The sequence below is a fragment of the Carassius carassius genome, chromosome 17 (genome assembly GCF_963082965.1).
Source record: "Carassius carassius chromosome 17, fCarCar2.1, whole genome shotgun sequence".
NCBI lineage: Eukaryota > Metazoa > Chordata > Actinopteri > Cypriniformes > Cyprinidae > Carassius > Carassius carassius.
The window spans coordinates 22,602,054-22,674,142 of NC_081771.1; the positions used below are offsets into that span (position 1 = coordinate 22,602,054).

The window sequence follows — 72,089 nt, forward strand, 5'->3', positions numbered from 1 at the left end:
CAGAGGTGTTAAATAGAGGACCTAAAAACTCTGCTTGTAATAACCTGGAACACTGTCTAAGACTTGATGGTTGCTCTGTCAATTCTTCATCATCAGTTAGGAACCTAGGTGTGCTACTTGATCGCAATCTTTCCTTAGAAAGCCACGTTTCTAGCATTTGTAAAACTGCATTTTTCCATCTCAAAAATATATCTAAATTACGGCCTATGCTCTCAATGTCAAATGCAGAAATGTTAATCCATGCATTTATGACCTCAAGGTTAGATTATTGTAATGTTTTATTGGGTGGTTGCTCTGCACGCTTAGTAAACAAACTACAGCTAGTCCAAAATGCAGCAGCAAGAGTTCTTACTAGAACCAGGAAGTATGACCATATTAGCCCGGTCCTGTCAACACTGCACTGGCTCCCTATCAAGCATCGCATAGATTTTAAAATATTGCTTATTACTTATAAAGCCCTGAATGTTTTAGCACCTCAGTATTTGAATGAGCTCCTTTTACATTATAATCCTCTACGTCCGCTACGTTCTCAAAACTCAGGCAATTTGATAATACCTAGAATATCAAAATCAACTGCAGGCGGCAGATCCTTTTCCTATTTGGCGCCCAAACTCTGGAATAACCTACCTAACATTGTTCGGGAGGCAGACACACTCTTGCAGTTTAAATCTAGATTAAAGACCCATCTCTTTAACCTGGCATACACATAACATACTAATATGCTTTTATTATCCAAATCCGTTAAAGGATTTTTAGGCTGCATTAATTAGGTAAACCGGAACCAGAAACACTTCCCATAACAACCTATGTACTTGCTACATCATTAGAAGAATGGCATCTACGCTAATATTTGTCTGTTTCTCTCTTGTTCCGAGGTCACTGTGGCCACCAGATCCAGTCTGTGTCCAGATCAGAGGGTCACTGCAGTCACCCGGATCCAGTACGTATCCAGACCAGATGCTGGATCAGCACCTAGAAAGGACCTCTACATCCCTGAAAGACAGCGGAGACCAGGACAACTAGAGCCCCAGATACAGATCCCCTGTAAAGACCTTGTCTCAGAGGAGCACCAGGACAAGACCACAGGAAACAGATGATTCTTCTGCACAATCTGACTTTGCTGCAGCCTGGAATTGAACTACTGGTTTCGTCTGGTCAGAGGAGAACTGGCCCCCCAACTGAGCCTGGTTTCTCCCAAGGTTTTTTTCTCCATTCTGTCACCGATGGAGTTTCTGTTCCTTGCCGCTGTCGCCTCTGGCTTGCTTAGTTGGGGACACTTCATCTACAGCGATATCGTTGACTTGATTGCAAATAAATGCACAGACACTATTTAACTGAACAGAGATGACATAACTGAATCCAATGATGAACTGCCTTTAACTCTCATTTTTGCATTATTGACACTGTTTTCCTAATGAATGTTGTTCAGTTGCTTTGACGCAATGTATTTTGTTTAAAGCGCTATATAAATAAAGGTGACATTGACATTGACATTGACATTAACAGAATTGAATTGATTGTGATGAACAGTACTAGTAAATAAATAGAAACAGAACTGCAGCAAACTATATTACACTGAATATTAAAACAGATAATATTGCACAGAATGTGAAGTATTACATTGCACTACAGTACAGGTCCAGTTTAATAACAAAGGGTCCATGTGTCAGACACTTCACTATCTTGAGGCCACGAGTTAACTTATCTTGAGGCCACGAGTTAACTTATCTTGAGGCCACGAGTTAACTTATCTTGAGGCCACGAGTTAACTTATCTTGAGGCCACGAGTTAACGTATCTTGAGGCCACGAGTTAACGTATCTTGAGGCCACGAGTTAACGTATCTTGAGGCCACGAGTTAACTTATCTTGAGGCCACGAGTTAACTTATCTTGAGGTCACGAGTTAACTTATCTTGAGGCCACGAGTTAACTTATCTTGAGGCCACGAGTTAACTTATCTTGAGGCCACGAGTTAACTTATCTTGAGGCCACGAGTTAACTTATCTTGAGGCCACGAGTTAACTTATCTTGAGGCCACGAGTTAGTATCTTGAGGCCACGAGTTAGTTATATATATTTATTTTTTGACAAAGTGGGACCAGAGGGGCTCCGTAATTTTCCATAATGTAATGATAAAAATTAAACTTTCATATATTTTAGATTCATTGCACACCAACTGAAATATTTCAGGTCTTTTGTTGTTTTAATACTGATGATTTTGGCATACAGCTCATGAAAACCCAAAATTCCTATCTCAAAAAATTTGCATATCATGAAAATGTTCTCTAAACAAGCTATTAACCTAATCATCTGAATCAACTAATTAACTCTAAACACCTGCAAAAGATTCCTGAGGCTTTTAAAAACTCCCAGCCTGGTTCATTACTCAAAACCACAATCATGGGTAAGACTGCCGACCTGCGAGAGGGTAAGACACAGAAAGAAATTCTGAACGAATAGGCTGTTCCCAGAGTGCTGTATCAAGGCACCTCAGTGGGAAGTCTGTGGGAAGGAAAAAGTGTGGCAAAAAATGCTGCACAACGAGAAGAGGTGACCGGACCCTGAGGAAGATTGTGGAGAAGGACCGATTCCAGACCTTGGGGTACCTGTGGAAGCAGTGGACTGAGTCTGGAGTAGAAACATCCAGAGCCACCGTGCACAGGCGTGTGCAGGAAATGGGCTACAGGTGCCGCATTCCCCAGGTCAAGACACTTTTGAACCAGAAACAGCAGCACTGGACTGTTGCTCAGTGGTCCAAAGTACAACCCGAATTCCGGAAAAGTTGGGACGTTTTTTAAATTTGAATAAAATGAAAACTAAAAGACTTTCAAATCACATGAGCCAATATTTTATTCACAATAGAACATAGATAACATAGCAAATGTTTAAACTGAGAAAGTTTACAATTTTATGCACAAAATGAGCTCATTTCAATTTTGATTTCTGCTACAGGTCTCAAAATAGTTGGGACGGGGCATGTTTACCATGGTGTAGCATCTCCTTTTCTTTTCAAAACAGTTTGAAGACGTCTGGGCATTGAGGCTATGAGTTGCTGGAGTTTTGCTGTTGGAATTTGGTCCCATTCTTGCCTTATATAGATTTCCAGCTGCTGAAGAGTTCGTGGTCGTCTTTGACGTATTTTTCGTTTAATGATGCGCCAAATGTTCTCTATAGGTGAAAGATCTGGACTGCAGGCAGGCCAGGTTAGCACCCGGACTCTTCTACGACGAAGCCATCCTGTTGTTATAGCTGCAGTATGTGGTTTTGCATTGTCCTGCTAAAATAAACAAGGCCTTCCCTCAAATAGACGTTGTTTGGAGGGAAGCATATGTTGCTCTAAAACCTTTATATACCTTTCAGCATTCACAGAGCCTTCCAAAACATGCAAGCTGCCCATACCGTATGCATTTATGCACCCCAATACCATCAGAGATGCTGGCTTTTGAACTGAACGCTGATAACATGCTGGAAGGTCTCCCTCCTCTTTAGCCCGGAGGACACGGCGTCCGTGATTTCCAACAAGAATGTCAAATTTGGACTCGTCTGACCATAAAACACTATTCCACTTTGAAATAGTCCATTTTAAATGAGCCTTGGCCCACAGGACACGACGGCGCTTCTGGACCATGTTCACATATGGCTTCCTTTTTGCATGATAGAGCTTTAGTTGACATCTGCTGATGGCACGGCGGATTGTGTTTACCGAAAGTGGTTTCTGAAAGTATTCCTGGGCCCATTTAGTAATGTCATTGACACAATCATGCCGATGAGTGATGCAGTGTCGTCTGAGAGCCCGAAGACCACGGGCATCCAATAAAGGTCTCCGGCCTTGTCCCTTACGCACAGAGATTTCTCCAGTTTCGCTGAATCTTTTGATGATGTTATGCACTGTAGATGATGAGATTTGCAAAGCCTTTGCAATTTGACGTTGAGGAACAGTTTTTTTACGCAGTCTTTCACAGATTGGAGAGCATCTGCCCATCTTTACTTCTGAGAGACTCTGCTTCTCTAAGACAAAGCTTTTATAGCTAATCATGTTACAGACCTGATATCAATTAACTTAATTAATCACTAGATGTTCTCCCAGCTGAATCTTTTCAAAACTGCTTGCTTTTTTAGCCATTTGTTGCCCCCGTGCCAACTTTTTTGAGACCTGTAGCAGGCATTAAATTTTAAATGAGCTAATTAGGTGGATAAAAGTGTAAAATTTCTCAGTTTAAACATTTGCTACGTTATATATGTTCTATTGTGAATAAAATATTGGCTCATGTGATTTGAAATTCCTTTAGTTTTCATTTTATTAAAATTTAAAAAACGTCCCAACTTTTTCGGAATTCAGGTTGTACTTTTTTCGAAAGAAAGCAAATTTTGCATGTCATCCGGAAATCAAGGTGCCAGAGTCTGGAGGAAGACTGGGGAGAAGGAAATGCCAAAATGCCTGAAGTCCAGTGTCAAGTACCCACAGTCAGTGATGGTCTGGGGTGCCATGTCAGCTGCTGTGTTGGTCCACTGTGTTTTATCAAGGGCAGGGTCAATGCAGCTAGTTATCAGGAGATTTTGGAGCACTTCATGCTTCCATCTGCTGAAAAGCTTTAAGGAGATGAAGATTTCGTTTTTCAGCATGACCTGGCACCTGTTCACAGTGCCAAAACCACTGGTAAATGGTTTACTGACCATGGTATTACTGTGCTCAATTGGCCTGCCAACTCTCCTGACCTGAACCCCATAGAGAATCTGTGGGATATTGTGAAGAGAAAGTTGAGAGACGCAAGACCCAACACTCTGGATGAGCTTAAGGCCGCTATCGAAGCATCCTGCCCTCCATAACACCTCAGCAGTGCCACAGGCTGATTGCCTCCATGCCACGCCGCATTGAAGCAGTCATTTCTGCAAAAGGATTCCCGACCAAGTATTGAGTGCATAACTGAACATAATTATTTGAAGGTTGACTTTTTTTGTATTAAAAACACTTTTCTTTTATTGGTCGGATGAAATATGCTAATTTTTTGAGATAGGAATTTTGGGTTTTCATGAGCTGTATGCCAAAATCATCAGTATTAAAACAATAAAAGACCTGAAATATTTCAGTTGGTGTGCAATGAATCTAAAATATATGAAAGTTTAATTTTTATCATTACATTATGGAAAATAATGAACTTTATCACAATATGCTAATTTTTTTGAGAAGGACCTGTATATATATATATATTAGTATTTTCGTAGAGAGTGAAAGTAGCCAAGGGTATAAAGGAAATAAAAAAAGTCTGTCTCTAGTGTTTACTCTAGAAATACTTTGCTTGTATTAAGGAAACCATAATCACTAATGTCTTCACTGGAAGCAGCGGGACTGGACAAATCCCCTTCAGTAAAATGATTCCTTGTTCTATTTTTGGTGTAGTCCAAGCTCTATGCAACAACGGCTGCATATGGTGTTACGTTAAAAACCTGAGTTGTACTGATTCATTTGCTTTTTCACAGATGTCTCCGCAACGTACGTGTGCTGTCTGGGGTGAGTTATTAATACAATTTAGAATAAATGTAAAATTATTTGTTTTTGTGTGAATATTATTTTAAAATGTAACACATTCCTGTGATTCAAAGCTGAATTTTCTGCATCATTATTCCAGTCTTCACTGTCACAAGATCTTTCAAAAACAATAGTGTAACAGTTAAAGTCTTTGCTCTGATGAACCAGATTTATTAATGTCAGTGATATGTCCAGCAATTCTGAATAGTTATGTTACCATTTGGGTGTTATTTGTAAATTTATACTCCTATTGCACAAAAATAAATAATCAACAATGAAAAAAATGAACTAAAACTGACCGAGAGAGAATTCTGGAAATGTTTGCAAAAAATAACCATGAGGGAACGTTCTCTATAGGTTATTTTTAGAATAACCACCCTGCATCGTTTTAGGAACGTTATTTTATGGTTGCAAAAAAATAACCTAAAAATAACCATAAGGGAACATTCTCTAAAGGTTATTTTTAAAATAACCACCCTGCAACGTTTTTGGAACGTTATTTTATGGTTGCAAAAAAATAACCTAAAAATAACCATAAGGCAACGTTCTCTAAAGGTTATTTTTAGGTTATTTTTAAAATAACCACCCTGCAACGTTTTTGGAACGTTATTTTATGGTTGCAAAAAAATAACCTAAAAATAACCATAAGGGAACGATCTCTAAAGGTTATTTTTAGGTTATTTTTAAAATAACCACCCTGCAACGTTTTTGGAACGTTATTTTATGGTTGCAAAAAAATAACCTAAAAATAACCATAAGGGAACGTTCTCTATAGGTTATTTTTAGGTTATTTAAAAATAACCATCCTGCAACATTTTATATGGTTGCAAAAAAAAAAAACCTAAAAAGAACGTTCCCCTAACGTTATTTTTTTGGTTTTTTACTAAATAACCAAACGGGAACCAAAAACTAACGTTAGGGGAACGTTCTGTGTTTGCTGGGGTTTATGCATGCAAATTCTTACAGCATGACTTCTATAAACATATTCGCGAAAAATACGCCAGTTTTGTGTTAGAAAATCAACACACGAATGTTCTCGGTTTTGTTTTGCAAAATGTCGTCCACAACCAGCCAATTGGGCCCGCCCCGTTTAATGACGTAGAATTTTCTACGTGGGGCTCTACTGAGACTACAAATATAACGCAACGAAAACCGTGTAGTGTGGTGATGAATTCACTTGAAAATGTAAAAACCGGACTCAAAAACTTTTGAACTCAAAAACATCGATGAACCAAACGGATTGTAATCCCTAAGTGAGCCTCTTTTAAAACTAACTACGTACTAGATGACTGGACGAGTCTGTGCATAACAACGTTGTAGTTTAACTGCATATATAACAATTGCAAAACTGTTTTATAGCATTCACTGCAAAATATAAGATTGCGCTAGAATCTTTCTTATCCTATGATAACCACAAATTACTGTTATTGGTGATCAGTCAACAGCGCAGAGAAAAGTAACAGTTACCAGATGAGAGCGACGTTATGTTTATGTATCGCAAACAACATTCGTTCTCTCACGAGCAACAAAGAGGCACAAAATATTTCTACCTAAACCATTGAATAGACTGTAGTAGATATAGTTTTAATCGACGGAATTAAAAAACAAATGAAACACAGCTATTAAGTGTTATTTGGTCCTACAAGAGAATAGTGGTGGTAGAAACGAACCTTTTCAAAGCTTCAAATGATTCACTGTTTCGAAGAGCAAGAAACATCACACGCTGGTGACGCCTGCTGGTCAAAACTGTGTAAATGCAACAACAATTCAGGCTAAAACAAACCCAATGCAAATGCTTTCTTGGAACTATAATATATTAAATGTAATCAATACAATGAAATACCATTAAATATGAAGTGTCTTTATAGTACGTGTTTTTAAAATAAGTATTATTAACTTTGTAGGGCTTGTTTTGTTTTATGGAGAGCTTAAACAGGCCAATAAGAGACTACAGCTCATCATTTTAATTACACAAATGTTAAAAATGTCTACAAATTGATCAAATGATCAATGTTAAGCCTTTGGGAGGCGATTCAATTTAATTCAAGTTTATGGAAAATTCCTAAAGGAACTCAACCCATAGACCCTCCCTTAGGAAAGGGTCGAGTCTCGGGCCGGCAAAACCATGACTTAGGTGCCCTTGAGAAAGGCACCGAACGCCCAACTGCTCCCCGGGCGCCACAGCATAAATGGCTGCCCACTGCTCCGGGTGTGTGTTCACGGTGTGTGTGTGTTCACTGCTGTGTGCGTGCACTTTGGATGGGTTAAATGCAGAGCATGAATTCTGAGTATGGGTCATACTTGTATGTTGTATGTATGGCTGTATGTCACGTCACTTTTTTTTTTACTAAGAAATGCAGCAGGATCCTGACAGAACGGTGCCTAACAAGAAGGTCCCCTCAAGATGTGGTTGAGGCTTTCTGTGTAGAGTTTGCATGTTATCCCTGTGTCTGTGTAGGTTTTCCATTTCCCCCTTAATACAAAGAGATGCAGCACTCGTGAATTGGAGACTCTAAATTGTGTAAAGTGTTTGTGTCTGTGTTGTGAGCTCTGTGGCTGGCCATCTGCCCAGGGTGTTCCCTGTTTGTGGCCCTAGATGCTGGGATAGGCTCCAGGTTCCCATTGACCCCACAGAAGATGGATGATTGGATATGCCTCAGAATGCTGAATAAACATCTTTTGTTTATTAACTTGTAGAAAATAATACTCTACCTACACCAGCAATGTTTTAATGTAAAAATGGTAAAAATCTTGAGGCCACGAGTTAGTTATATATATATATTTTTTTGACAATGTGGGACCAGAGGGGCTCCGTAATTTTCCATAATGTAATGATAAAAATTAAACTTTCATATATTTTAGATTCATTGCACACCAACTGAAATATTTCAGGTCTTTTATTGTTTTAATACTGATGATTTTGGCATACAGCTCATGAAAACCCAAAATTCCTATCTCAAAAAATTAGCATATCATGAAAAGGTTCTCTAAACAAGCTATTAACCTAATCATCTGAATCAACTAATTAACTCTAAACACCTGCAAAAGATTCCTGAGGCTTTTAAAAACTCCCAGCCTGGTTCATTACTCAAAACCACAATCATGGGTAAGACTGCCGACCTGCGAGAGGGTAAGACACAGAAAGAAATTCTGAACGAATAGGCTGTTCCCAGAGTGCTGTATCAAGGCACCTCAGTGGGAAGTCTGTGGGAAGGAAAAAGTGTGGCATAAAATGCTGCACAAAGAGAAGAGGTGACCGGACCCTGAGGAAGATTGTGGAGAAGGACCGATTCCAGACCTTGGGGGACCTGTGGAAGCAGTGGACTGAGTCTGGAGTAGAAACATCCAGAGCCACCGTGCACAGGCGTGTGCAGGAAATGGGCTACAGGTGCCGCATTCCCCAGGTCAAGACACTTTTGAACCAGAAACAGCAGCACTGGACTGTTGCTCAGTGGTCCAAAGTACAACCCGAATTCCGGAAAAGTTGGGACGTTTTTTAAATTTGAATAAAATGAAAACTAAAAGACTTTCAAATCACATGAGCCAATATTTTATTCACAATAGAACATAGATAACATAGCAAATGTTTAAACTGAGAAAGTTTACAATTTTATGCACAAAATGAGCTCATTTCAATTTTGATTTCTGCTACAGGTCTCAAAATAGTTGGGACGGGGCATGTTTACCATGGTGTAGCATCTCCTTTTCTTTTCAAAACAGTTTGAAGACGTCTGGGCATTGAGGCTATGAGTTGCTGGAGTTTTGCTGTTGGAATTTGGTCCCATTCTTGCCTTATATAGATTTCCAGCTGCTGAAGAGTTCGTGGTCGTCTTTGACGTATTTTTCGTTTAATGATGCGCCAAATGTTCTCTATAGGTGAAAGATCTGGACTGCAGGCAGGCCAGGTTAGCACCCGGACTCTTCTACGACGAAGCCATGCTGTTGTTATAGCTGCAGTATGTGGTTTTGCATTGTCCTGCTGAAATAAACAACAGTGGTTTACCGACAGTGGTTTCTGAAAGTATTCCTGGGCCCATTTAGTAATGTCATTGACACAATCATTCCGATGAGTGATGCAGTGTCGTCTGAGAGCCCGAAGACCACGGGCATCCAATAAAGGTCTCCGGCCTTGTCCCTTACGCACAGAGATTTCTCCAGTTTCTCTGAATCTTTTGATGATGTTATGCACTGTAGATGATGAGATTTGCAAAGCCTTTGCAATTTGACGTTGAGGAACATTGTTTTTAAAGTTTTCCACAATTTTTTTACGCAGTCTTTCACAGATTGGAGAGCATCTGCCCATCTTTACTTCTGAGAGACTCTGCTTCTCTAAGACAAAGCTTTTATAGCTAATCATGTTACAGACCTGATATCAATTAACTTAATTAATCACTAGATGTTCTCCCAGCTGAATCTTTTCAAAACTGCTTGCTTTTTTAGCCATTTGTTGCCCCCGTGCCAACTTTTTTGAGACCTGTAGCAGGCATTAAATTTTAAATGAGCTAATTAAGTGGATAAAAGTGTAAAATTTCTCAGTTTAAACATTTGCTATGTTATCTATGTTCTATTGTGAATAAAATATTGGCTCATGTGATTTGAAATTCCTTTAGTTTTCATTCTATTAAAATTTAAAAAACGTCCTAACTTTTCCGGAATTCAGGTTGTACTTTTTTCGAAAGAAAGCAAATTTTGCATGTCATCCGGAAATCAAGGTGCCAGAGTCTGGAGGAAGACTGGGGAGAAGGAAATGCCAAAATGCCTGAAGTCCAGTGTCAAGTACCCACAGTCAGTGATGGTCTGGGGTGCCATGTCAGCTGCTGTGTTGGTCCACTGTGTTTTATCAAGGGCAGGGTCAATGCAGCTAGTTATCAGGAGATTTTGGAGCACTTCATGCTTCCATCTGCTGAAAAGCTTTATGGAGATGAAGATTTCGTTTTTCAGCACGACCTGGCACCTGTTCACAGTGCCAAAACCACTGGTAAATGGTTTACTGATCATGGTATTACTGTTCTCAATTGGCCTGCCAACTCTCCTGACCTGAACCCCATAGAGAATCTGTGGGATATTGTGAAGAGAAAGTTGAGAGACGCAAGACCCAACACTCTGGATGAGCTTAAGGCCGCTATCGAAGCATCCTGGCCTCCATAACTCCTCAGCAGTGCCACAGGCTGATTGCCTCCATGCCACGCCGCATTGAAGCAGTCATTTCTGCAAAAGGATTCCCGACCAAGTATTGAGTGCATAACTGAACATAATTATTTGAAGGTTGACTTTTTTTGTATTAAAAACACTTTTCTTTTATTGGTCGGATGAAATATACTAATTTATTGAGATAGGAATTTTGGGTTTTCATGAGCTGTATGCCAAAATCATCAGTATTAAAACAATAAAAGACCTGAATATTTCAGTTGGTGTGCAATGAATCTAAAATATATGAAAGTTTATTTTTTATCATTACATTATGGAAAATAATGAACTTTATCACAATATGCTAATTTTTTGAGAAGGACCTGTATATATATATATATATATATATTAGTATTTTCGTAGAGAGTGAAAGTAGCCAAGGGTATAAAGGGAATAAAAAAAGTCTGTCTCTAGTGTTTACTCTAGAAATACTTTGCTTGTATTAAGGAAACCATAATCACTAATGTCTTCACTGGAAGCAGCGGGACTGGACAAATCCCCTTCAGTAAAATGATTCCTCGTTCTATTTTTGGTGTAGTCCAAGCTCTATGCAACAACGGCTGCATATGGTGTTACGTTAAAAACCTGAGTTGTACTGATTCATTTGCTTTTTCACAGATGTCTCCGCAACGTACGTGTGCTGTCTGGGGTGAGTTATTAATACAATTTAGAATAAATGTAAAATTATTTGTTTTTGTGTGAATATTATTTTAAAATGTAACACATTCCTGTGATTCAAAGCTGAATTTTCTGCATCATTATTCCAGTCTTCACTGTCACAAGATCTTTCAAAAACAATAGTGTAACAGTTAAAGTTTTTGCTCTGATGAACCAGATTTATTAATGTCAGTGATATGTCCAGCAATTCTGAATAGTTATGTTACCATTTGGGTGTTATTTGTAAATTTATACTCCTATTGCACAAAAATAAATAATCAACAATGAAAAAAATAAACTAAAACTGACCAAGAGAGAATTCTGGAAATGTTTGCAAAAAATAACCATGAGGGAACGTTCTCTATAGGTTATTTTTAGAATAACCACCCTGCATCATTTTAGGAACGTTATTTTATGGTTGCAAAAAAATAACCTAAAAATAACCATAAGGGAACATTCTCTAAAGGTTATTTTTAAAATAACCACCCTGCAACGTTTTTGGAACGTTATTTTATGGTTGCAAAAAAATAACCTAAAAATAACCATAAGGCAACGTTCTCTAAAGGTTATTTTTAGGTTATTTTTAAAATAACCACCCTGCAACGTTTTTGGAACGTTATTTTATGGTTGCAAAAAAATAACCTAAAAATAACCATAAGGGAACGATCTCTAAAGGTTATTTTTAGGTTATTTTTAAAATAACCACCCTGCAACATTTTTGGAACGTTATTTTATGGTTGCAAAAAAATAACCTAAAAATAACCATAAGGGAACGTTCTCTATAGGTTATTTTCAGGTTATTTAAAAATAACCATCCTGCAACATTGTATATGGTTGCAAAAAAAAAAAAACCTAAAAAGAACGTTCCCCTAACGTTATTTTTTTGGTTTTTTACTAAATAACCAAACGGGAACCAAAAACTAACGTTAGGGGAACGTTCTGTGTTTGCTGGGGTTTATGCATGCAAATTCTTACAGCATGACTTCTATAAACATATTCGCGAAAGATACGCCAGTTTTGTGTTAGAAAATCAACACACGAATGTTCTCGGTTTTGTTTTGCAAAATGTCGTCCACAACCAGCCAATTGGGCCCGCCCCGTTTAATGATGTAGAATTTTCTACGTGGGGCTCTACTGAGACTACAAAAATAACGCAACGAAAACCGTGTAGTGTGGTGATGAATTCACTTGAAGTTGTAAAAACCGGACTCAAAAACTTTTGAACTCAAAAACATTGATGAACCAAACGGATTGTAATCCCTAAGTGAGCCTCTTTTAAAACTAACTACGTACTAGATGACTGGACGAGTCTGTGCATAACAACGTTGTAGTTTAACTGCATATATAACAATTGCAAAACTGTTTTATAGCATTCACTGCAAAATATAAGTTTGCGCTAGAATCTTTCTTATCCTATGATAACCACAAATTACTGTTATTGGTGATCAGCGCAGAGAAAAGTAACAGTTACCAGATGAGAGCGACGTTACGTTTATGTATCGCAAACAACGTTCGTTCTCTCACGTGCAACAAAGAGGCACAAAATATTTCTACCTAAACCATTGAATAGACTGTATTAGATATAGTTTTAATCGACGGAATTAAAAAACAAATGAAACACAGCTATTAAGTGTTATTTGGTCCTACAAGAGAATAGTGGTGGTAGAAATGAACCTTTTCAAAGCTTCAAATGATTCACTGTTTCGAAGAGCAAGAAACATCACACGCTGGTGATGCCTGCTGGTCAAAACTGTGTAAATGCAACAACAATTCAGGCTAAAACAAACCCAATGCAAATGCTTTCTTGGAACTATAATATATTAAATGTAATCAATACAATGAAATACCATTAAATATGAAGTGTCTTTATAGTACGTGTTTTTAAAATAAGTATTATTAACTTTGTAGGGCTTGTTTTGTTTTATGGAGAGCTTAAACAGGCCAATAAGAGACTACAGCTCATCATTTTAATTACACAAATGTTAAAAATGTCTACAAATTGATCAAATGATCAATGTTAAGCCTTTGGGAGGCGATTCATTTTAATTCAAGTTTATGGAAAATTCCTAAAGGAACTCAACCCATAGACCCTCCCTTAGGAAAGGGTCGAGTCTCGGGCCGGCAAAACCACGACTTAGGTGCCCTTGAGAAAGGCACCGAACGCCCAACTGCTCCCCGGGCGCCACAGCATAAATGGCTGCCCACTGCTCCGGGTGTGTGTTCACGGTGTGTGTGTGTTCACTGCTGTGTGCGTGCACTTTGGATGGGTTAAATGCAGAGCATGAATTCTGAGTATGGGTCATACTTGTATGTTGTATGTATGGCTGTATGTCACGTCACTTTTTTTTTTACTAAGAAATGCAGCAGGATCCTGACAGAACGGTGCCTAACAAGAAGGTCCCCTCAAGATGTGGTTGAGGCTTTCTGTGTAGAGTTTGCATGTTATCCCTGTGTCTGTGTAGGTTTTCCATTTCCCCCTTAATACAAAGAGATGCAGCACTCATGAATTGGAGACTCTAAATTGTGTAAAGTGTTTGTGTCTGTGTTGTGAGCTCTGTGGCTGGCCATCTGCCTAGGGTGTTCCCTGTTTGTGGCCCTAGATGCTGGGATAGGCTCCAGGTTCCCATTGACCCCACAGAAGATGGATGATTGGATATGCCTCAGAATGCTGAATAAACATCTTTTGTTTATTAACTTGTAGAAAATAATACTCTACCTACACCAGCAACGTTTTAATGTAAAAATGGTAGGTAAATTGTCAGTTCTCAAATAACCTCTTAATAATTAATAGAGAATTAACTATGACATTACTATGACAGTGTAATAACCTATTGTTAGGAATATTAATAATTCTTTAAATAATTATACAGTGAAAATACGGTTAAAGTGTTGCTGTGATGTTGGATATGGATTCCAGTTGTTGTAATGTGCAGTACAGATCATTATTTCATGTTAATCTGGATTTTTTTTTCACCAATCACAAATGCCCGTGAAGAAAGCACACTAAACAATATTAGAAGAAAATACTGGATTTTATTCTTTTGTGGCACATGCTTGGAATATGTTAATCTGATTCTAAAGAAGATTATGAAAAACTATGTTGGAGGTTTTTTTTCTAAACCATAAAATATACTTATGTTATTTCTTTAGATTAATATAAATTATTTAAAACTATCAAGCATTATCAGTGCAGTAACCATGTGTAAAAATAGTTTTATCCAAAATTGTTTGATGGCTAGTCAGACATTATTTCACAGCATCTCAACTTGTTTTTCAAACAATTATCTCAAAATAAATGATATAGTGCAACAACATTCATTATAATAACTGATAAAAATACAATGTATGATCCTTGAATTCTCTGAGCTTATATACAATAAGACATTTACAGGTACCATTTAAGAGTAGGAAAGTAAGTACTAAAGATTTTATTTTATTTTTCTTAATTGCCTCAACTGAAATGTAATCCATCAATTATTACACACAAAACAAATAATTACTGCGTCACGACAACTTACTTGAAGGCTAAATGTAATGGTCCTTAGCTGGCACTTTAGAGCATTAAAATTCAATAATTTTATGCGGTGCACAATATGTCCAGTATTTTATTATTGTATTAGTATTCAACAGTGACACATTTAGTCTTTAGATACTCATTCAGAGCTTCTTGTCCTGTTGGGGAGAAATACACCCATTTAAAACAATATACAAAAAGTATTTATTGGATATGTGTTCAATTCAATTAATTTATCATGCATCAAAATAATTCTATCATTCACACAATCGTAATTTTTGTCTTACCCAAATCTTTGCCAAAGCCAGACTGTTTAAAGCCACCAAAAGGAGCAGCCACATCAGTCTTGTTGTAAGTATTGATGAACACAGTGCCAGCCTGAAGTTTTTCACTCACGTACAGAGCCTTACTGATGTCACGTGTAAACACACCTGATGCTAAACCATATTCTGTAGCATTAGCCCTCTGCAGCACTTTGTCAACTTCTCTGAATGAGGGAGATTGAGGAAAAGGCAGTTTACAATTTTGCTTTTGGTCATGTTGTTACAACTCTGAACAATCTGTATAGTTAAATAAATTATAAATCATTTAAAATGACTGAAAGCTAAGTTTATATAGACTGACTGGTGTGAAACAATCAGCAGTTTAGAGGTAAAAGTATCTTATTTCTAGTTGCTACCAACCCATTACTAAATTTGGAGATGATCATGACTGGCCCAAAGGACTCCTCAACAGCAATATACATGTGATCCTGCACGTCAGTGAAAACAGTTGGCTCAAAGAAAAAACCTAAAGAGATACAAGATGTAAACAACATTGTACTTTGTCCCTCACTAAGACTTATGCATATGCTCACACACTCCTCTAACCTGGACGGTTCACTTGCTTCCCTCCACATACTAATTTAGCTCCTTCTTTGACCCCCTTTTCACAGTATTCCACCAGTTTGTCCAGATGAGCTTTGTGGTTCTGGGGGCCATGGTCTGTGGAACGGTCCAGTGGATCGCCAATCTTCATCTTCTTTATTTCACTCACCTACATAGATGCAGTTATATATGCTATGAGCTTTGAATTAAGATAATGGAGTTACAAATGGTTTATAAAATCATCTAGGCTATCACAGTATGCCTTTTACACTGGAGTTAAAATCAAATGGTCTTAGTCAAATTATTTTAAGAGGTTAGTATGACCTGATTTTTAGTAGCTGCAAATTGCCTCCAAAAGCTTGAGCTGATAGACGGCCATAACTCACAAGAGTGCGTCATGGCCATGTATCAGAATAGCTGGGATTCAGCCACAGGTAAATCAACAGTCTATGTATAAATAGAGATGAAGCTATTAAACCATAAGTATTGCTCTTTACCACTCTCTCCACAAAAGTGTCATGGATAGATTCCTCAATGAAAAGTCTTCCTGCTGCAATGCAGTTCTCTCCCTTATTGAAGAACACAGAGCTCATACCCTGTAGACAAGAAGTGTGTGTGGAGGGTATAAAATCTGTCCGAGACTGTAACATTACAAATATAATTGTGTGATGGTAATGAGGTAAACAAACCATTCTGACAGCCTTGTCCAGATCACAGTCATTAAAAATGATGAGAGGAGACTTTCCTCCTAGCTCAAGAGAAACCTTCTTCAGATTGCTGACTGCACAGCTACAAGATACGCAAACATTTTGATGATTTTTTTTTTACTACAAAAGCTGAAATCTGAAAACTTTAAATTAAAGAGATACTCAAACCACAGCACTGTTTAGATTTTTTAAATGATGCTCATTCACCACTTCATGATCTGTTTTCCAATCTCAGTGGAGCCGGTGAAGCCAAGTTTTCGAACATCAGGGTGGTCAGATAACCGCTGACCAACTAGAGACCCTAAAATTTACATATGTAACAAATATTCAATGAATCTACAAGCAGGATTAATCAGATGTACTAAACAATAATGTGTGTTACACTTAATATTTACAGTATTGATATTGAATTGTGTCCAAAAAAACAGGTCAAGAGTATATCAGTTTATTTTCATTGACAGGTTTGTGTAAGTTTTGGTTTATATGTACCTGATCCTGGTAGTATGTTCACCACACCTTTCGGAACCTTCGCCAATGCAGTTAATTCAGCAAACTTTAGAGCAGTCAAAGGTGTGACCTAGAATAGAATGTAGAAACAGTCCTTAAATTCTGTGTGTGTATTGTTCGGGTTAAATATATCATGCCTGTGTGTATTTTTGTTTTAATATAAAAGTTTTTTACCTGTGCAGGTTTGAGCACCACAGTGTTTCCAGCTGCTAGGCAGGCTGCAGTTTTCCATGCCAGCATCATCAGTGGATAATTCCACGGAATGACAATTGCACACACACTGAACATGAAAAAGCAAGAGCTAAATATTCCCAACACTCTATCCAGATTAACTAAATACATCGTACTTATGCTGATTTTTTTCATGGTGAGGCTGGACAAAAAAATAATAATTATGAGAAGAGCTGATTTTACCCTATTGGTTCTTTCTTGGTAAAGGTATGGTTTCGATTAGGTCGAGCCTGGTTGATAGGAATAGTGCAGCCCTGTGGAGAATAATTGAATATATATTTCAGACACACAAGGATATGTTAATTTTTTATATTAATAAACCTGAAGTTTATAATACAATGCAGTCAAATTAGCTTTAAATTAATTTTCTGGGTTCAGTTAAGCTTAAATGAACAGCATTCAGTGCATCTTTTTTTTTTTATCACAAAATTCAATTTGTCCCTTGTTTTATTCCGAACAAATTCTTTCAAAAATGTTTAAATAAGGTAAATAGAGCTTTAAAAAAAAAAAGAATGTACACTTTAATAACATAATATCCTAAATATGACACTGTGGCATATATCACAAATGATGGCTGATAAATAAATATTCTGATAAATAACAAACAAACCTGAATCTTGTCACACCAGCCAGCAAAATATCTGAACGTTTGAATAGACATGCCGATGTGCGTTTTGAGGGCAAGAGTATAGACTGCTCCTGAGTCTATGCTCTCAATAGTGGCCAACTCTTCCTGATGCTGCTCCATCAGATCAGCCAATCTGGAAAATAGACACATACTCACAATTACAATTAAGAAACTTTACTAATATGTTTATCACTGCAGGGACTGTGTTACAAATAATCATTGTCCATCACATATCGAGCAGTATGGTCTGAGCAAAGATAATCGGAACCAAATTTGGTAAGTACTTTATTCAAACAATTTCCAATTCAATGCAGAAACATAAGAAAGAAAGAAACCTATGTGTAACTGCAGTGTTTAAATATAATATGCATGTACTTGTAGAGTAGTTTGCCTCGGTCTCTGGGGTTCATCTTGCCCCACTCTCCCTCCTCAAATGCTTCTTTAGCTGCAGCCACTGCTTTTTCCACATCCGAGATCTGAGCTAAGGACAGATCACAGATTGCCTATACAAACAAATGTTGAAATATTAATGTGAAAAAGAAGAAAATAGATCATGCAGAAAGACGGAGTGAAAAAGGAAACTGTCCCCTGTGTACCTGTCCATCAGTGGGGTTAATGGTCTTATAGGTCTTTCCCCCTTTAGCATCTACAAACTCCCCGTTTATGAAAAGCTGGTGTGGGATGCGGATTGTCATGTTGTTGAGTTTCTTTTCTACCTACAACAGAAATGCAGATACTCATGCAGATATAGAATGCAGATATAATCATAAAATACAAAATTACAAATATATACACAACAACAACAAAACAACTGTATAAAAGACAATTTACCTAATCAACTTTCTTTTTTCATTAACAGTCAGTGATTCAAAATTTGAAACCTGTGATGTTTACCACTGTGTTTGAAGTCTAGATCTATAGTATCTCAAATTAAAAACCTGAAAATCTGAATCTTTATAGAAGTAATGTTAAAATTTCCACTTAAAAATGCAACAATTACTATCACAAGTACATCATTCTTCGTTGCCAACTTTTTTGGAATGTACTGCAGACATCAAACTTAAAATTAATGTATATATGGACTTCTAGAGTTCCGGATATTATTTGTAATATTCTGTAAAATGCTGAAAAATTGTCTGTTTCAGCATTGCATTTTTGTATATAAATTATATATGTACTGTATATATATTCCAAAACAAAATATATATAATTATAAGCTACTACCAATTTAACAGATGCAATACTAACATAGTCAACGGTGAACTCTTCTTCCTCGTCTTCTCCTCTCAGCTTCCTCACACACATTTGAATGAACTCTTCAAAGCTTGTTGCCATGTAAACATCCTCATTCTGCAACTGCAACTGTGCCGCCCTCAACTTTACCTCTTCCACCAGTCTATAGTACAAAAATAAGAACAAATCTTTTGGATTATATAAAGGGAAAATTTTTTCTTAAAATAATGTATGTACAGTATGATGAGAATTAAACATTCACACATTACCTGACTACATCCATTGAAGCAGCACCAGATTTAAAGAAGTCAGTACTGTCTTCAATCTTCTCTACATTAGTCAAAATACTCTTCCACACCACCTGGACAAAAAACAATAAATACTTTATCTTTCTGCTTTCAACAAACATTATCTTTCAGAATGTAGAAAAGTAGTGTTTAATACTAACAAGTTTGTAGCATACAGACAAAGAATATCAATAACACAAAGACTATAAAGGGGACTAGTAATGAAATGAGTGATATATTTTCACCCTTATCTGTTCAGCAAATTGTTTTTCATCCTCAGAGAGCTCCACAGTGGAACTGAAAACAGCTTTAAAATACTGGGATGCAGCAATCATCTTCCCATCCTCAAACTGCAGGTTCTTTACAAGTAACTACACACAAGTACAAAGAGACACACACTCATCTACAGTCTTGCATTCCACATTTTATTTGTTAAATGTGTAAATCAAACCTCAAATTTTAATTTAATTCAAACTCATACTCATGTCATTGTAAACCTGTATAATATATATTTTTTATTCTGTGACACACAAAAGATATTTAGAAAATGTCAAAGTGTCTAAACAAAGAATGGCAAATGTTTGTAACAACATGGGTGAGTGAGGGGTGAATAAAGACAGAATGTCCTATTTTAAAGTCTTTAATCATAGTAGGGCCCAAGTACAATTATGTTACTGTCCATTACCATATGGGCTTGTATTCTGCTGAATCCTTGAGTTGAGACAAAAGGAAATGTGTAGCTTAAAGTGGTCATCAGATGGCCATTTTCCACAAGCCTATGTGATTCTTTAGGGTCTTAATGAATTTTCTCAATGGTACTGTAAAAAACATCTTGTTTACACTATCAAAAACAGCTCTTTTCAGAGCAAGCAGTTTTAGCATTTTCCTTTAAATGTTACTGAGCTCTGCTGACCCTGCCCCTCTCTCCCGAGCCGCTCTCAGATAGACGGTTTACTTTAGCCGCATTTATCACAGGGAACTACACTGCATATGCGACCTTATGAAATGCCATTGCGACCCAATTGTGCAACCAATTTTTATGAGGTCGCAAATGTATCACTGATTATTTTTGTACTTGCCTTATTTTTTAGCCAATATGCTATGATTTACTATGAGCATTTATTAAAACAGAAAAGTTTATTTTAAGAATACGTTTTATTACATTCTCTGATCATTCAACACATCAAGTTGGCTTCAGCCCCGCGACTCATTTTCACATGTTTTTAAACCTTGCCAATTTAATCATTCAAAAGAGTTTAAATCATTCAAACACAAGATGCGGTCCAGCTGAACCGAGTAGCTGGTTACTCGCACGCTCTGTTCAGTGCGCACAAGAGAGCCGGGTCTCACAGGCAGCAACAATGAACAGAGCTCTCCTTCAGGAGGTTTGCGTCCTCGTGCACCTGAATGAACAAATACAAATCAGAGTTTAAATAAACAGAAAAAGATGCGAAAGAGCTCAATTCAGCACCGCAGTGTTCTGGTGTTCAGGGCGCACACAGAGACATGTCTCAAAGTCTTCTTGCTTTTGTACCGACAAATACATACAAAATATGTCAAAATACCCGTCATGGAAAGTGTGTTCGAAAAAGTCTGTGGTTATGTCTTAAGTGAAAGTAAAGAGTTGAGAAAGAAATCGGATGTGTATCATTATAATGGATGCACTGTCTCTTAAAGTGACCGCAGACTTGACTTGACTTGATATATTAAATTAGGGACCTGACCATGTTTTGCTTAAGTGTTTCTTTCTTTAATTGCTAATGCAACCTTTTCACACCACAGACTGGACAAAATTAAGCATTGCTTGCTTGGTAACTGTTCAACAAAGTATTTATAGTTGTGTAAATAGTCATACTGACAGTTGTCTGAAGTTTTGGTTGATTCCATTACATATCTTTCTATCAAAGTTATCTTACATTATCAAGAGGAATTTGTTCTGACACAGTTTAACTCTGAGTTCTTGTCATATTTTATTACTAAATTTCTAAACTATAGCAAATAAACTGTGATAATGTGAGAAATGTTGAAGGTGTCTGAATACATTTTGGTTTGACTGTGTATTTTATTTTACAGTGAAGACTATGCAGTGCTATTTTAAATTAGTTTCTGGACACCTCCAAACTTAAAAAACTTAACCATTGGGTAAATAGAACAAATAAATAAATAGAATGAACATACAGTACAAATTAAACCATTTCAAACAGGGCCCACTGTACAACCTGAATAGGGCCCCTCTAACCCCAGCTACAGCCCTGGGTTAAGGTATCAAGACGGAGCAATGCACTGTGTGTACTGTAAGAAATGAAACAAGAAGGAATGTGGTTTAAAAGATGGCAAGTAAAATAAAACGCACATCTATATGCAATACAATTTCATTATTGTTCATTATTATCCAGAGCGGCTTACTATAAATAATTTGTGAGACCAAATCATGTTTTGCGCCAGTAACTGAAAAAGTTAGTAGCACAAGTGCCGCCAGTGGAAAAGGTTAGTGTAGTTCCCTGCATCATAAAACTTGCTAATTAGCAAATTATTAGGAAAGTTGATTTGCAAAGATTCATTTAAAACCTTACACACTTCTTCTGTTGGTGAAGCTGGATCATGAACAGTGGCGGCTCATTGGAGGAGGCAAAATTTTGAGGTGAAAATTAGGATGATGTAATGTTAATAAAATTCACTGTTCATTTCAGTCCATGTCTCAGAATGTATATATTTTTGTTTGTAATTTCACAGTTGTAATACCATTAAGTGAAAGCTCTGCTTTTCTATCGCGAATGTGCCAAATCTGCTGATGTAATTACAACTGCTAAGTGCTAGAGAAGGGGAGGGGGAGGCCAGGGAAGAGATGAGTGCTAGTGTCTCCATTGTTAAATTTTTTTTTAGCAAATCAGCATCGAATGTTCACTTTCACCGCTGAGAAGTGTTGAGAAAAGGAACATCATAAAGGAGGCTAGCCTCCCATCTGATATATCAACCAGTCATCATAGAGACGTAAATTACGTGCTATTAGTTTGAACGTCTCCCGTAGCGGCTGGGCTGATTATTTTATAATTTACATAGACTGTATAAAATATGGATGTAGTGTCCATGACGTCACCCATAGGTTTCCAAAGAGTGGTTTTGAAGCCTAAAATAGGCGAAGCTGGCCATCACCATCTTAACATCGCATCACCTAGCATCACTCCTGGATAATCGAAAATGGACAAAAAGGCGGGAGCTGGTTGCTGAAACCACACCCACCTAGCTCGATGGCGGCAACAGCAAGCGTCAATCCACCTGTCACTCAAGTGGTCACACCCTTAATTATGCAGAACTTTAAGGCATAATATAATTTAAACGGATGAATTATAAAAAAAAATCACCCCCCTTTTATTTGTTAAATGTGTAAATCAAACCTCAAATTTTAATTTAATTCAAACTCATACTCATGTCATTGTAAACCTGTATAATATATATTTTTTATTCTGTGACACACAAAAGATATTTAGAAAATGTCAAAGTGTCTAAACAAAGAATGGCAAATGTTTGTAACAACATGGGTGAGTGAGGGGTGAATAAAGACAGAATGTCCTATTTTAAAGTCTTTAATCATAGTAGGACCCAAGTACAATTATGTTACTGTCCATTACCATATGGGCTAGTATTCTGCTGAATCCTTGAGTTGAGACAAAAGGAAATGTGTAGCTTAAAGTGGTCATCAGATGGCCATTTTCCACAAGCCTATGTGATTCTTTAGGGTCTTAATGAATTTTCTCAATGGTACTGTAAAAAACATCTTGTTTACACTATCAAAAACAGCTCTTTTCAGAGCAAGCAGTTTTAGCATTTTCCTTTAAATGTTACTGAGCTCTGCTGACCCTGCCCCTCTCTCCCGAGCCGCTCTCAGATAGACGGTTTACTTTAGCCGCATTCATCACAGGGAACTACACTGCATATGTGACCTTATGAAATGCCATTGCGACCCAATTTTGCAACCAATTTTTATGAGGTCGCAAATGTATCACTGATTATTTTTGTACCTGCCTTATTTTTTAGCCAATATGCTATGATTTACTATGAGCATTTATTAAAACAGAAATGTTTATTTTAAGAATACGTTTTATAACGTTCTCTGATCATTCAACACATCAAGTTGGCTTCAGCCCCGCGACTCATTTTCACATGTTTTTAAACCTTGCCAATTTAATCATTCAAAAGAGTTTAAATCATTCAAACACAAGATGCGGTCCAGCTGAACCGAGTAGCTGGTTACTCGCACGCTCTGTTCAGTGCGCACAAGAGAGCCGGGTCTCACAGGCAGCAACAATGAACAGAGCTCTCCTTCAGGAGGTTTGCGTCCTCGTGCACCTGAATGAACAAATACAAATCAGAGTTTAAATAAACAGAAAAAGATGCGAAAGAGCTCAATTCAGCACCGCAGTGTTCTGGTGTTCAGGGCGCACACAGAGACATGTCTCAAAGTCTTCTTGCTTTTGTACCGACAAATACATACAAAATATGTCAAAATACCCGTCATGGAAAGTGTGTTCGAAAAAGTCTGTGGTTATGTCTTAAGTGAAAGTAAAGAGTTGAGAAAGAAATCGGATGTGTATCATTATAATGGATGCACTGTCTCTTAAAGTGACCGCAGACTTGACTTGACTTGATATATTAAATTAGGGACCTGACCATGTTTTGCTTAAGTGTTTCTTTCTTTAATTGCTAATGCAACCTTTTCACACCACAGACTGGACAAAATTAAGCATTGCTTGCTTGGTAACTGTTCAACAAAGTATTTATAGTTGTGTAAATAGTCATACTGACAGTTGTCTGAAGTTTTGGTTGATTCCATTACATATATTTCTATCAAAGTTATCTTACATTATCAAGAGGAATTTGTTCTGACACAGTTTAACTCTGAGTTCTTGTCATATTTTATTACTAAATTTCTAAACTATAGCAAATAAACTGTGATAATGTGAGAAATGTTGAAGGTGTCTGAATACATTTTGGTTTGACTGTGTATTTTATTTTACAGTGAAGACTATGCAGTGCTATTTTAAATTAGTTTCTGGACACCTCCAAACTTAAAAAACTTAACCATTGGGTAAATAGAACAAATAAATAAATAGAACGAACATACAGTACAAATTAAACCATTTCAAACAGGGCCCACTGTACAACCTGAATAGGGCCCCTCTAACCCCAGCTACAGCCCTGGGTTAAGGTATCAAGACGGAGCAATGCACTGTGTGTACTGTAAGAAATGAAACAAGAAGGAATGTGGTTTAAAAGATGGCAAGTAAAATAAAACGCACATCTGTATGCAATACAATTTCATTATTGTTCATTATTATCCAGAGCGGCTTACTATAAATAATTTGTGAGACCAAATCATGTTTTGCGCCAGTAAATGAAAAAATTAGTAGCACAAGTGCCGCCAGTGGAAAAGGTTAGTGTAGTTCCCTGCATCATAAAACTTGCTAATTAGCAAATTATTAGGAAAGTTGATTTGCAAAGATTCATTTAAAACCTTACACACTTCTTCTGTTGGTGAAGCTGGATCATGAACAGTGGCGGCTCATTGGAGGAGGCAAAATTTTGAGGTGAAAATTAGGATGATGTAATGTTAATAAAATTCACTGTTCATTTCAGTCCATGTCTCAGAATGTATATATTTTTGTTTGTAATTTCACAGTTGTAATACCATTAAGTGAAAGCTCTGCTTTTCTATCGCGAATGTGCCAAATCTGCTGATGTAATTACAACTGCTAAGTGCTAGAGAAGGGGAGGGGGAGGCCAGGGAAGAGATGAGTGCTAGTGTCTCCATTGTTAAAATTTTTTTTAGCAAATCAGCATCGAATGTTCACTTTCACCGCTGAGAAGTGTTGAGAAAAGGAACATCATAGAGGAGGCTAGCCTCCCATCTGATATATCAACCAGTCATCATAGAGACGTAAATTACGTGCTATTAGTTTGAACGTCTCCCGTAGCGGCTGGGCTGATTATTTTATAATTTACATAGACTGTATAAAATATGGATGTAGTGTCCATGACGTCACCCATAGGTTTCCAAAGAGTGGTTTTGAAGCCTAAAATAGGCGAAGCTGGCCATCACCATCTTAACATCGCATCACCTCGCATCACTCCTGGATAATCGAAAATGGACAAAAAGGCGGGAGCTGGTTGCTGAAACCACACCCACCTAGCTCGATGGCGGCAACAGCAAGCGTCAATCCACCTGTCACTCAAGTGGTCACACCCTTAATTATGCAGAACTTTAAGGCATAATATAATTTAAACGGATGAATTATAAAAAAAATTCAGCCCCCTCACAGTTTTCATGAAAGGCAAAATTAGCTATATAGACCAAAATATTTTTTTGAACCAGGCTGTAAAAAAGTTTTTTTTAATGCTCTAAAGTTGCCACTTTAACATTGGGAGTCTATGGGATTGACTCCCTTTTGCAACCAGCCTCTAGTGGCCAGTCGATGAATTACAGTTTAGGTCACTTCCGTATTAGTGATGGGAAGTTTAATACAGTAACCCAAATACAGTAACAATTATGCACCCAAATACAGTAACAGCAATAATGTGCATATGAGGATTTAAGTCTTGAAGATATAAAGTAAATAAATTAGGTGTCATCAGCGCAGAAACCATGATCCACTTACTAGGCTATACATAATCCATTGTGATGTATTTGTTATTAAATGAACTTACGTTTCGCCAGATTGCTCTTCATTCAAGCCCTCGGTTTACCCGCGCTCATAACATAAGCACAGATTCAGTTCAGAATCAATCACCAAAAGAACCAGTTCAGTTCAGACGCGCTGTGAGTCAGTCGGCTTCACAGTGGATCACGCATGCGCAGTATCATCAGCCCCTCGGTTCTCGAATCGGACACGTCCGAAAGAAACGGTTTTCGGTTCAGTGTACTGATGATCCGAAAACCGATGCAACCGGTTCTTGACTCGAGAACGAGAATCGCTCTAACCGGCACGTGCTGCAGTTCAGTTTCATCAGCTGCTCTACTCATGTTCATGTTCTGTTTACTACAAACTCAATCTGTGAATGTGTCATCATTAACTATAAATACAGTACAGATATTTCATAAATCATCCCTTATTCCTATTAAACATAGAGTCTTTAGAGTCTTAATTATTGTCCAACTTCCCTGAAAACCCCTTTGGGCTATACATAATCTACAATATACAGATTAGAAACAAGTTATTAAAATAAGTTATTTTAAAATCACACTTTCTGATGTTTAACAAAATACTTGAAAAATTACACGTATGCGCAGTATCATCAGTTCATCGGTTCTCAAATCGTGGATGGTGGACTGATGACAGCTCACTCAGGGTGAGGCTAAGGTAAGACAGTCTGTGCTGAAACGCCACTCTCAATAAAACTATGAAAAAAACTATAGAACAAAAGAAGTGGGAGAGGCCTGTCTGTGTGATGTCACAAAGACAGGCTTTTGAGATCGGCTCGATTTGAGAAAGGGGTAAAGATTTTAGTAGATTAAAAACACTGGTTGGATTTTTATCATTATAGGGTGGTTGTGTACACACACTGCCAACACACATTTCAGTTCAAACTTGTAAAAGTGCATCTAGCATCTGATGACCCCTTTAAATTTCTATACATTTTACACTTTTTCTAAGTAATACAAAGGCTGTTTGTCAAGTCCACACAAAACCTAGTACTGATCATCAAGAGACCCTCATGACAAAAACATTTTGACTCAGTACATCATTTCTGAGATGTATTTCGGTTTAGCATGTTTGCACTAAAAATGCTTCTGTTGCTAGAGGCTTAAACCTAACTGTGCTATCTGTGACTGAAGAAGTTGACATTTCACTCCAAAGCAATTGCATCCACAGCATCAACAAGATCTATTCTTCCGAATTTGTCTATTTTGGCCATGGTCTCTTCAAATGTGCTTGGACCGTGATGATTGCAGCTTGCACTTAAAAGGACAGTTCTGCCAAGTTGTGTTGCCATTTACTCAACCTTGTTTCATTCCAAAAGGGTATCACACTTTCTTTTGTTGTATAGTTTTTTCACCATACAAATCATTTTTATATTTTTTCGTTTCATAGTTACCAATATTCTTCTTTTGTTATCAGTAGAAGAAGTCAACACATACTGGTTTAAGACAACATGCATATGAGGTATTATTGGGTGAACTATCCCTTTAAATTAGGTTGGCCAAGTCACAGATCCCCTCAACTACTCAGGCTAGCACAAATGAATCCTGCCTAAAATAGGTGGTAATATATTAACTATGTTTTGTGCCTTTTTCTTTTTTTTTATCGTGATCAAGTTTAGCAATTTTAATAGCATACATTTAAAATATATCTGCATGTCCTTACCATCTTGCCATCATTCCCAAAAAGAACAAGGCCATTTTTGGTAACCAGACCTGGTCGACTTGCTCCAGGGATTTCCAGAGGTTGACCATTACTTGAAGAATGATCATTTTCCAACAGTGTTGATCCATAAAATGAAACATTCTATCAGAAGAATTAAAACAATACTGTTGCAGCAGGAGAAGTTTTTGCACATAATTTAATGCATTTTACTTACGAGTCTCTGCATGTGTCCCTTACTGTCGTGTGTTAATTAAAACACTCACTTTGCAATCAATCTCTGCCCAGGCTCCAGGTACTCTGTCATTTCCTCTGATCCAGTTATGAATGGCTTCTGCTGGCTGGTTCCAGTCAATCTATAATAATAATAATAATAATAATAATAATAATACATTTTATTTATAATGCGCCATGCACATGGTCAAAAGCGCTACAACATACATAAAAAATAGTCAATCAAAAAAAAAAGAAAAAAGTATTAAAAAACAAATACACAATTTATAAATTAAAAGCTTGAGTAAAAAGATGTGTCTGAAGAAGTTTTTTTTTAAACAATCCACAGAAGCAGCATCCCTGATAGACGCAGGTAATGTATTCCAGAGCCATATAGAGAGAGAGTTGCGACAACGGAAGTTCGAAATGTCTGGTTGTCACGTGATTCATGTAGACTTCAGATAGTTCCAGGAAGTTCGTTTGGGGCCATTCAAACTGATAGAGAAAAGTGACAGAACTGCGATTTCTGGTAAATAGGAGTCAATAAATGCATTTTATCCTATATATTTATACAAAACACACCGACATATGTATGTAGCATAATTATGTACTTACAGCGATGTTTTTATAATATCAAATCAGGTCATTTCTGAGGATTAGTTACCGTTATTTGCCGTTATTTTAAAAACTCATTTCAGGCTAACGTTAAGTTGTATAAACACGGGTTGCTGTTGCCTTTTTATGTTACACATTATTCTTTTTTTCACTGATCTCATGTTAACTAATGTCATATTGATGACTTTAGGACTTTCAGATAGTACAGAGACAGGCTGGTGACAGGTGATTTTCAGCTCGCACTGCACAATGGGTCAATTAACTATAAGCAGCAGTAATTAGCATTTTAAGTAAATGTAAAATGAAGCTTATTGTTTACAATTCATACAATTACATATAGTAATATAATTGTGTATTATAGATATTATTTATCTAATGTATAATTCTTACAATACTTATTCATATACACAATATATTCAGGTTTAAAACAACTTAAGCACACTCATATATAATCATGTACACTGCCATTCAAAAGTAATGATGCTGAAAATTTAGCTTGGCATCACAGGAGTAAATTAAATTTTAAAATAGAAAACTGTTATTTTAAATTGTAATTATATACTATGAGATTACTTTTTCTTTGTATTTTTATTCAAATAAATGCAATTAACTATTTAAAAGGAATTCATGAATACATTCCTAATAAATTGAATAGCATGCCAAGCATTTTGTATGTGTCCATTCTTTCATGTTGCCCTTGCATAGTCTCCAACATGGTTTGCTGTGCTGCATGGGGATGCTCCACTCGGTCAGAGGAAGGTGTGCGAATGTATGGCTTCCCCGCTGAAATGGAGAGGAGAAAAAAATGGTTGACTCAAAACAGCAGCAGCAATTAAAAATATAAATAAAAATTACAACAACAAAAATATTTGTGAGGTAATTATACTTAAATTTATTTGCACTTTTTACATGGAAAATTATTTACTGGAAATAAGGAACAAGCAAAGCCTTGCAAAACCCAGGGAGATGAGACTCATGGTGAGACATTGGAAGGGAGTCATTAGTGTTACCTATAATTGTGCATTTAACCACCATGTGATATGTACAGTATATGTGGGTAGACAAAAAAAAAGAAAAAAGTTTTGTGTGGAAACTAAACTCAAGTTACTCTGCAGGAACATTTTGAGGCAAACCAATTTGTCATGACCAAAAAATTCAAGAGTAAGCTGAGATCAGATGCTATTCCCACAATCTTTCTGCATCGTCCTGTGGTCAAAAAGAGGAGGGCCCCTGCTCCACGATGCACCCTTAGACCTGTAGACATACAGCAAATCACTGTTGATCACAGCTATAGTATTACAGGTGATATATATATATAATAAGTACAAACTCGTACTAGCTGAAGTAATATTTCTAATTTTGAAGTGATGTGATATTTTCAATATTTAAAATTAGCATTACAATGTATTCTGCCTCTATCAGTTTCAAAGGTTGAGGAAAAAAAGATTGAGGACACTCAGAGAAGGGAAAGTGACAGTGAAGAAAAAGAGGACATTGCTAGAGAGGAGAGACAGGGACAGCTGACACTAGCCAGTCAGCATGCAGCAAGTCAGTTAGCAGCCAGTCAGCATTCCAGTGAACCATCAGTCAGTTACCTGGGTCTATTAAAAAAATTGAAGAGACAAGAAAAAATATCAAAAAATGCAAAGTCAGCACTAAGAAAAATAAAGAATGAAAATGCAGCTCTCAAAAAAAGAATTAAAATTAGGGACAACATTTTAAAGAAATTTTTGTCAAAAGACCAAATTATGGCATTAGGAAGACGAACCACAAAATGTATGAAATGGAGCAATGAAACAATTAAGAAGGCATTGAAAATTCGCTTTGCAGCCGGTCCAACTGGTTAAAAGACCCTACAGGAATTGCAGATTCCCTTGCCAGCGATCAGAACCCTGCAAAGAAGGATGGAATGTATCAAATTTGAGCCTGGTATATTGACAGAGGTATTTGATTTTTTAAAACTGAAAGTAGATGGGTTGGCAGACCTTGAAAGGGAGTGTGTGCTGTCCTTGGATGAAATGGCAATCACTCCAAGTGTTGAGCTGCACATGCTGACAGGCAAACTCTATGGTGATGTCACTTTGCCGGTAACACAGGAGTAGCAACACATGCTTGTGTGTTTATGTTGGCTGGAAACACAACTCGCTGGAAACAAGTAGTGGCATATCATTACAGTGGCAATTCTACCAATGGAGCAGAATACAAGCCAATAATTACAGAATTAATAGAGAGGGCAGCATCCATAGGGCTACATGTGCTTGCTGTCACCACCGATATGGGTAGCCCTAACCAGGCCATGTGGAAATCCTTTGGGGTCGACCACACCAAAACATCTGTGCCGCATCCAACAACACCGGATAGGTGTCTCCATTTCATGCCTGATGTCCCACATCTGGTGAAACACTAAAAAGTGCCCTTGTCCGTGGACAGGTGTTAACAATTCCAAAGAATGTGGTTAACAAAGAGAACCTACCTTCCAATGAGGTTTCAGTGGTCCCTATTAAGGACTTATTGTCCTTTCAAGAAGGGATGGCATTAAAAGTAGCTCCCCATCTATCAGCTGCAGCCATTGAGCCAAACCACTTTGAAAAAATGAAGGTTGGTCCTGCTCTTAATGTATTTAGTAAGGCAACAAGTGCTGGACTGAAGTATATGGTGCAGCAAGAAAACCGCCCTCTCTCCTACCTGACTACAGCGTGGTTCCTGGAGCAAGTGGATCATTGGTTTGATCTTATGTCATCTCGCCATCCAATTACAGCACTGAGCAGGGTCAAGATAGAGGAGTATGAAAAGGCCATAATCTTCCTACAGGATATCATCCATCTATTCTATGGGATGAAGATTGGTCATAAGGGAGTTTGGAAGCCTGTTCAAAAAGGGGTGATAATGGCAACCAAATCAGTTTTGGGCATACAGGAAGAGATGCTGACACGAGGACACAGGTTTGTGTTAACTTCAAGGTTCACACAAGACTGTCTTGAAAATACATTCAGCTGTGTGAGGTCTAAAAATCCCATACCAACTCCAGTGGAATTCCATCATGCACTGAGAATCATATCAGTAGGGCAGTTCCTCACCACCATCACGTCTGGGAGCTACCAGGAAGATGACAGTAGCTTTTTGGCAGACTTCCTGGAAACAGTGAAACAAAACGTCACTCCATCAGTCAGAGTGGAACAGCTGATGGTGGAGAACAGAACAGCACCTGACCTCACAAAAACAGAGAAATGTATTCTCTTCCATCTCGCAGGCTACATTGTCCAAAAATTAATCAGATTTGCCAGCATCTGTGGAAAATGCAAAACTGCAACACGGCAAACTGATGACAATCCTGCTGGAAATAACAGTATCTTACTAAACTTAAAAGAATTCAAGGCAGGTGCTCTTTGTCGTCCCTCCCAATAAGCCTATGACTTCACCCAACAAATTGAGAAACTATTTAGGTTCAAGAGTAGTTCCTACCTCATGGAGCTCCCCAATGCAGTGGATGTGTTGGAGAAAGAAGCTCAGTCACTCTCCAGCAGGCTTCCATCATGCTGTGGAGTAGAAGGAAAAATCTCCAAAAGATTTATACGGCTGAGGTTGAGGATTGAGGCTAAAAAAATACGAAATTACAGAAAAAAACAACACTTAAATGATGGACATCTTGGAAGCAAAAGCCAATCTAAAAAGAGGAAAAGGACCAACAGTAGCTAAGCTTCAACAACCAGCAAACAGCTCCTCCACCTTCCAGCACCCAGCCAACACTAATCCTCCACCTACCAGTCCAGCACCCAGCCAACATCACTGACCCACAGCCTATAACATCATTGGTCCTCACTGCAGTATGATTCCTTAAATTATTATTCATAATATGTATTTCATGTTTAGTTTAGTATGATTCCTTAAATAAAACAGCAGTACAATACACATTTAGCACACTACTTTATTACTGGTTTATTTGAAACATACCTTTTGTTTTCATTCTCACCATGGTCCCCTCAGTACTCCTGACCTGCATCATTACTGATGCTCCATCACAGAACAGTCCTGTGGTGAAGAACCACTAATCCTTCACCTACCAGCACCCACAGTATGTTACATTTATACACTAACAAGTTTAAGTATATAATACAGTAATAAAATACATGTTAAGTATGATTACTTCTATAATACAGTAGTATTATATAATATAGACAGGTAATAGTCAATTGAATCACAATGCCTAATAACACTCCACCCATGTTTTTGCAAACTCAATTCACTCTAAATTTATATCAGTAGGGTGCATTTTATTATTAAGAAATTTAATTATTTAATACGTGTAATAAGGAACAAACTTTATAACCTAATTTTTACCACTTCCACTTGACGCTGTCACAATATGAACATGTACTATATGAATATGAACTAATATGTAACTGTAATGGGGCTCTGGTTATGAAAATTAGTCAACGATATGGGGTGTCTAGTCAGGACACGGAAGGCAGAGATATATGTTGAAGGCTTTAATATATCACTTTGGAATACAGATATATCACTTCTGGAATACAGATGCACACTTTGGGAATACAGATGCGATGCACAGGCACTATTTCTTATGGTTTTACAGTGTAGGTGTGGTTCTAAATGAAAGGAAATAAACATCAATATTACTTCCATAAACACAATTTAGTTAACTGAATAACTATCTCTAGTCACTTAAACAAGCAGTGCTAAACATGTCCCGAAACGTAACCACAATGGGAATAACATATAAGTCACACATACAACAGATATAAAGGCTGTCAATGACTATCAACGTTAACATAAATTACTAATATAAACTATAATCTATATGATATAGTTCCAACTTACTTGTGGTCACTGACGCACACGAACACAATGCGAAGATTAGCTCAACTGAAACTGAAACTAAACTGACAGCCGTTCTCTACAAGCCAGGGCATGTCGCAACATGTCAGAAAAAAGGCGTGGTCTGAACGAACACTCGCTGTACATACTCTGTCCATATTCACATCACTTGAGCCTTTTGCACAGCCGCCCCATAATTCACGGTGTGAATTATCTCCTGGAGAGGCTCAACTACCCACAGGAGCTGCTGTCGAGGCATTATCCGGTATGGCTGGCAGCTCAATGAGCTTGGCCACTGGTCTGGTGTAGGTCCTCCCATCTACCTGCACCTCAACAGTCCTCACTTTCCCATCGACACTCCTAATGGTCTTTGTGACTCGTCCCACGGGCCACAATGCACGAGGTAACCTTTGGTCAATTACCATCACCACTGTACCCACAGTGAGGTTCTCTGTGTCCTTTACCCATTTCTGCCTTGATTGCAAGAAAGGCAAGTAGTTCCGTATGAAATGCGTCCAAAACTGGTCAGCTAACACCTGACTGTGCCGCCATCTTCTTCGACTGAGAATCTCAGACTCAGGGTACACCACCTGAGGAAGCGAAGAGTCGGGCCGCCCCATGAGGAGGTAATTGGGGGTCACGGGATCCACATCGGCTACATCTGTCGACACATAGCCCAGTGGCTTGGAGTTGAGGATTCCCTCCACCTCAATCAGGACTGTCTGCAAGACTTCTTCGGTCACTGTCTGTGCTCCCAGAGTAACATAGAGTGCAGCCTTAATGGATCTGACTTCCCGCTCCCAGGCTCCACCAAAGTGAGGTGCATTTGGTGGGTTGAACTGGAAACGGATCTGATGCTTAGCCAACTTAGTCTGCAGCTCCACACACATGGCCTCAAAACTTGCCTTGAGCTCGTGCTCCCCTCCGCGGAAGTTGGTCCCACAGTCAGAGAGAAGCTCGAAGGGAGTTCCCCGTCTAGCCACGAACCTTCTGAGTGACATAAGGAACGAGTCGGTATCCATGTTGGGCAGCACATCGAGGTGAATGCACCTGGTGGTCATACACTTAAAAACAATTCCCCATCTCTTTTCCATACTCCGACCTCGCTTGACCTGGAATGGGCCAAAGCAGTCTACTCCTGTTGAATAAAATGGAGGCTTCAGGAGGCGGAGACGACAAGGGGGCAGATCTGCCATCTTAGGAATCGTAGGCTTTGCTCTCCATTTCTGGCACTCCGGGCAGGATCTCTGATGACGACGCACAGCTTCTCGGCCTTGGAGGATCCAAAACTTGCGCCTGAGCTCTGCGAAGACCCTCTCCGATCCAGAATGGTGTAACTTGTTGTCGTACTGTCGTATGATAAGTTTGGTAATATGGTGCTTGGGTTCCAGCACAATTGGGTGTACGACATCATCTTCCAGACTAGTAGAACGGCGCAGCCTACCACCTACTCGGATAAGGCCCCTAGAGACATCGTACTCTGGAGCAAGTGACAAGAGCCTACTGCTGGATGGAAGTGCTTTCCCTGTTTGTAGGCACTTGACTTCGTCTGGAAAGCTATCATATTGTGCTCTCTGAAGGATTCTGAGTTCTGCTTCTGCGTAGTCATCTGCACTGAGGGCGCTTGATTGGGAGGCCGCCCCATGCAGTGACCTACTCGTTGCCTCAAGGAGATCTTCGAAGGTAGAGTGGTCTTCAGTGGCTGGGATCTCTGGAGCCGTAATGGTTGACATAATGCCACAGAACGCAGACCTCTTCATCTCTGTCTCATCTGTGACCTCCACGAAAGAAGTTGTGGCTGGCCATCTTTCACGTGATAGCCGAAGGAAGGCAGGACCTTGGCTGAATTGGTTTGGCTTGGCTAGGTTGGATAGTGTCATCCCTCTGGTGATAGCATCCGCGGGGTTATTCTTTGTGTCCACATACCTCCATGACCGGTGATCCGTCAGCTCCTGAATCTCAGATACACGAGTCCCTACAAACACCTTGTATCTGCAGGACTCTGACTGTATCCAGGCAAGTACTGTGGTGGAGTCAGACCACAGCACTGTGTCCCTCAACTGAAGGGTGAGCTCTCTCTGGATCATCTGGGCAAGCTGAGCTCCGGTAAGGGCGGCACAGAGCTCAAGGCGTGGCATTGACTGTTGTTTCTTCGGTGCCACTCTTGAACGTGCCAGCACAAAGGCTACATGGACTTGGCCGTGAGGATCCTCACCACGTAGGTAAGCAACTGACCCGTAGGCGGACTCTGATGCATCACAGAATACATGAAGCTCGAGGGTGATGGCACTTACATCCACGTCCAGTGGGAAGTAACTCCGGGTGAGACTAACCGTTGAGAGCTGAGGGAGCTCTTCTTCCCATGAAGTCCAGGCTTGCAGGAGGTCGACCGGTAAGTTTGGGTCGTCCCAGTCGCGGTCTTTGGCCCACAGTCTCTGGACCAAAACTTTGGCCCTTGTCGTGAAAGGCAGGATATGACCTAGGGGATCATACTGGCTTGCTAATATCTAATAGATATTTCGCATGGTCGTCTGGCTTGGGAAAACCGGGCGATGCCTGTAATGGAGTGTATCCTCCATGAAGTGCCAACTGAGGCCTAGCGTCATTTCTTGAGCTTCACCATGCGTCTGAGAAACCCATCTTTCGCTGCTGTCAGACTTGGCTTCCTTAGGCAAGTTGCGAATCACCTCTGGCTGGTTACTGGCCCATTGACGAATATCGAAGCCACCTGCAGCTAGAATGGTTCTAAGCTTCGTCACGAGGTTCCTGGCTTCTACTACGGTGGGTAGACTCTGCAGGCAATTGTCGACGTAGAAACACTGTTCCACACTGTGGCGGACATTTTCTCCTGATTGACTTGACTCATTGATGTGTTTCTGAAGAGCAAAGATCGCGCAGCAGGGACTGCACATCGTCCCGAACGGCAGAACCTCCCACTGGTACACTGATGGCTGTTTGTCCGTTTTTAGATCCCTCCAAAGGAACCTCAGCAAAGGCTTGTCTCTGTCCAGCAGGCGGACCTGGTGAAACATCCCTTTAATGTCTCCACTTACTGCGACTCGATGCTCCCTGAAGCGCAGGAGGACTCCAAGGAGTGAGGGTCCTAAGGCTGGACCAGGAAGGAGGTAGTTATTCAAACTTTGTCTGCCAAGCTGGAAGCTGCAGTTGAAAACAATCCGCTCCTTGCCATTGTGTATGACCATGTGATGGGGCAGGAACCACGACTCCTTGGATGAGTCCACCTCACAGAAGTCAATCTTGGTGGCGTACCCAGCAATCTCAAGTTTCTTGATCTCCTCCTGGTAGGTAGATGCACGCAGTGGATCTTGTACTAACCTCTTCTCTGTGTTTCGCAGGTTCTTCATCACGACTTCCTTTGAAACTTGCAGCTTGGGCATGTTTGGGACTCGTAGAAGGGGTGTAGCGTACCGATGCACTCCGTTTACTTCTACACGGATGGTCTCGGCCTCTAATAGGTCCACTGAGTACTTGTCCTGTCTGGATCTGGTCACCAATCTCTCACTTTTGAAAGGTAGTGTATCTAACTGCCACAACCGTTCAACTTGACTGAACAGCTCAGCAGAAGGGGAGGAAACTGTGGTGAACAAGCACTGTGTGGGGGGAAGCTGTTGCTGCAGGTATTTTGCTGGACCCTGAAGTGTCCAACCGAGCTTAGTCTTGACTGCTGCAGGACCACCAGGGGGACCAAGATGCACTGGCTCAATCGGAACGATCAGATCAGCATTATCCGATCCAATCAGGAGGGTTGGCTGAACACCATCGATGGGTGGGATTGCCAGACCTCGTAGATGGCGATATCTTCTCTGGAGCTGGGTAACCGGGTAACTGTACTGAGAGAGGCCTAGGTGTTCACCTGTGAATGCGCCTTGAATGGAGAACCTTTTTGTTGGTTGGGAAGCTGGAGTGATCGTAAAGGACACACGTGAGCCTGACAGTATCTTGATGTCTTGGCGGATAGTACGGAGTGTGAGGTCTTCTACTTGACCCTGTACTCCTAGGTGGCGTGCTGCAGATGAAAGCAGAATGGTTCTCTCAGAGCCATCATCCAGCACTGCATACGTGTCAAGCACTTTATCCTGGTATTGCAAATTGACTCTGACAATCTTTAACAGCACCTGGCTATATCTATTTGGCTGATCCAGGTAGTGAGTCTCTGCCGTCGATGTGATGGTGGGCTCGTTCCCACTCCTCTGGTTGACCTCGTGAAGGACAGAGAGGTGTTTCGACTTACAAAGGTGACACGGCTTCTTGAGGTCACAAGCAGAAGCTAGGTGAGAACGTCCACATCTCCAGCACCTCCTCTTGACTTTAATCCAGTCCACCATCTCTGATTTGGTAAGTCTAGCGAAGCTCTCACATTGGCTGAGGTAGTGTTCTGCCTCACAGTAAGGGCAGGATATCTTACCCTTCCCTTGGGTTCGCATAGAATGAGCTGCTTGAGAGGGCGTGTCGGATGGATGGTTACTTGAACTGTCTATCCCATGCATAACCGTAGTAATCTTAACCTTGGACTTCTGCTGCTTAAATTCCCTCTTATCCTTCTCACTGTGAGCTTGAAGTGAGGGCTCAATGTCCAGGCATCTGACTTCTGCCTTCAGCCACTCTGAAAATTCAATGAGCGTTAGCTTCAGTTTATCCGGGTCCTTCCTATACTGTTGACGACGAAATCTCTCTTGCTGGTGCTTGGGGAGCCTGCTTAGAAGGCGCTTCACATTGGAGCCGCAGTGGAGTTCCTCATGGCCTTCACCTCGGAGAGCTTTCAGCATCCCTACCAGCGACTGCACTCTGATGGAGAACTCGTCGAGAGCTCTATCATCTCGGATGGGGGGTAGACGTTCCATGTCCTCTATCTCCTTCAGCACAAACTGATATGGACGTCCATAGCGTTCATCCAGTGCTTTCAGAGCTTCAGAGTAGGGCATACTAGACTCTGCATGAGCTAGCACTAGGCGATGTGCATGTGGCACCTTGACATGCTTCAGCAAGATGGCATACTTGTAATGCTCGGACTGAGAAGGATGGAGGAGTGTACTAAGGGAAAGGCGTAGCTCCACATATTGAGCTCTGTCCTCCTTGGTAAAGTCAGGAAATGTTGGGCCTTCTATATTGGGGGGTGTATGCTGATATCCAGTGGATGGATAATGGGCCAGCATGGCTGGATTCCCTTGGTAGAAAGGTTGGGGTACATAAGGAGGCTGAGGTATTGACTGGTGCACGGGTAAAGGCATCATCTGATCGAAAGCTGGATTTCCATGTAGCGATCTGGGAGGAGCCACATGTGAGAGATGTGATGTATGAGGCTCAGGTGGCACCAGATGTGGATTTTCCAACTGAGGCTCCCTACCTTTCTCGTATTGGCTGCCGGGTGCCGCTGCACTGGGCTCACAATTACCCGATATAGGGTAGGACGAGAGTGAGCTATATGATGTGGCATTTCTTAATAAGCCTACTGATGGCTGTAGACCCTGGGTTGACTCTCTGGGATAACTGGGCTGAAGGTGAGCTGGTGGATCATGTTCAGAATCCTGCTTGATAGCTTGAACACCATAGCGTGGAACGAGCGTATGCTGAGGGGGTTGAGTGACTCGGCTGAGAGACGGAGGAAGTGTCATTTGTTCTAGCTGATGGGTTAGTTCTGCAGCTACACTTGGGTGATCCTCAGTTCTGTGTTGGTGAGGAACAAGGGTTGGCAAAGGCTGTGGTTCACCTCCTCTGTCTGGGTAGAGTTGGCGTACTGGGGTCTGATGCCGTATTGACCTCCTTGACGACTGAGCTGAGGTCCGAGGGGAATGATGCTGCAGGAAAAACTCCAAAAGCTCTGTTTGTTTCTTAGCAGTTTCACTCTGTTGCCGCGCTGTCTCCAAGGCTTGATGAACAATGGCTTCATTTGCATTATGCATTGGTGACATTGAGGATATGCTTCTAGCAGGACTGCGTAGCTCCCTCTCCTCTTCGTGCCTGTGCATCTGCGCTAAGCTATGCTGATCTGAATATTCGACTAAAAAATCATCCAGATATCTTGGGCGTTGCAGTGAGCGTTTGGGGCGCACTGGCGAAACAGGGAGGCTGATTCCTTCTTTACTGGTTGCCATATCATTGACACTCTCCGGCTCGAAGGACCATAAATTGTAATGGGGCTCTGGTTATGAAAATTAGTCAACGATATGGGGTGTCTAGTCAGGACACGGAAGGCAGAGATATATGTTGAAGGCTTTAATATATCACTTTGGAATACAGATATATCACTTCTGGAATACAGATGCACACTTTGGGAATACAGATGCGATGCACAGGCACTATTTCTTATGGTTTTACAGTGTAGGTGTGGTTCTAAATGAAAGGAAATAAACATCAATATTACTTCCATAAACACAATTTAGTTAACTGAATAACTATCTCTAGTCACTTAAACAAGCAGTGCTAAACATGTCCCGAAACGTAACCACAATGGGAATAACATATAAGTCACACATACAACAGATATAAAGGCTGTCAATGACTATCAACGTTAACATAAATTACTAATATAAACTATAATCTATATGATATAGTTCCAACTTACTTGTGGTCACTGACGCACACGAACACAATGCGAAGATTAGCTCAACTGAAACTGAAACTAAACTGACAGCCGTTCTCTACAAGCCAGGGCATGTCGCAACATGTCAGAAAAAAGGCGTGGTCTGAACGAACACTCCATACTCTGTCCATATTCACATCACTTGAGCCTTTTGCACAGTAACGTTAGCTAACTTTCCCCACCCTGCAAAAAATGTTTAGGCTCATTTTCTCATTTTACAATTAATAGGGTGTTCGTTACTAACTTTATTCAGCTCCAATTCTAGCCTAATCTGTTAGTTATCTGATAACATCCCTTAAATCTACTCATTTAATGATTAATAATCTACTAGAAGGTTTTAATTTACAAGTTACTGTTATTTAGATGTACTTATAATATACAATGTTATTATTTAAACGTCTTACCTATTAAAAGTGCGTCGCAAACAGTTTGTTCTGCTGCATCTCTACGGCGCGGCATCGGTTTGCTGCTACTTCCCGGGAACTATTGAGAGGCTCCACAAGCTGCCATTGCTGTAAAAAAAGCGTTCCATTGGAGTCAATGGAGTTGTCGCAACTCTCTCTCTATATGGCTCTGATGTATTCCATAACTTAGGCGCATTACAGGAAAAGGCCTTTCCCCCCATAGTTTTTTAATTTACAACGAGGCTGACATAGAGAGAGAGAGTGCAGTTGCTGGAGTGTAATGTGATGGCGTGATGAGGTAAGTTAGAAATGGGTCGATAATTTGACATGTCAGTGATATCACTACCAGCTTTTTTAAGAACTGGCATAACTGCAGCCATTTTTAGAGCAGAAGAGACATTCCCTGTAATGAGTGAGGCATTTACAATGGTAGTGATGACATTTTTAATGAAAATTTTTAAAACAGTCGTAAGGGAGTGGATCAAGTATGCAAGTTTAGAAATAAAATCAGAGTCAACAGCATTGAAACTTGAAAAACAAGACCAGAGAGATTAGCAGGATGCAACTCAACAAGCTCAGGAGCAACCTCACAAGCAATAGCGTTATGGATATTCTCAAATTTAGTTGAAAAATAATTGAGACGCATTACACTGCTCATTGGTGGAACAGTTAAAGTCATTAGGAGGTTTGATTAGATTATTGACTGCTCTAAACAGAACACGGGGATAAGAGATGTTGCTACTAATAAAAGTAGAATAATATGCCCCTTTTGCAGCTTTGAGAGCATTTGATACTCAATCTGATGCTGATTAAACATTAATCTGTGAACTGTTAGACCAGATTTTTTATATTTCCGTTCCAACTGCCTGACTAACGACTTAAATTTGCGCAACTCAGATGTGTACCAGGGAGATGCAACATTATACTGGTCAATAGAGGCTGGTAAATCACCCATAGTATGACAAAGGAGATCAAGATCAAGACCACTGATTTTCCTGAAACAGATAACACTTCTTTCACAGTCTGCAAAGAAGGAGGAGTCAGAGCGAACTTGAGGAGCTTGTGATCACTTATACATACATCAGTACACTGAAGTTGTTCAATAAATACTCCTGAAGTGGAGACCAGATCTAATATATGTCCATGTTTTTGTTTCGGAACGTCAACATGCTGAGTGAAGTTAAAACATTGCATCCATGAGGCATTATTGCAAGCCAAATTATCAACCTGAAAATTTAGATCACCAGTTAAAAGAATAACTGGACAGAGTGCACTGGCACTGGTAGATATTCAATACAAGAACTGATGAGAGATCAGTCAGCTTGAAAGCCAAGCATTGAAATGATGAAAAGCAAGGCAATGAAACCTCAGTAACCGCAACATCAGATCTATAAATGACAGCAAGACCACCACCGTGGCCAGTGGAGTGCAGCCGGTCAAGATGTAGCCAGGCAGAGTACACATATTTAGATTGAGATGAAACAATGTCACAAAGTGACGCCACTTTGTTGTTAATAGATTCTTCTGAAGGTAGGAGAAATTAGCAGAGCAGACATGACGCAAAGATAAATAGCGACCAAACTGTGTTTATAACTGCTCCGCTTGAATGCAGATTCCTGCGGGAGCCATGATGAACGTACTTTGTATAAAAACCAGCAAAGCTGCATGTTAGCAGATATAATTAGGGTTGGGAATCGTTAGAAATTTTCCGGTTCCGATTCCGGTTCCACCTAACGGTTCCGGTTCTGATTCCAGTTCCATTAAAATCTTTAAACAATAATTAAGAAATAGTGGTAAGGAAAAATGCACAATACTCAACTACTCAATGCTCAATACTGTTTATTACTTACTGTCAACTTAATTTAAAGGTTGGCAATGTCAAAATGCAACATATATTACAGTGTACAGATCTTCATAAGTAGGGTGGGGTATTTTTTTTTTTTTACATTTTCTGGTTCGGCTTCTGGTTTCATTTAAATGAACTGTTTTTTACTATTTTACCTTCACTGAATGTAGCATTGCTGGAAGGTAGTAAGTAATGCTGAGTAATGCTAGTCCATCAATCAGCATGTGTTTCAAAGTTGATGTTTTTTACACTATCAATAACGTTTTGCTTTTCAAGCAGGAATAAGCTTGTTGGCCAAATAGTCCCTTGAGGGCTGAGACACTTGTTAATTTCCCTTAATTAATGAAATATAAACGGTTAAACTTATACACACTCTCCATAAAGTCCCTATTTTACAAATAATAATGCAGTCAGGAGATGGTGTGATGCAATGAGTGGTTTCCACATTTTTAAACATTTAAAATGCATTAAAATAAATATTTTCTATTACTTTGCTTATCACTCTTGAAATGACCTGTACACTAAATAATCTAACCCTCATACTTGCATAACAACAGCAGTCTATTTATTTAGTGGTCCATGTTGAAGCCACTATGTATATTAATGACAATATGGGACAAATATAATGTCATTTAGTGGCGGCAGGTGCAGCACGCTGCTGTTAGATGTAGTCAGACAAAACGATGTTCACAGTTATCAAAGGCACGAGTGCACATACAGTCGTGGGAAACAATGTGTTCGGCAATTAAAGACGGGACAACGCAACGAGTCTGTGGAATGCGCGTTATTGGAATCAATGTGCTCAGTAATTAAAGAGGCAGGGAGGCGTGTCTGTTATTCGGTTCGTGACATCCTTTACGGCAGCGGTTCTCAATTCCAGTCCTCGCGCCCCACTGCTCTACATATTTTGCACGTTTCTCTTTGTTAACACACCTGATTCAGATAATCAGCTCGTTAGAAATGAACTCCGTGCATGAACTCTGTTGAAGTTTACCTCACATCGAAACATTCATTCACTGATTTGTGCTGTGCAGCGTCTTTACACAAGGACAACTGTGACATCATATACCTCTGTAAATCAAAACAATTTAAATTCATTGCTGACCATGATATTACTGTGCTTGGAACATATAGCTACGTTCGCTTCGAACTGGAATCATGGCTGAATATCCTGTGATGTCCACTTCGCAGGGCACTTAATTATGTTCGAATAGAACAAATGTCTGAAGCACCAAGAGAAACGTTCAACATGTGCAGAGCAGTGCGGCGCGAGGACTGCAATTGAGAACCGCTGCTTTACGGGAAACGCCGAATATTCAGAACACTGGCGCAAGGCTGCTCACAGCGCTTGGTCACGTGTTGCACCAGAACCGTTTTCGGAACAGAAACTTAGAAATTGCTCACGGTTCCGGTTCTTTTCAAAGAACAAAACCGGTTCTGAATAAGATTTTCGGTTTTCGGTTCCCATCCCTAGATAATATAAAATAAACAATTTAACGCGCTGATGGAGAAGCGGCAGCCACAATGCGCCAGCGTCCTCTCACCTCAGCGCCAGGCTATTCAACCAACCATATGGTTTAAATGTTTACATTTTTTCTACAACAATAAGGTTGAATATATCCATTTATATATATATCGGCTATTGTGCTTTGCTGGAGTACTCCACCTTTGAATTTTCTTTCTTCTGAATACACTCATATGTGGCTCCTTCCTCTTGTTGCTTTATTCTCGGAGCTGTACCTGCTGCAATTAACTTGACTGCCTCCACCTAAAACAAAAATACAAACACAAGAATCCAAGGGGACTCTCATTAAAACGGTGAATGGAATTCGGTTTTAAATGTATAGCATAGTATACTATAGTTTGCAATATGATGTAGCTGTAGAAGTTTCTGCACTGATCCCCACCATGCCTTTGACTCCCTCTGGGAACAGGAAGCGTTTGTAGATGCTGTTTACATTTTCGTTTGGCTCCACATCACATTTTCTTTGTAAAAGAATTGGGCCTGTGTCCAGTCCATCATCTGCCCAGAATATAGTAAACCCACCCTTCTTATCACCATGAATCAGAGTCCTTAGAGGACACAAAATAGCAAAACATAAATTATGTTAAAACAACAGAATTTAAAATAATTTACACACTGTTATCATTTGCTCATCCTTATGCTGTTTCTGTCAGTGAATAAAATATTGGGCCTCAGATGCATTAAAGAGAACATGTATCCATCAAAGCACCCGATAGCAAGCTGCCTTAAATTATATGCATTTGTTTGAAAACATTTTGATCATGCACTTTTTTTTCCCCACAGCACTTCACTCTGTATCCTCCACTGTTTTCCATAGATGTGTTTTGGCCATAGAAAATTGTTGTTTATTATTTTCTTCATTGAGATTATTGATTAACTGTTGCCTCTCCAGACCTACATTTGGTTTACATCTCAAATCAATACATCCTATAAACATTGGTTCTCTCTCTAGTACAGTATCAACATTGACACCAAATACTGGGGTCAAAGCAGTTGAATAATATTTCTAATATTTCTAATTACATTTACATTTAGTCATTTAGCAGACGCTTTTATCCAAAGCGCCTTACAAATGAGGACAATGGAAGCAATCAAAAACAAACAAAAAGCAATGATATATAAGTGCTATAACAAGTCTCAGCTTAAATGCAGTACACGTAGCAAGGGCTTTTAAATAATACAGTAAATTAAAAGAAAACAGATAGAATACAAAAAGATTAGAAAGGTAGTTAGATTTTTTTTATTATTAGAATAGTGAGTGCTAAAGTTAGAGGGTCAAATAAAGATGGATGAGATGCGTTTTAAGCCGATTCTTGAAGATGGCTAATTAACACACATATACACACCAATAAAACACAAAAAGAACACATACACACAGACATACCAGTTAATGGCAGAGGCACCTCTGTGTCTGGGCAGCAAGGAGGGATGATAAATGATAGACCCGTTTGTTGGGTGATCTATCACTTCCATAGGGATGAATTGAGAGCAGAAAGGAAGAACATTCAGTTCAGCACCAACAGCCCTATACTGATCTACCACTTCTGTGATGGCCTTTCCTTTCAGCCTCCAGCGGGGAAACTTGAACACTGGAACGCCATCCTTCTCTGCCTCAGTCGCTGTGGAGAGTGTAAAGATTTCAATTTGTGTAACATTTGTTTGTTTTTTTTATTCATATTTTAAAAAGGGCAGTGGCGAGGCACACCTGCCATGAAAAAGCTTTCTGTAAATAAAATGCAATTTTATATTTCAAAGACAAAGCTTGGCCAAAGTTCCATAGTGCAAAACATATTCCCCTTGGAGAGTGGTATTCAAGTAATTTTTCGTAAGAACTCTATTTATGTATGAATTACATTTATGTTTTTTTTTTTTTTAAAAAGGACAGTTTCAGACCACAATGAATGTTTGATACTAGAGCAGAGCTGCCGCTGTTACATAAGAGTTATTGTTACTCTCATAGAGTGAATTTGCATTTCATTCAGCTTGCCTGCCATATTTTGGTACTGATCTGAACATATTGGACACAATTTTCACTCCAAACATTTGACAAAATCTAAATTCTGTTGTCATATACTGACCCTTTTGTTTTCCCAGATATATGACTTCCTTTCCTCAGAAGAACACAAATGAATATTTTCTGAAAAATAATCAATTTCTGAGACCATATAATATGCATCAGTCCCTCAAACTTAATGATGTTCCCAATGATCATTTATAAAAGATATTCAAATAGTGCAAATAGTTTTTTTTACACAATAATAGTTTTTTCACTTTTTTCAAGACTCAACTGGGGTCTATGGAATATTGTATCTGTTTGTGTGTTCGTTTAAACTTCAAAAGGACTCCACACATTAAATGGACCCAAAGATGTGGCTTATATTAAAAAAAAAACCTGTTTGTGTTTCATAGAAGAAAGAAAGTCATATAAACCTGGGATAGCATGGGCAATTTTTGAGTGAATTATCTCTTTAAAAATAACATCAATGATCTTAACAGAAACAAGAGGCTTACCAAGTGGGTCCACATTTCCATATTTGTCAGGGATGGTGAATACACCAACAATCATGTGGCCATCCTTCTTCAGTTCCTTGTACACGTCCTGTCCAAAGAGACTCTGGCCAATCACAGCAATCTTCATCTGAAATGAAAGGAGCACATACAGATTAAAAAAAACTATTACTAACTGCACTTCTCTTGCTTGTTTACCACTTTGTCTTAAGTACATTTTGGAGTTTTGTACTGCAGATATTTTTGGTTCTTATAAATTGCTTGTCAGGTTGCTTTGGGTTGATTTCACAAACCTATGCTTGTTATACAAGACCATGTTTAAGGGAAATTCAGGTAGTCTGACCTAATACTGGACAAGAACCCTCTGAAATTGAAATTGCTCAGCATGCTAAATTAGCCTATGTTAGCATGCTAGCTGTATAGCTTATTAAATCTATCATGTTTGATCATCTTTAATAATTTGTTAAGAACATGCACATAACAAAATAGGAAACAATTAACATTTGTATTTTATATGACGTTTTACTAGATTTAATTTAAAATAAAATATATTGAATAAGTTAACCTGTAGTATACAACCAGCTACGTGCTAAGGCACTGTAAAATAACTAATACAAGCTACAGTAATCAACAGGGGTCCCATATGTGCAGGGGCCCCATTTTGAAGTGCATCACTGCGACATCGAGAATCGCATGTTTGGAAATCTGAATTCCAAAAAAAGTGTTTGCAGAACTAGTAGGCCTAGTTCTAGGACAATAGTTATTCTCGGACTTCGGCTGATTTTGAGTCAGAACGTCGGACACATACTCGGAGCTGTTAATGGTCCCTGCATCTCAATGTTCATACTATCCATCCTAAATAGTATGTAAGATTATAATAAGTTTGTCCCAAAGCATAGCATGTTGAAACGAGTATGCCAAAAGTCCCCAGACGGTCTACTATTTCAGGTCGATTTTTGAAGTGTCGATCCTTGCACACTCTAATGGATAAAATTGCCCACAATCCATTGCTCTTTGGCAAAGATTTTCAATATTATCTGTCTGCAATACCGGAAGCCGTACTTTCAGGAACGCATCTGAAGCGCTGCATTACTAGGACCCTAGTTTTTTGTGACAGTGCCACCTGCCAAGTCGGGGAGCCTCAATCCCAGGAACGTATTTCCAGGACCTTAGATTTGGAGGACAGAAAAAAGTGCCACCAAGGCAGTAAGTAGTCTATATGCGATGGCATGTGTCGAGAATTATGATTGATGAGACCTTTGACCTATGAATTATTTCCAGATGTGCCCTTTGACCTATGAATTATGTCCAGATGCGCCCCATCCGGCATGCGTGAAATTGATCCGTCATGCTTTGAGTTCCGGGAGGTGATATTGTTTGTTCAGCGACCAAGTGATGAATGAATTCAGCTGAAGAATTTGTTTGAAGATTATATGGATGGTTTCCATATTCGGACTCTTCTGGACGCGACTGTGTGTTACGCGAGCGCGGTATCAGGTGGCAGCCTGTAATGCTCGAGCGCGCGCTCTCACTCTGTGTGTGCGTATGTGTGTGTGTGTGTGTAAACTGTGATAAAACAAGTACGTTTTGTTGAAGGATAAATATAATAAATGATTTTAACAGTTCGTATCACAGTGTGGGGGTGTGTGTGTATGCATTTAATATGCCGTTTATATAAAACAATTCTCAACGTATTAATAAACTGCGAATAAACCAATAAAAATATAAATTCCCCAAACATTATTTTGAAAGTCTCCCGCGTGCGAGCACTACGATTCCTCAATGAGTTTCACAACATTTTGTCTTGTTTAAACTAAATCAGTAGCTACCTATCGCGAGCCCTCTATCTCTATCTCTCTCTCTCCGCCTGCGTGAGCGCATGCTCCTGTCATTTCGGTCCGCTGCAAAAGATACAGTGGATAAGTAGAGAAAACGTTTTAAATGCACTACATCCCTTACGACTGAGCGATATTACTTTAATGTTTAAATAAACAGACTCCCTTTACATCTGTTGTCCGGCGGTTCTTGTTTATATTTTAACTAAGTGTCTTATTTTAATCATGTTATTCTTATATGATCTAGAATGGATAAGCGGTCTACGCAGTTGATCATCGTATCTAACTCCGTCTCAAACGTGGTTCAAAGCGTTTTTAGTTGTTTAGCTAAAATTACATCTATTTTGAATATGAATCAGCTTTTATTCTCGTCATTTGGCGTTGGAGCCGTTTTTTCACAGTGTTTCTAGCTACGATGCAGACACGGCTCGTCCTATACAGTAGGATATATCTAATTTCAGAAAAGTAGTCCGGAGAACATTGTTGGAATGTTTACAGACAGGTCTCATGCGGCTATCTTCACTGCCGTAATCTTACACTTTGTTTTAAGAAGCTTGTTTGAATAACATCAAGGTAGCTTAGAGCCTGTTTCGGATTAAACCGTGACGACATGGTCGTAAAACACATAGTCCTGGTTATTTTCACAGACTTGACTCTGTTTGTCAACATAATGCTATGTTTACCCATGTGGAAGTAATCACACTGAAACGTTTACGGTGTCTCATACAAACCTTTCATAAATAAAAATGTTTACCATCACACCTTGTATCTCTACAAGATGATGAAGGGCAGTATATTAAAAATAAGAATAAGCACCCAAACAATGAGATAACTTTTGTTTTAACAAATAAATTAAATTTAGTAGATTTTTCCAACCTAAACTCGTGATGTTCTAATGCAGGGGTTAGAAGTAGTCAAATGAGCCTCTGATGAATACAAGGCGCTCACTTTATGCATTAGAACAAGACTCAAAATCAGTTGTCATAAGTTTGTATGCAACAAAAAAACTTTTAGAAAGGCACTACGAATGTCTCACAGAATCTTTACAACAGATTACACGTTTTTTCATTAACCATAATGTTTAAACGCACCATATTTATGTTCACACTATAATGTTTTATTTTATAAAAATAAAAACAAGAGGGTCTATACAGTATTATATTATTAAGCTTTGATCAAATAATTGCTAAGCAATAATCATATAGTCAATAAGTCAAACTTATCACCCCTCGCCTGATTTGTCTGGTGGCTTGTGATGATATAAATATCTTACTGACACAGATGTGTTAAGATGTTAACTATGATGTGTAAAGTTCAATATTACTGTTTAAATTTTTTAAATGTATTATTTTTAGCTTTAATGTCCACCAAATTAATGTCCACACTCAAATCCTTATAGAAAAAATATTTCATACATTCTATTTTCATTTGTCTAAGTCTTTAAGATATTTGTAATTACAGACTAAAAGCTTTAGATTAATTAAAACAATCGAGTTTATACTGTACATTTCTCTTGAATACGTATACGACTAGCAGTGAGTATACATGAAAGAGTATAAATACATAAACTCATAAATTCATCATGATTCTATCATATTAATGTATAAATATATATATATATAACTTAATTTATTTACTCTTCAAAACACAACAAACTTTCTTATGACTTTTTTTTGTTTTTTTGAACAACCGGTTTGTTGGAGAAAAACACATACTGTAGTGTTATGTTTCTAAGGTAAATAACATCTTTAACCTAAAACATTTTTCATTCAAACTCTCTAACGTACACACTTACACACACAGCTTTCACAGACCCCCACTAACTGCAAACAACATTTTTACGTTTGTTTTATCATTTAGCTGTAGCTTAGAACCTAATGGAATTATTTTAAGCATTATTACAAGTATAGATGCTGAAAGAGCTCATTAACCTGTTTAACTCTAAACATTTGAATAATGTTGCTTTAGAGGTATGCTCATAAAACAAGCTTGGCCCCAATTTGAAGCATTCTAAAAATGAGTTCTCCCATTGCAGAAAATGCACCGCAGTAAGATATATCTCTATGTATGTGTATGTGTGATTGACCAACTTATCAGATGTTCAACATTATTACAAGTCCCTGCTTACCTAGTTTACGATGAAATTAAAAAATATAGGCATGAGCTAACAAGCACATTTAGAGAAAATTAACAGCAGTACAGAGTACGGAGAGTCAATACAGAAATACAGAAAACTTTTCAATACAGAAAAGCTGAGCAGATGTGACAAGAAGAAACTTGAAATACACTATAGCATCCATAAAGACAGTCTTCATGCTTTCAATGTTGAACTACCAACAGCTAGACAGAACTTATTCTCAAACCTTATCACTTAAACAACACTCGAACATACACACAACAATAGCAACATTTTGGAAGAAATAGTAAAGCACCTTAAATCATCAACCTGCTATCTTGGCACACTTCTCACATCTTTTTTCAAAGGTGTGTTTAACTGTTTAGAAGTAGATGTCTAGAAGTGGTGAATGCATCAATTCTTTCTGGGACTTTTCCAGACTCGCTGAAACTGCATTTGTTAAACCCTTCTGAAAAGAGCAGTCTTGATAACACCATATTGAGCAACTATGGACTAATATCAAATCTTCCTTTTGCAGGCAGAACTATATATTTTGACTCTGGGGCAAACGACTAAAAATAATTCAAGAATCTTGTTGTGATTCTGGAGTCAGAGTAATTTTTTTTCTGTTTAGCCGTGCATTTACTGAATGAAATGAGCACTGTGGTACGTCCGAACTGGTTGTACTGTATCTTATCAATAACCATTTTCTGTTCTTAACTGTTTTAATTCATTTTAAAAGTTTTCTTTTTTTTTCTTTTTGTTTTATTCCTTGTTTTGTGATTATTATTATTATTATTTTAATGATTATTCTACTTCCATTTATGTAAAGTGAATTACCATTTTGTATGAAATGTGCTATACAAATAAACTAGCCTTACCTTGCCTAACATTCCTGGTCACCCTAAATACCGGTCACGCTCAATGAGATGAAGACATACCTCTTTGTGTCATAAAGCACCCTGTCTAACACACCACACATTCTCTCTAGAATGGATTCATGATTCATGATGAAGACCGACTGAATATTCAGATAGCAGATGGGACTGTTTGACTCTTTCTTAAGACAAAGACAATTGTCTGATTTCAAGAACACGCAACCGAATCCTAATGCTATTTCGTGAAATAACACAACAACGGCTGATCCATTGCATAAATGTCGTCTATTTTATCACAGTTTTATCATATTATTCTTGAATAAAATTGTTTAGTCTAAGTATGTTTTAACAAATCATTTATCTTTTTATTTTTATTATTATATATATTTGTAAATGTCTTTATAAGTTGCATTAATATTCTACACAGTTTATAACATATATAACATTTTATATTTATATTTTAAGGCATTATATGTTAACAGTGTCACTTTGTATGTTCCGCTTTTATTTTGAAAAGCGCCGTTTTCTCCTTCGGATGTTTTTTTTTTTTTTTGTGACGCTAAACTTCCGCTATTCTCTCGTCACAATGTGGGGTTCACGTATCATCGGAAGAACGGTAAAAACTTGTAAACACTTAAGTTATTTATCATGTTCATCCATTTGAATCTTGTAAAGAAAGAGTTTACATTGTGATTTACTTTATTATTTTTGTATTGCTCGTACATGTTATTTTTAAGAGCTCCGTACTGCGAGGGTGTGTCAAGCTAGAGCGCATGGTAGCTGATGGCAGAAACTCTTTGACTAGCGCCCTTGGAAAAGCGGAATGAGGTATGAAGGAAAATAGGTGGAGTTTGTATTATTATCAAAAGGGATATTGTTTAAGGAAAAGAGAATGTCAATACTTCATTTGTTTATGGGTTTATTGTACATGTAATCAATATAAAAACATGTATTCTTTCTTTAAACAATTATAATATATTCTGTTTCATTTAAAAGAAGCATGTGATATTTCATTTGTCATGAAGGCTTAAACACATTTCATGTTTCATATTGGTCATTTGTTAAAATAATTTGTATTGGGTGTAAACATGATTAATGTGTTAAGATGATTTATGTGCAAATTATTTGTGAAACTACATGGAAGCATTTTGTATTTCTGTTTATTCTGTAGTTTTCACGGTGTTCATGGTGCTCGTTGAGAGGAAGAAATTAATTGACACCCGTTTGAAACTCTCTGTGTCTTGATCAATCTATATCCGAGGGGCCGCTACAATATTTTTTCCAAAGATGTTAAATTTAACACGAGTAACTAATAACTAACTAGGTCGGGGAAACTAAAAATCCCAGCACAAAGCTCAGACTTCAAACATGTCCACAGGGCGCAAGACCCCAGAATGCTCATACAGGACAGTGGTCTAAAACGTCTGATTTCTAAATATACACATTAGAGCCCGACCGATATGGATTTTTGGGGGCCGATGCCGATATTAACTCGAAAAGAGCCGATTTATAAGCCGATATTTTGATTTTAAAAATAATCTGGATATTAGACCCATTTCCTATAAACTGCATTTACACAACATTCAATAGCAAAATATCTGCCTGTTCTATGTATGTGGGCTGTATAAACCATTTTCCAGAATGGACTATGTTAAAAAAAGCCTTAGATTACAGTCTCAATGACTAAACAATTGCACATCAAAAGTATATATTTTTTTAATGATCAAAAAACAGTCTGGTTTTAAACATTTAACACTTTTACTTTCTTCCAGTTGAAGCTGGTTTTAACAGTCTGTGTGTTTACTGTAAATAAATTATAATACTAAAGTTAAAGTATTTGCAGAAGTAGTCCCACACTTTGCTGCTACAGCATTCACCTTTTTCAGCCATCTGTAGGCAGAAAGAGAGACGGAGAAAGAATAAGCATGTGTATTAATAATATCACCATGTATCATTACTCATGTCATCATTAGAATTATAATAATAATAAACTGGGATCTCCTACATAGGCAAAAATGAGAAATATATATATTTATTTTATTTCTCAAGCAATAGGTATTACCTACTTATATTTAACAATATTATTTCAACATTTTCCTGTTATGTCTGTAAAGCTGCTTTGAAACAATATGTAAAAAAAAAAAAAAAAAAAAAAAAAGCGCTTGTTCAGCTCACATTTATTTACATGTCCCCTCTGGTTTAATCATTTCTGACGCACCTACTGTAGTTACTGTAACTACACTATATTTGCTCTCACAGACACATTCACAACAGACCCGTATATCTTCTCCTCTTCTCTTTGTGCAGTCTGAATCAAAACATCGTCTTGCCTACTATTACCGGAAGATTACGGAATCAATTCGAAGTTGAATGGTTAACGTTAGTGTCATGAACACACCGCTGTCAATTTTGAGAAGAACCACCTTCAAACAAGTTAATAGCAAGCATTTAAGGGGCCTGCTAAAAAGGAAGCTATTAGCGTTAGAGTAACGTAACCAGCCTGAATTCACCAAATTGTTCTCTGGACCTGAGGGTAGCCTCTTCTTCCTTGCTTCTCTCTTAATTCTCATCAGCAGGACTAGCGCTATCGCTCGCTTCTTACAACGGGACAGATACATGTTTGCTGCTGACCGAAAGGAGGAGGAACAGACTATGAAAGAGCTCCCGCTAAACGTTTTTAAAACTCCGCCTATGCCATAGCGCAGCGCAAATCGCGTTGTATCTGAAGGGCAACGCTGAGCCCAGCGGCAAGCGCCGTGCATACCGCGTACTGTGTGAAAGGTCTCGTGCTTTGTTTCCTAGTTTTTGATGTCATGTTAGAGATGTAAGAGGACAATTTTTCTGTGAATTTGTATGACTTAATGAAATATTGCTTTAACCCTTCATCTTCTTTCGAGACATTTACTTTGTATTATTATACTATCCTAGTCTATATCAGGTATAAGGTACCAGATTATTTCTTAATTATTCTCTTTCATACTCTCGTACATTCTATTTCCGTTAGACTATCCAGGACTTGTTACATCTACCGTACTCATTTGTAAGTAATTAGGATAAAGGCATATGAAAATCAATAAAACCCAAAAATGTTACTTGGAGAAAAAATAAGTAAAGTGATTCAAACTTTTATTTTTAACAATACATTGTTGAATTTACATGCATACAATGAATTAATGAAGAAAATGAGCAAATTGTTATTACAAACAATAGTGATGACATCACAGGTTATCTAGCCAGAAAATAAAATCTCTGCATGCCAAAATATTTTTGTGTAATATGAAATCGACTAGCGTCTCAATAATTTCACATATCTCGGTACCATAATGTTTTTGAACAAGCATCACGCATAAATCCGTTACATACGTACACAGACATAGAACCTCATTAATGTACATCTCATCGCTACATTCAGACATCACATCCAGAATTTTTCTGGTATTTACGCGCTCTTTGCCAGTCATATAAATGCTCGACAAATTGGGCCATGGATTATTTTTCAGACTTCTTACAACGTCCATTTCATTTTTGAGATTTTTTACATGCTTGGGTTCCCCTGTACAATCGTGATTCGGATCGGACGCATCGTCGATGACCTTACGCATCAGATCAATCATTTGGTCTCTGTAACATTGTTCAAACGTAGTGTCTATGACGTTGTCTACATGACGAGTTCTTCCCTCGATGCCGCCGCACTCCAGTTGCTCATCCGCAGCAGCGCTAGTAGTGGTAGACATCCTTTTCACAATTTGATTAGTTCCAAGATGTAAATTTTGTCTCTTAATCGATAATGGTGTCGCCGTTTCCTTAAATCTGGATTGAATGTTTTAATCCACGATGGTCCAGGTCTTGTGCAATTTCAATTTCTGGAAAAATTGCAGAGTGTGTCAGGATTTGATAAATTGGATTGTTGAAGCTGAGTCTGTCCGCCCGTGTTTTGATTACAAAGATTGAAAGTTACAACATGTATTGTATCCAATCGGTATGGTTCGCAGATCTAGGAAAAATAGACAATAACTTTTTATCAGAACGGGCACACAGCTATGCAGCGTAGACGTAGTCATGAGGAAGTAGTGACAGATTTTCTGTATTGAGTCGTTCCACATTCGAGCAAATGTTGGGAAGAGGTCTTGTTTCGTCTGTTGGCTGGTTGTTGAGATGGAGGGCATTGCACTCAAAGTGGAGGAGGGTTGAAGGGGCCTGGTTAGGGATTGATCAGCGAAAGCCTCGCATATACCACCAAAGAGATTTTATTTTCTGGCTAGATAACCTGTGATGTCATCACTATTGTTTGTAATAACAATTTGCTCATTTTCTTCATTAATTCATTGTATGCATGTAAATTCAACAATGTATTGTTAAAAATAAAAGTTTGAATCACTTTACTTATTTTTTCTCCAAGTAACATTTTTGGGTTTTATTGATTTTCATATGCCTTTATCCTAATTACTTACAAATGAGTACGGTAGATGTAACAAGTCCTGGATAGTCTAACGGAAATAGAATGTACGAGTGTAACCCGTCTTGTCTGTCTGCGTTGTGTTCTGGGTTGTTCTCAAGTAGACACAGGGGCACTGGCTGTCACAATGTAGTTTATTATCTGCGGTCATAAACAATATGGCAATGAGTGTTGCGTGACATCAAATTAGCATCTCAGTCAAATCCAGCATTGCTTTTACTGTATTCACATTAATCACATTTAACCTCTTTTCATAAAGAAAAACTACATACATTTGTAATCAAAAACAAATACAAAGAAAAATATCACAGATATTCCCAATAGAAAAACACATTGTAAATTCCCCTTAGTCATTCATTAATTCCATTAGATAAACTACACATATATGCATTCATCTAGAACAAATATGCACAAACACACACAAAAAAACATACCTGCGGTCATAAACAATATGGCAATGAGTGTTGCGTGACATCAAATTAGCATCTAAAAAAAAATAGCATCACGTCAATACAATGTTAATGGCCTGCCGAACAGCTAGCTCACCATGTGCTGCAGCAGCTACCGAACTGCATTTAACATATAAAAGACACAAATTTCGCGGCTCGTAGTTCATTAAGACTACTGCAAGATTCACTCATCATCATAGACACTCTTACACAGTGATAAGTCAACAAATAAGTGATAATAGCAACATATATATCTATTTTATTATCGGAGAGACCTGACGTGAACTCACCTCAGTCAAATCCAGCATTGCTTTGACTGAGGTCAACCTTGCGCGGCGCAAGTTTCCAGTCTGATGACGTCACACGCACGCACTGCACTAACCCGACGCGCAGGCAGAATGAACCCAAAACGAAACTCCAGTAATACAAAAAGAAATATTTTTGGTGGAATTCATAAGTATACAAATAAACCTGCTACATTCACCCCCACTGAATTCCACCAAAATAACGACACCCCTGAATTCTATAATAGCACCAAAAATGCATTAATGTAAACACACTCGTACCTGGACCAAATAACAATGAAATCTAATCCCAAAGTTCAGTAAAAACTATCCGTAAAACAGATCAAGAGAAAAAAAGAAGGTTGATCAGGCCCTCATCCTCTCAGGAACATAAAGGTGCAGCCTACACCCCTAAACATCTGGTCCCCTGGCTTGAAAAACCCCACAGTACGGTTTCACATTCAAGGAAGGAAAAAAAACAAAAACCCCATTTGAAAAGAGAAAAACTTAACGGTGTGCACTCTAAATCAAACTTTCTGAGGCAAAGAGAGGCCCCATATAACAGGTCTCTGAACCATACTCTCAATAAGCCTATTGACAGACCTAACCACCCTCCCAGTTCTAGTTACGACCCTGCCTTGAATTCTGTTATCAACTACAGCAGTCCGAGTCACAGTAGAGTCAGCAGGTGAGCAGGCTTGAGTGGGGGTTGAGTCAGTCGGAGTCGTATCAACGTCAGTAGGTGCATTTGACTGAACAAGGTCTGGGTCAGACAGAGTCGCTTTAGGTGAACTGGCCATGTCTTCATGAGCGTGAGACTCATCCTCAAGTTCAGGAATAGAAACTTCTTCATCTGCTGAAGCCTCAGCAGCTCGATCTGGGTCTGACACAACCCATGAGGACGTCCGTGCCAAGGAAGACTCTCGCTCCAGATTGCTCAGGCTATCCACATCTCCGCACACACTTGTGCCTTCAACTTCTGATGAGCTGACAAAAGACTGATTCTCCAGGGTGTCTTGGACAGGAAGGAAGCTTACGTCAAGCAAAAGGTTCCTGTGCACAACCTTGCTCTGGCCAGAGGCATCACTGATCTTGTAGATGTGAGTCTTGGGGTTCCGCTCCACTACCGTATGCAGGTTCCCACTTATCAGCCAACTTCTTTTTCCTTTCTCTCCCTTGTTCGCGAGCAGCACTCGGGCTCCAACATGTAAGGAAACCCCTCTGACCTTTTTATTGTACTGACGAGCCTTCTGTTCCTGCTCTTTAGTGGCATGCTGCTGGGCGATGTTGGCTGCCTCAGACAGGTAAGATAGCAGGGTCCTCGAGTAACTGCTAAAGTCTGTCACAGTGAGGTCATGCAGAACAGACTGAAAGACAACATCAACTGGGAGCCTTGGAACGCGGCCAAACATTAAGTGGAAGGGTGCATAGCCGGTTGTTTCGTGAGCAGTCGCATTGTATGCAAATGTCAGCGTGTGGATCTGCTGCGGCCATTCTTGCTTGGCTCTCAGAGGAAGACTCCGTATCATGTTGCCCAGTGTGCGGTTAAAGCGCTCTGTGCCCCCGTTGCCCATTGGGTGATATGCCGTTGTATGAGACTTTGCCACCCCCGACAGCTGCAGCAACTCAGACACCAGCTCACTCTCAAAACTAGGGCCCTGATCAGAGTGGATGCGCTCAGGGAACCCGTAGACACAAAAGACACTATCCCATAACTTTCTGGCCACTTGCTTGGCAGTCTGGTTCCTGCAAGGAAAGGCAAAAGCCATTTTCGTAAAGTGGTCAGTCGCCACCAGCACATCAACAGAGTTCTTGTTCTTATCTTCTGCTGACCAAAAATCAATGCAGATCAGTTCCATGGCAGCGGAAGTTTTAATACTTTCCAAGGGGGCTCGTGCTGAGGGCTCCGGGGATTTTGCAAGTACACACCTCTCACAGCATCGCACATGCTCTCTCGTATCTCTCTCCATACTGGGCCAGAAGAAGCGCTGTCTCGCCAGATGGAGCGTCCTCGCCTGTCCTTGATGCCCTGCCAAGTCATGAACTCCCTTCAAGGCATCACCCCTCAAACTGGCTGGCAGTAGCAACTGGAATCTTTTCATCCTACTCACAGGGTCCCTCGTCTCTCGGTACAAGACACCATTCCGAATGACTAGCTTCTCCCAGTGTTTCAGTAACGCCAACGAACTGGGGCCCATAATGTGCCTTTCTCGTCTGGATGGCCGACGTCTGTGGACCACAAACGGGAGAACCGAAGATATAGTGGGATCCTGAAGCTGCTTATCTTCCAATTCGCGCAGAGTGAGTGAGGGCAGGGTACACTGGCCTGCAGGTTGCAGCTGTTGGACATGTTGGCCAAGACAAAGAGCCCTGTTATCCACACCACTCCTCCAGGAACTGTGAGAGGCTAGAGCAGCTTTAACTTCAGCTGCACTGTAGGAGCCTGCGGTGTCATGTGGTGGCTCGTGCTGTTGAACCGCTTGGTGGTGTTGGACGCCCAGTCTGAATGTCTGTTGCAACTCCTCAGCCTCCGCACCTTCAGCCTCCTGCACTAGGCTACCATATGGCTCTTGGATCAGACGCCTGCTAACTGAAGTGGTAAAGGGATCTCGACTGAGTGCGTCTGCTACAACATTTTTTGGGCCTGGGATGTATTTCAGGTCGAAGTTGTATGAAGACAGTTTGGCTACCCATCTCTGTTCGTATGCATCGAGCTTGGGCTTGGTCATGATGTGGGTCAGCAGGTTGTTGTCTGTCCACACGGTAAAGTCATGTCCCTTCAGCCAGTGACTGAACTTCTCAGAGACGCTCCATTTCAGTGCCATAAACTCAAGACGATGAACAGGATATCTTTGCTGTGACTTGCTGAGGGTCTTACTGGCAAAAGCAATGGGGCGAGCCTTGTCCTCCCCTACTGGCAATTGTGACAACACAGCCCCAAGCCCGTCCAGGGATGCATCAACGGACAGGATGAATGGTCTGGAGAAATCAGGATGGGCCAATACAGCACAGTTGAGCAGATCTGTCTTGAGCTTCTGGAAAGCTTTCTCGCATTCAGGAGTCCAATCTGCCGCAGTCAGCTTCCTGTACATACCCGCACCTCCTCCACTCCTACCAGTCCGGCCTCTCCTCTTCTGGCCTGCCGTCAGGGCAAACAGGGGCTTGGCAATGGCTGAGCAGCCAGGGATGAAAGACTGGTAGAAGAACACCATGCCAAGAAATGATTTCAGCCTCTTTACAGATGGAGTATGACCATCCTCCTCCATCAGAGCCTCCTTTGGCATCTTGCAGATGACATCAACCTTGGTGGGATCCACCGCAACCCCACTTTGGTCGATGACGTGACCAAGAAACCTCACTGACCTCATCAGAAGGTGGCATTTCTTGGGGCTCAGCTTGAGGTTGTTGTCTCTGAGCTTACTGAAGACCACTTGGAGCCTGTTTAGTGCTTCCTCTTCAGTGGGCGCAAAGACAAGTAGGTCGTCTAAGTAGCAGAGCAGGCTTGTGAAGTTAAGGCTGCCAAAGATGCTCAGCATCATACGCATGAATGATGCTGGGCTGTTACAAAGCCCCTGCGGCATCCTATTGTACTCGTATAAACCAACAGGTGTCGTGAAGGCTGTATACTTCTTGTGGTCTTCACACATCGGAACATTATAGAAGCCCGAGGTCAGATCCATTGTACTGAAAACAGCATTACCTCCCAGTGCTGCTAAACAGTCGGCCTGATGAGGCAGTGGGTGAGCATCTTTTAAAGTCCGTGCATTCAGCCACCTGAAGTCTGTGCAGATTCTGAGCCCACCATCTTTCTTCCACCCCATGACGAGAGGGGATGCATAATCGCTGATGGACTTGCGGATGATCCCCTTCTCCTCCATGTCTGAGAGCACGCGTCGTAGCTGTTGGTAATGTGCAGGAGGGACTCTCCTATATGGCATGCGAAATGGGCGATCATCTGTCAGGCGAATGCTGTGCACAAACTCTCTCGCCTCGCCACAATCAAGTGAGTGTCTGGAGAAGATGTCTTCATACTCTCCAACCAGTTCGACAAGACGTTTCTTCGCCCAAAAGCTAGCCTGGCATGAGTCAATGTCCAGGCGTTCTTTGAGGTCAGCATCCGTGGCAGCTGAAACTATAACACTCTCTGGCTCCAAGCCCTCCATCTCACACAGACCTTGCTGAACGTTGAAGTCCTCCACAGCAAGACACGGGAACACATCAGCGATGATGGCATTACGTCTCAATGTGATTGGCTTTGGCGAAAGGTTCGTCATCTTCAAGGGCACCCACCTGTCAGCCCACATCGCAGTGATGACACGACCCACAAGGACATCCCGTGGACTTGACCTGGAACCACATGGCTCCACAATGACTGTGCTGCCTGGAGACATTGGCACCTTGCTGGACAGCCTACCCCACACCAGGTGTTCGTGGTGCGGTTCCAATGTGACAGCATGAGGCAGCTTCAAAGGGCCGATCTTTTCTGGGACATCCTCATTCTTCCATCTTGTGGTGCAGGACAGCATATCAAGGAACTGGTCACAGTCTGACGGTACTTTCTTGCCTCCAGCTGATATGAGTCTCCAGTAGTTTTCATCGCTCTTCATGGTACGTGCGAGGTGCTTGAGGACATTCGAACCGATGATGAGCTCCTCATGCTGGCCCGGCACAAGCAGAACAGGAACAGCGCACTTCACTCCATACACAGACAGCGTCAAGTCATAAACACCTTTGGGACGTGTCTGCTTTCTGCCACAACCGACAAGCACAATTCTTTCTGCTGATTCAGGCTCTTTAAGAAGGACTCCCGCTGCCTTGAGTAATGCTTCAGCCCCCTCACTCATCGTACAAGCCATGGATCCTGAGTCAATCATGCCCTTCAGCTCCACCTTGTCATTAACCACAACCTGGACGTAGAATAATTCACTGAAAGCTGGCACCTCTGCAGACCCTTGAACCACCACCTGAAGACCTTCTGGTACGGCTGAACAGGCATTAATATAAAGTAGCTCCAAGTCCTCGTCTCCAATGAGGGTTTTGTGTTGATCCCCCACACTGCCCCTCTCCAAGTGTGGGCTCTCTAGTTTCCCGCCGGCGGCCCTCGTCTGGCATCAGCCTGGCCCACCCGGTTCTGTCCATACTTATCACAGTCCTTCTTCCAGTGACTAGGAGCAAAACACGCGAGACACAGGTTTTCTCTCCTGCAATGTGCGAGCGTGGAATGTCTGACATCGTCACAGACTCTACAACTCCTCCTCTGAAAGGGCATTGGAGCATATGATGGCTCTTGTGCAGGGGCTTGGACGTTCTGCCGCACCACCAAGTGATCTAGAAGACTGATCAGTGCATTCATGCCATTCACACCAACAGCTGCGGCAGTTGCTGTAGTGGAGTGACTAGACTGGGGAGCTTGAAAGAATGCTGGTGACTGTGCATGTTGTGGAACAGACTGTGCATGTGATGGTTGAGGCAAGTGAACAGCTGGGGAATTGGGCACAAACTGTTCTGCTAAAGGTGAAAGCTGTGATGTTGGCGTCTGAACTGATGCGTTAGCAAACATGGCTTGAGGCAGAACGAGCCCCTGGGAAAAAGGCAGCTGAAACTGGGGCTCTGCTGGTGCTGGTTGAGACAGCTCTGGCTCTCGTGACATGGCTGACTGGGTGTGAGTGACTATGTGTCTCTGTGGAGTATGAGAACTGGTCACCGTGCGCATCCTGAGTTCCCTCTGGTAGGCGTCAATGCGTTCCTGGTAACCCGTACTACATCTCTAGCCTTCCCCCTTAGCTTAGCTAGTATCTCCTGTAGCTGCTGTTGTACTGGAACATTACTCTTACGAAAATATGCCCCTACCATTTCCACCCACTCCCGGACAGAACACTTATCACTGCTATCACCCCTATAAATAGGAGGCTCCTTAGCATCAGATTGCATTACTAGCCTAACACCGGACAAATTAAACTCCGTCCGTTGCTGTTCAGGCTGTGAACCCCCCTTTTTTACAGAGGTGTCGTGTGCTGTTACATCCCTATTACGTTGCAGCTGGTCTGCAATAGACTGGCCAATTTGGCTTGCTAACTCTGTAATAAGGGCTCTTACATCATCACTAGAGGCTGATGGAGTACGGTGCTCACTTGGGGAAAGACTGGGGGAAAACGGGACAAGACTGGAACACGCCCTGGGCGTTCTCAACCCTCCCACATCAGGCGACTGAACCTCGTCCTTGAATAACCTCCCCCTCCCAAACCCCACAGTAGCATACACATCCCGATCAGAAACACTCATACCCACTGGTGTATTTACTGAGTCCATTGTGTAACACTTGGGTGAAACAATGCAGTCCCCACGGCGATCGAAGTGGCGTCGCTACTCGAAGAATCCAGAAGGTCTCGGCACCAATGTAACCCGTCTTGTCTGTCTGCGTTATGTTCTGGGTTGTTCTCAAGTAGACACAGGGGCACTGGCTGTCACAATTAGAGCCCGACCGATATGGATTTTTGGGGGCCGATGCCGATGCAGATATTAACTCGAAAAGAGCAGATTTATAAGCTGATATTTTGATTTTAAAAATAATCTGGATATTAGACCCATTTCCTATAAACTGCATTTACACAACATTCAATAGCAAAATATCTGCCTGTTCTATGTATGTGGGCTGTATAAACCATTTTGCAGAATGGACTATGTTAAAAAAAAGCCTTAGATTACAGTCTCAATGACTAAACAATTGCACATCAAAAGTATATATTTTTTAATGATCAAAAAACAGTCTGGTTTTAAACATTTAACACTTTTACTTTCTTCCAGTTGAAGCTGGGTTTAACAGTCTGTGTGTGTACTGTAAATAAATTATAATACTAAAGTTAAAGTATTTGCAGAAGTAGTCCCACACTTTGCTGCTACAGCATTCACCTTTTTCAGCCATCTGTAGGCAGAAAGAGAGACAGAGAAAGAATAAGCATGTGTATTAATAATATCACCATGTATCATTACTCATGTCATCATTAGAATTATAATAATAATAAACTGGGATCTCCTACATAGGCAAAAATGAGAAATATATATATATATATTTATTTGTCAAGCAATAGGTATTACCTACTTATATTTAACAATATTATTTCAACATTTTCCTGTTATGTCTGTAAAGCTGCTTTGAAACAATATGTAAAAAAAAAAAAAAAAAAGCGCTTGTTCAGCTCACATTTATTTACATGTCCCCTCTGGTTTAATAATTTCTGACGGACCTACTGTAGTTACTGTAACTACACTATATTTGCTCTCACAGACACATTCACAACAGACCCGTATATCTTCTCCTCTTCTCTTTGTGCAGTCTGAATCAAAACATCGTCTTGCCTACTATTACCGGAAGATTACGGAATCAATTCGAAGTTGAATGGTTAACGTTAGTGTCATGAACACACCGCTGTCAATTTTGAGAAGAACCACCTTCAAACAAGTTAATAGCAAGCATTTAAGGGGCCTGCTAAAAAGAAAGCTATTAGCGTTAGAGTAACGTAACCAGCCTGAATTCACCAAATTGTTCTCTGGACCTGAGGGTAGCCTCTTCTTCCTTGCTTCTCTCTTAATTCTCATCAGCAGGACTAGCGCTATCGCTCGCTTCTTACAACGGGACAGATACATGTTTGCTGCTGACCGAAAGGAGGAGGAACAGACTATGAAAGAGCTCCCGCTAAACGTTTTTAAAACTCCGCCTATGCCATAGCGCAGCGCAAATCGCGTTGTATCTGAAGGGCAACGCTGAGCCCAGCGGCAAGCGCCGTGCATACCTCGTACTGTGTGAAAGGCCCAATTACGCGGTCATTATGTGGGAAACACACCGCAATAGAATAAGAATAAGTTAAACGCTAACGTTATAGTTTGACCTCCTATTAACGTTCACGCTCTTCCACTGATAAACATGGTATTAGCTTTGTGGCTAATCTAATATAGCAATGCATTAGCGGCTGTAAGTGATGTTACAGAATATTTAGAAGTAATAATGATAGGACCGTTAGCTAGAACTACCACACAGTTTTTATATACAGGGTATGAACTAAATCTACAATCATTTCACATGACGAACGACAGACTCACCGTCAAAACAGTTGATCGCTTTCTTCTGTAGTGGACTTCTGGCGCTGTTGTTAACTCTGGAGCTGCAGAGCTCCCTCTGGTGGGCACACTATGCAACACTCATAACATGAGTGAAGCATGAGACTCTGTTTCTCATGTTTCATCGGCCGTTATAAATGCCGATGCCGATTTAAATGCAATTAGCTTATATCGGCTGATAATATCGGCCGGCCGATATATCGGTCGGGCTCTAGTCACAATGTAGTTTATTATCTGCGGTCATAAACAATATGGCAATGAGTGTTGCGTGACATCAAATTAGCATCTCAGTCAAATCCAGCATTGCTTTTACTGTATTCACATTAATCACATTTAACCTCTTTTCATAAAGAAAAACTACATACATTTGTAATCAAAAACAAATACAAAGAAAAATATCACAGATATTCCCAATAGAAAAACACATTGTAAATTCCCCTTAGTCATTCATTAATTCCATTAGATAAACTACACATATATGCATTCATCTAGAACAAATATGCACAAACACACACAAAAAAACATACCTGCGGTCATAAACAATATGGCAATGAGTGTTGCGTGACATCAAATTAGCATCTAAAAAAAAATAGCATCATGTCAATACAATGTTAATGGCCTGCCGAACAGCTAGCTCACCATGTGCTGCAGCAGCTACCGAACTGCATTTAACATATAAAAGACACAAATTTCGCGGCTCGTAGTTCATTAAGACTACTGCAAGATTCACTCATCATCATAGACACTCTTACACAGTGATAAGTCAACAAATAAGTGATAATAGCAACTTATATATCTATTTTATTATCGGAGAGACCTGACGTGAACTCACCTCAGTCAAATCCAGCATTGCTTTGACTGAGGTCAACCTTGCGCGGCGCAAGTTTCCAGTCTGATGACATCACACGCACGCACTGCACTAACCCGACGCGCAGGCAGAATGAACCCAAAACGAAACTCCAGTAATACAAAAAGAAATATTTTTGGTGGAATTCATAAGTATACAAATAAACCTGCTACACGAGAGTATGAAAGAGAATAATTAAGAAATAATCTGGTACCTTATACCTGATATAGACTAGGATAGTATAATAATACAACGTAAATGTCTCGAAAGAAGACGAAGGGTTAAAGCAATATTTCATTAAGTCATACAAATTCACAGAAAAATTGTCCTCTTACATCTCTAACATGACATCAAAAACTAGGAAACAAAGCACGAGGCCTAGCGAATACGATTAGATGGGCAAAATACTTCAAGAGTGGCGAAACTGTGTTAAACAAATTCAAGCAGAAAGAACTAACAAAATCATGGAGACATATAAAATTGTTCTTGCTTCAAAGTGTAACCCTCGCTGTAGTGCCTTCATACACTAGGATAAAATCAAGATATCTAGCAATTGTAGGCTTACTTACGAGGAATAAGACTAGTGTGTGAAAGAGTTATAGAACAAGCATTTGTGCTTGTGTCGTTAGGCTATATTGTACTCATTGTCATTATAAATATTTGTATGTTTACATACATATCAACGTATTTATGAGACGCTATTACAGAATTTGTCTTTGTGCCATACAGTGAAATATTTTATTAAAAGATAATGCTGAGGACTGTTTGAGTAAAACTCTGTCAAGTGTTCGCCCAACTACCTGAAACCTGTAGCTATCATTAAATATAAGTTTGACGTAGCTGTTTGAAAACTAATATTTAAGCTAAACAAACATTTAGAATTGTGAAAAATTAAGAGATGTTAAAAGTTGATGACCTCATGATTTCTTAAAGCCAGACGGGACAACGCCCAGTTAAAGTCGTACCTGTTTTCTGGAACAAAATTAAAAGGCGGACGCCTAAAACACTGACTGAACAAAACGGACTGAATCATAGATTTTGGTTAAAACATCTGATTTATTAAAGTCATGTTTAGAGACGCGTACGAAGAAAATAGTGTTTCAACACCATCTTTAACTTTAAGTGTTTTAAATGTACAGAGAAATAGTAAGTTTGAGGCCTTGTGTCTCTCAGCATTTTTGTAGACAGACCGGAAATCGAAACAGTGTTATTTCAATTGATAACGTGTTAACAAATAGTGGTTATTTGTGTGATTTCATAATAAAATCATCTAAATTGTAAACAAACTATTATCTTTTATATTAAAACTTAATGAAAAATTGTTTAGTAACACACGGTTGTGTAAGAAACGAACCAAAACATCTCATCAATGTGATATCAGTCCTGTTGCACCTATGTTGTGTACTATCAATTTTAAGAGTGTACGGCATATCGTGCCTGCAGATTATACTTTAAAGCTGTGAAGCTAAATCAATGAGTTTATTAGGATGCTTTATTTCTTCTATAGACTTATACCTTAGACATGCAGAACACATCCGCGTTTTTATGTGTAGGCTTGTCAAAATTGGTCAGTCGTGACTCGTATCCAAAATGAAGGATCGATGCATAAAAATGTGACCATGAACATCATTAACTAAAAATAATGAAAGACAATAATCATCAATATGCGTTCGCACATATAACATTATTTAAAGGTTTCATTGATATACCATGGCAGTGAGTTGTTAGAAAAGCAAATTTATTTTAAGTTTAAAGAAATCATTGCATTTTTTTGTCTAAAGGATCTGACAAATCGATTCTTTGACGCAGTTCATTGACTCAAACTCCCAAAAGAATCGGTTTGTGAAAATTAATCGGACTTTTCATCGCTAACATCGCCAAATTGCAACATCGCCTAAGGGAAGGAGTGTATACTTCGCAAATACTGCGGAGATGCCTTTTTTTATATAGGGAATCGGAGCATGTGTATATTTAGAAATCAGACGTTTTAGACCACTGTCCTGTATGAGCATTCTGGGGTCTTGCGCCCTGTGGACATGTTTGAAGTCTGAGCTTTGTGCTGGGATTTTTAGTTTCCCCGACCTAGTTAGTTATTAGTTACTCGTGTTAAATTTAACATCTTTGGAAAAAATATTGTAGCGGCCCCTCGGATATAGATTGATCAAGACACAGAGAGTTTCAAACGGGTGTCAATTTATTTCTTCCTCTCAACGAGCACCATGAACACCGTGAAAACTACAGAATAAACAGAAATACAAAATGCTTCCATGTAGTTTCACAAATAACTTGCACATAAATCATCTTAACACATTAATCATGTTTACACCCAATACAAATTATTTTAACAAATGACCAATATGAAACATGAAATGTGTTTAAGCCTTCATGACAAATGAAATATCACATGCTTCTTTTAAATGAAACAGAATATATTATAATTGTTTAAAGAAAGAATACATGTTTTATATTGATTACATGTACAATAAACCCATAAACAAATGAAGTATTGACATTCTCTTTTCCTTAAACAATATCCCTTTTGATAATAATACAAACTCCACCTATTATCCTTCATACCTCATTCCGCTTTTCCAAGGGCGCTAGTCAAAGAGTTTCTGCCATCAGCTACCATGCGCTCTAGCTTGACACACCCTCGCAGTACGGAGCTCTTAAAAATAACATGTACGAGCAATACAAAAATAATAAAGTAAATCACAATGTAAACTAGAGCTGAAACAACGAATCGATTTAATCGATTAAAATCGATTATTAAAATAGTTGTCAACTAATTTAGTCATCGATTCGTTGCTAAATAACTTTTTATTTGCCGTAAGCGGCTCATTTCGTGCATATTTCAAATCTGCGGTGACCAAAGTGTGGCAGTAATGAGCCACCGGAGGTTTTACTCAGCCAGTACAACAGGAGAAGTAGCGAATAGCCAATAGCTGGCCTTGTTTTATGTCACGTGCTTCCCGAGCAGCGTCTCTGCAGCCATAGACATCATATGATGTCTATGTCTGCAGTATTCAGCATGATGTGGGAGTACTTTACATTGAGCCTTTAAAAAAGAAGAGTAACCTGTAAACTCTGCACTACTGCACTGTTTAAGGGGACGTTCACATATCGCGTCTTTTGCGAGCTCAAGTTCGTTATTTCCAACACCGCACCGCATCGAGTTAAAAACATTTAAACTTTTCAGAATGCCGCAACCGCACCGCGGGTCATGTGACAAGAACTAACCAATCAGCTTCATCCTTTCCCGTAACAACGTTAAAAGCTCAGTCAAGATGAAAGGAACAGCTGATCATAGCTGTATATGGATTTCCATTTTGAAATAAATTTAGTAGCAGAGCTACTGCAAGCGATTTTTTTGAGCTGCAAATCCATTTATCCTTTGCTAAAATTTCCGCGTCTTCAAGGAGAGAGCACGTCATGGTTGCTTAGCAAAGGCAGACGCCTCAGGGGCGCTTCTGCGCGAGCGCTTTGGAAAGAAGGAGAAAGCGGTGCGCCTAGCGTTTTCCACGCGTTTTTAGGCGCGATTTGTGAACGGCCCCTAAGACTTTCATTTGTGCAGATTCTCCAGTACAATGTTGTTTGCAAATGTTTAGTCGTAAAAGCTGATAACATTGCTTTTTAACAGTTAACATTTAAAGCTTTACAAACATGTTCTGTGATCAGTTTGTCGTTTACCAGTTCAAAATTCAGTCGTGCAGCCTAATTATGACTGAATGAGAGAGGTAAATGTAGATATTTGAAATGCACTTTTTTTTTTTCTAAGTATTCTCTGCTCTTTTTCACACAGCAGGTTTTTTTGTGTGTGTCCTATTTTTTTTTCTGGACAACCTTCTGATGGATTTTACTTTAAATTGTGAGTTCCATTCAGGTTTCATGCCATTGGCACTTTTTTTGAAGGATTGTTTACAATTTCACAGCAAAAGCTATAAAGCTGTTTCCCAGTAAATAATAAAATACAATGCACTGCAATTTTATTCTGTTTTATCCTTATTCTTCGTGAAAATATGTTCTGAAAGATTCCTTAATAAGCTTTGTTCAGGATGTTAAACTACTTTAGGAGCTCTAAGGACTGCCATGGTGAAAACATTATTTGAAATCTCCTTGTGAAATTTGCTAGAGTATGGGTCAGTGTTCTGATTGCAGAAGAGTTTGACAAAGGATTACTAACACGATAAAACAACTCCAGGTATATTTTTGATGAGGATATGAAAGTGCAAAATGGTTAAAATCTCTTAAATCTATGCTGAATGATAAAGACCATTTATTAATAATTTACTTGGGGAAAAAATGGAAAAAACTAAAATATAAGTATATAAACCGATTAATCGTAAAAAATAATCGACAGATTAATCGATTATCAAAATAATCGTTAGTTGCAGCCCTAATGTAAACTCTTTCTTTACAAGATTCAAATGGATGAACATGATAAATAACTTAAGTGTTTACAAGTTTTTACCGTTCTTCCGATGATACGTGAACCTCACATTGTGACGAGAGAATAGCGGAAGTTTAGCGTCACAAAAAAAAAAAAAAACATCCGAAGGAGAAAACGGCGCTTTTCAAAATAAAAGCGGAACATACAAAGTGACACTGTTAAACATATAATGCCTTAAAATATAAATATAAAATGTTATATATGTTATAAACTGTGTAGAATATTAATGCGATTTATAAAGACATTTACAAATATATATAATAATAAAAATAAAAAGATAAAAGATTTGTTAAAACATATTTAGACTAAACAATTTTATTCAAGAATAATATGATAAAACTGTGATAAAATAGACTTGACCTTTATGCAATGGATCAGCCGTTGTTGTGTTATTTCACGAAATAGCATTAGGATTCGGTTGTGTGTTCTTGAAATCAGACAATTGTCTTTGTCTTAAGAAAGAGTCAAACAGTCCCATCTGCTATCTGAATATTCAGTCGGTCTTCATCATGAATCATGAATCCATTCTAGAGAGAATGTGTGGTGTGTTAGACAGGGTGCTTTATGACCCAAAGAGGTATGTCTTCATCTCATTGAGCGTGACCGGTATTTAGGGTGACCAGGAATGTTAGGCAAGGTAAGGCTAGTTTATTTGTATAGCACATTTCATACAAAATGGTAATTCACTTTACATAAATGGAAGTAGAATAATCATTAAAATAATAATAATAATCACAACAGTAAAACAAGGAATAAAACAAAAAGAAAAAAAAAGAAAACTTTTAAAATGAATTAAAACAGTTAAGAACAGAAAATGGTTATTGATAAGATACAGTACAACCAGTTCGGACGTAGCACAGTGCTCATTTCATTCAGTAAATGCACGGCTAAACAGAAAAAAAATTACTCTGACTCCAGAATCACAACAAGATTCTTGAATTATTTTTAGTCGTTTGCCCCAGAGTCAAAAATGTATAGTTCTGCCTGCAAAAGGAAGATTTGATATTAGTCTATAGTTGCTCAATATGGTGTTATCAAGACTGCTCTTTTCAGAAGGGTTTAACAAATGCAGTTTCAGCGAGTCTGGAAAAGTCCCAGAAAGAATTGATGCATTCACCACTTCTAGACATCTACTTCTAAACAGTTAAACACACCTTTGAAAAAAGATGTGAGAAGTGTGCCAAGATAGCAGGTTGATGATTTAAGGTGCTTTACTATTTCTTCCAAAATGTTGCTATTGTTGTTTGTATGTTCGAGTGTTGTTTAAGTGATAAGGTTTGAGAATAAGTTCTGTCTAGCTGTTGCTAGTTCAACATTGAAAGCATGAAGACTGTCTTTATGGATGCTATAGTGTATTTCAAGTTTCTTCTTGTCACATCTGCTCAGCTTTTCTGTATTGAAAACTTCTGTATTTCTGTATTGACTCTCCGTACTCTGTACTGCTGTTAATTTTCTCTAAATGTGCTTGTTAGCTCATGCCTATATTTTTTTATTTCATCGTAAACCAGGTAAGCAGGGACTTGAAATAATGTTGAACATCTGATAAGTTGGTCAATCACACATACACATACATAGAGATATATCTTACTGCGGTGCATTTTCTGCAATGGGAGAACTCATTGTTAGAATGCTTCAAATTGGGGCCAAGCTTGTTTTATGAGCATACCTCTAAAGCAACATTATTCAAATTTTTAGAGTTAAACAGGTTAATGAGCTCTTTCAGCATCTATACTTGTAATAATGCTTAAAATAATTCCATTAGGTTCTAAGCTACAGCTAAATGATAAAACAAACGTAAAAATGTTGTTTGCAGTTTGTGGGGGTCTGTGAAAGCTGTGTGTGTAAGTGTGTACGTTAGAGAGTTTGAATGAAAAATGTTTTAGGTTAAAGATCTTATTTACCTTAGAAACATAACACTACAGTATGTTTTTCTCCAACAAACCGGTTGTTCAAAAAAAAAAAAAAAAGTCAAAGTTTGTTGTGTTTTGAAGAGTAAATAAATTAAGTTATATATATATATATATTTATACATTAATATGATAGAATCATGATGAATTTATGAGTTTATGTATTTATACTGTTTCATGTATACTCACTGCTAGTCGTATATGTATTCAAGAGAAATGTACAGTATAAACTCGATTGTTTTAATTAATCTAAAGCTTTTAGTCTGTAATTACAAATATCTTAAAGACTTAGACAAATGAAAATAAAATGTATGAAATATTTTTTCTATAAGGATTTGAGTGTGGACATTAATTTGGTGGACATTAAAGCTAAAAATAATACATTTAAAAAATTTAAACAGTAATATTGAACTTTACACATCATAGTTAACATCTTAACACATCTGTGTCAGTAAGATATTTATATCATCACAAGCCACCAGACAAATCAGGCGAGGGGTGATAAGT

The 72,089-nt window shown here is 39.1% G+C and overlaps 1 protein-coding gene and 1 long non-coding RNA gene across 15 annotated transcripts; both read right to left on the minus strand.

Annotated features, from left to right (window-relative positions):
* Positions 1–14,977: 14,977 nt before the first annotated feature.
* On the minus strand, positions 14,978–46,375 carry LOC132160575 (cytosolic 10-formyltetrahydrofolate dehydrogenase-like). Its single transcript, XM_059570220.1, has 22 exons — positions 46,249–46,375; positions 45,122–45,356; positions 44,120–44,285; positions 43,879–43,980; positions 27,967–28,056; positions 27,704–27,844; positions 19,589–19,714; positions 19,326–19,417; positions 19,072–19,219; positions 18,420–18,539; positions 18,199–18,326; positions 17,806–17,956; positions 17,379–17,449; positions 17,139–17,244; positions 16,947–17,034; positions 16,665–16,758; positions 16,440–16,539; positions 16,248–16,346; positions 15,754–15,919; positions 15,568–15,673; positions 15,172–15,371; positions 14,978–15,042 (listed from the first exon to the last, which is right to left on the minus strand). The coding sequence occupies exons 1-22, from the start codon at positions 46,373–46,375 to the stop codon at positions 14,987–14,989; spliced, it is 2,712 nt and encodes a 903-aa protein (XP_059426203.1). The 3' UTR covers positions 14,978–14,986.
* Positions 29,397–40,531, minus strand: LOC132161325 (uncharacterized). 14 transcript variants are annotated; one of them, XR_009438141.1, is made up of 8 exons: positions 40,360–40,531; positions 32,480–32,579; positions 31,991–32,123; positions 31,739–31,859; positions 31,214–31,660; positions 31,002–31,110; positions 30,514–30,920; positions 29,397–30,420 (listed from the first exon to the last, which is right to left on the minus strand). It is a non-coding gene; the product is annotated as an uncharacterized LOC132161325 (long non-coding RNA). The 14 variants fall into 14 exon arrangements; XR_009438134.1 differs by having other exon boundaries at positions 30,514–31,394; positions 31,548–31,660; XR_009438140.1 differs by having other exon boundaries at positions 30,514–31,110.
* Positions 46,376–72,089: the final 25,714 nt, after the last annotated feature.

Excerpts from the sequence above, each read along its gene's own strand:
- LOC132160575 (XM_059570220.1), bottom strand. The coding sequence starts at position 46,375 with ATGAAGATTGCTGTGATTGGCCAGAGTCTCTTTGGACAGGACGTGTAC. Across the intron at positions 19,220-19,325 it reads GCTTCAATGGATGTAGTCAG|ACTGGTGGAAGAGGTAAAGT; the intron begins GTAATGTGTGAA and ends TTTGTACTATAG. Across the intron at positions 18,540-19,071 it reads AAGAGTTCACCGTTGACTAT|GTAGAAAAGAAACTCAACAA; the intron begins GTTAGTATTGCA and ends TTTCTGTTGTAG.